Source organism: Oreochromis aureus, linkage group 23 (genome assembly GCF_013358895.1).
Source record: "Oreochromis aureus strain Israel breed Guangdong linkage group 23, ZZ_aureus, whole genome shotgun sequence".
Lineage (NCBI taxonomy): Eukaryota > Metazoa > Chordata > Actinopteri > Cichliformes > Cichlidae > Oreochromis > Oreochromis aureus.
Genome location: NC_052963.1, coordinates 28,734,192 through 28,806,280, shown reverse-complemented (window position 1 = coordinate 28,806,280; position 72,089 = coordinate 28,734,192). Strand labels below are relative to the sequence as shown.

Genomic DNA, 72,089 nt, shown 5'->3' with positions numbered 1-72,089 from the left:
TAATCACATGTTTAATTATATCACATTAGTTATAGTAATATCACTTTCTCACTTTACCATAGTAAGAGCACTCCTGTCACTAGTTTACATGCATGTGGAAAGTTAACACAGTGAGGCCATTGTAATGGGAGACATTAAACAGATAGTGAGACTCCTCCAGCTTATCAGGGATGTAAATCCTTAGGTGATGGCCAAGCAGAAAACAAGGTCATAATTCTCATTTGTTACATGTCCTACAGGAAACACACATGACACATGTGACTCAGTGATGTCATCAGGCACTGCAGCCAGCTGTGCGATTGGTCAGCTCCAGCTCCTATGAAGATAAAGAAGCTGCTGTTTGTTCAACAAAACGCTCTTATATAAGTGAGAGAGCCACAGTGAGACAGCAGTCAGGTCTTAAATAAATACTCATGAGAATAGAAAAAAAAACGAGGCTTCAGGATCAAACATGAAACTATTTCCTGTTTAGTGAGTCCCATGAAACCTTTTGAAAACGGGAAGAAGTCCACAGTTGGAGGTCCAGAGGCACTGGTAGTGGAGTGAATCGTTTCCCACTCACACTCAAAAGGCAACACAAACTGCTTGATTGGAGTTAAGCAATGAAGAGCACACATATGACAAACTGAGAACTTCCTCTAAGGAAGATCTGTGTGAGGCAGGCATGATAGGACCCAAAACGCTGGACTATCTCGCAGAGCTAAAGTTAAAGAGAGAGATGGGTGAGGAGAGAGAGACTCGAATGTAACGTTCATGAACAGATATGATGGGGAAACAGAGAAATGAACGTGGTGTCACAGGAAACACAGGAAACTAGACACAAAAAGACGGGGGACACAGATAGATAACAAAATAAAAGCAGAGTGAATACAAAAGATGAAACACTGAATAACTGGAATATAAATGAAATCATGAACCCAAAGTAAATCATGAACCATTCTCAAAAACTCAAAACACTAGGTCAAACCCAGGGATGATGACAGCATCTTTACCAGAAGTTATAAACTCAAGGAGAACCTCACAGGTCTTGAATATACTGTGACCAAAAGTTCACTAGCATTTGATTGACATTTCATTTCATCTTCAGCATACGTGGATGTTTGTATGCCTGCTCTTTTCGACTTTTTAATCAGTATAACAGGATTTATTGTTCTGGAAACTTTTCTCTAACGGTCCATGATCATGTCTACGATAGAGTATAATCACAGCCTTGGAAAGTGTTAGAATGTTCTTCAGACTTCATCACGACCCTTAGTACTGGGAAGGTTTGGGACTTCAGGTTTTAAAGCCACACTCTGGGTCCTCAAAGAGATTTATAAACACGTACACAGGGCCACACAGAGACATGAAAGAGTGCGAGCTGCAGGAACCTCGCTGCCCTCTACGTTCGCTTTAATTACCATCTTCCTTTTCAGGACAATAGTGCTGTGATTTCAGAAAACGTGGTCGGAGGCAGGAAGACGAGTCCTCACCCTAGCATTGTCTAATCCCGAAGAGAAACAAGGAAATGCTGCAATGCTCTGCCAACTCTGACAAACCTGCAGGTGAGCTGATAGCAGGAACACTACGCCTGCTTCACCCTCCTCTTCTTGGAAATCATGTCTTTATCTGGCACACGTTAGATATCAGTTAAAAATCAGCGTACTCTGTGAACAATGATGGGTTTGGACTGATCTCAGTCAGTGAATCTAAAAGCCATTTTAAGGAATAAACCCAACAGTAACTCCTCATTCATTACAGATTATCTCAGCATCAGCTCCTGTAGACAGATAGACAGACCTCTCACTGCCACAGCAGAATTTGATGCTGAAGAAGTTTTGAGTGGTGGGGAAACCGACTATCACCTCACTAAGTCTACACAGAGAGGCCTATGATTCTATTTGGTACAAACAAAGAGATTCAACCATCAGGTCAGTTTCTCCTAACTGTAAACACAGTAATCACTGAATACTGCTGATTTTGACACACATTAAAACTGGACAGAAAGCACCTGAATCAAATATATTTTACTGGTTATTTGTAATCTGCCTTCAATGAACCCATTTTTGTTGTTGTTTTGTTTTGTTTTTTTAAACACACTCCAGTTCCTGATCATTGAAGACCACCAGCCTGAGTCGGAAGTTTAGCTCTGCAGGTTGTGATCACAGAGTTTGATGTTGCTTTATTCTGCAGCAGAAATGAAGGAAGCAAAGAACAAGGCCTGAAAATCAAACCCTTGGTGCAGCTGAGCCTTTCCAGCTAACAAAAACAGGAGCTAAAAGCCAAAACAAAGTTGTAAATCTCAAAAAGCTCTGAAGTCCACAAACAAACCAGAAAGGACCAGCATGAACTGTTTACCATGAAAAAAAGCTTATGACCTGTGTTCCCGCCCAACCCTTTAGTATGTTTGAATGTCCCATTACAGATGTCCTACCAGGAAGGAAACGCTTTATTATGCCAAAAAGACTGAGGTGCTTTTCATGAAAACTTAAAAGTCTGTCCTTTAAATGAGTTTAGAGGTTAATAGAAATACAGCCATGATACTGACAAGGTTAGAAGCAATGATTCAGTCCTGTCTTTACTACCATAGAGTCAGTCTAGGGCTACTGTGGGGTGGGGCAGGGATCACCGGTGGTTGTTGCTGGAGAAGTAAGTAAAATTGTATTTACATAGCACCTTTCTAAATAAAAGATCACAAAGTGCTTCACACAGAGATACCAAGGTATAAAATAAAAACAGACAAAAAGTTAACCAAATGCATTTCTAAAAAGATGAGTTTTTAGTTGTTTTTTTTTTTTTTTAAAGAGACAACTGAGTTCACAGATCTTAAGCTCAGAGGGAAAGAGTTCCACAGTCTGGGGGCCACAGTGGCAAAAGCTCAGTCTCCCTTAGTTCTCAGCCTTGTATAACAAGAAGGCCCTGATCACATGACCTCAGGGTCCTGCTAGGGACATCGAGCTGTAATAATTCAATGATGTAAGCTGGTGCTTGTCCATGAAGAGCTCTAAAAGATACAACCTGAAACCTTAAAATGGACTCCAAATTCAATGGGGAGCCAATGGAGTTTGATCAGAAGCCTTGCGGTAGCGTTTTGAACAACCTGCAGACGCTCCAGGGAGTTTTTGCTTAGGCATGTAAACAGTGAATTACAGTAGTCTAAACGTGCTAAAATGAATGCATCTATAACAATCTCCACTTCAGTGCAAGATACAGTATGACTTTATTTAACAATGTTATCTACAACGTTATATAATGGATACACCATTACAGACAGATTGCAGGTTGGCTGCTCTTCAAAGAGTGAAGCTGTGTTTTGGCAGGAAACTGGCTCCAAACTGTCTCGACAGGATATTATCAGCCCATTGAATCAGCACTATTAAGTATTATCAGGCCTATGCAGGAAATAGCTTTCTCTGCCTCTTATGAGTTAATTATCATTATATGGAGGGAGTTCATAACATCAAAGCTATAGCTGCAGTTAAAAATGGCCCAGTCCAACGGGTTCATACAAACAAATAAATATTCTTAAGGTTGTTTCGATAAAGAAATAAATGTATTTTAAATTGTTTTGTTCATTTTAATTTGTTCATATTAATAAACGTATGATATAAAACAGTTCTTGCACTTTACTTCCACTTCTTACTAGTGATGTGTCGGTCGCGAACGAAACGGCTCTTAGAGCCGGCTCTTTGAAGTGAATGACGCGAGCCGGCTCCTTATTGGGAGCCGTGGGGTTTTTTTTCTTTCTCTCACACTTTTTTTATGCCTTGTGCATAACACTGGGAAGGAGGGGGGGTGTTAGTTACACTCTCAGTAGCACAGGAACAGAGCAGGAGGGAGAGAGAGAGAAAGAGAGCCAGGGACAATAATGTCACATTAGAAAGGTGTAGTAATCATCCACAACTATTTTCAGTTGCGGATGATAAAGGATTCAGAAAGTTTATTCATGCAGGCCCATATGACAGAGAATGTGCATCTTCTTTTTGTTTTCCTATTTTAATTTATATTTAATTGTGTTGTGGTTTTCAGTGTTTTGTGTTGTTTCACTTTAAATTTCTTTAAAAGCTAAAAGCTAAAAAATTTAAATAGTTAAAAGTTCAAATGTAAATAGTTGGTTTTTGTATTATACAGAGATGGGCAGCGTTACTGCCCATCTCTTTACTTTTTTCAAGTAACGAGTAAAGTAAGGGATTACTATTGCAAAAACGGTAATTAGATTACTGTTACTTTCCCGTAGGAACGCTGCGTTACTGCGTTACTAAAACAGTGATTTTTTGCGAGAATGTCTCATGACATTGACTTAAGCGAGTGCGACGTTCACAACAGCTGTGTGGAGATCAACAATGGATAATATATCGAGTGCGGGAGAGAGTATGAGCGTGCAGCGTTTAAAGCGTGGAAGTACTGACCTTACTTTGAGTTTGATTCCATAAAAAGTGACAAAGACATTAGCGTCCGTTGTGCGTGGGAAGAAAACTTCTTTTTACAGCGAAAAACCCCCCTAAACAAGCACCGAGTGCGCAACGACATAATGGGAAATTCACCGAGAAACTCGCGGATTCTTCAACTGACCGCTGCGGCACACCTGCACCAGGATACACCTCCGCCTACCCCACTCCTGCTTTACAGGTGAAAATAGAGCAACAGGACCGCTAGTCTTTGATTTTATATATTTTCTGCTGTGTTTTACTTGCATCTATTTGAAAGAGTGAGTGTAAACACAAAAAATATTTTATTTTATGTGCTGGAATGTGCAGAAAATAGGTTTAAATGTTAAACAAATTTCTTCCAGTCAGAGAATGGTGCATAGAATTTAATTTTTGCTTGATGCATAAAGTTAAAAGATTAAAACTGATAGCACAAGTTTAAAAAAAGAGGCTTTTCCATTTGATTACATTTTGTATGATGGATTAGGCAGAAAAAGTAGAATTGGGCTGAAAGATCTATCACTTTATCACCTATTCAGGTTGTAAATCGTGTTTTTAAAAAGTAACTAAGTAACTAAGTAATTAATTACTTTTGAAAATAAGTAATCAGTAAAGTAACGGGATTACTTTTTTGGGGAAGTAATCAGTAATTAGTTACTGATTACTTTTTTCAAGTAACTTGACCAACACTGGTATTATATGATTTATTTATTACATTTTGTATGGAGTGAATAAAGTATATTTATGGTGGCCGCTAGATACAAAGCACGTACAAACTCCGACGCACATACAAACCCCGATGCATGTAAAAACTCCAAAACACATAAAAACTCAGAAGCACATACAAACTCCAAAACACGTCCAAAACACAACAGAAGTGCTCCAGAATGCTAGGCACAGTGTTGAGCTTTTGTTACCTAGTGGCTACACAAGCCAGGAAGTGCCAATGACCGGATTTGGTGTGTGGTAGTAACAGGTAAATGAACATTTTTTTGAATTATTTGAATATATATGAGTGTTTGTGTATAAATACACAAACAATGCACATATGCTTTCAGTTGTGTAATTTAAGTGATCTCTGTTTTGGAAGTTCAGTTAACGCTAGAAATGTGTTTTGGAATTTGTACGTGCTTTTTGAAGTTTGTACGTGTTTTGTCTCTAGGGGCCACCATATATATTTATATATAAACATATATAAATAAAACCACTTTTTTTTTATACAATAGTAATTCCTTTTGTGCATAATTTTATATAGTTGTTAATAATTAATTAATTAAAGCAACAAAACAACCTGAAGAGCCGGTTGGGAGCCGAAAGAGCCGGCTCTTTTTAGTGAGCCGAGCTGAAAGAGCCGGTTCTCTCTCACTAATTCTTACAAAAAAATCTTCTTTTTGACTCAAACACCTCAAGCTAAGTTGGGTCTGTTCATAACACTGTTCTCTAATCGAACTCTGTCCACTGTCTATATTCTCAGATATGGGTTTTGTCCTGCATACTGGAGTTATCTCTTCATTGTATAGACACCTTTCACTAAAAATGTCCAGATTTTCCAAATTTTCATGGAATATTTCTTTTCTCTTCATTTGTTAGAGGAAGAAACTTCAGTTTGAATTTCACAGGTTTTTGTGGTCATTTTAAGACCAGTCCAAACTACAGATTCTGATCCTTCAAAGCTACATTTGTTTTTGGCTTGCTAAGCAAATTTAAGGTCTTTCTTATGTGTTCATGGACAAGCAGTGTTTTTTAGCCATTAGTCGGAAAGCAAACGACCCTAAGTGTGTGGTGTGTTTGTGTGCTTTTGTTTGCTGGGAGCCGGTGTGATGACCAGAGCTCCCACTATTGTGACAGTCAGAAACAAAAGAGCCTGTTTTCATCCGAGTCCAGCGGCAGCAGAGGACAGGAAGTCACTGTGCTGATCAGATGGCTTGGAGCATGCATGTGTTTGTTTTTCTGTCTTTATGAGGCCCGATATGAACTTCAGCTTTGTTTGGAAGACGTTTTAAAGATTTGCTTGAGTGTTTGAACCTCACTTTAGGTTTGAGGTTGGATTCTGGTTGAGGTTAAAGGATAATTGGAAATGAACTTAGATTTTAACCACCAAATTGCTGGACCTTTTTTCTCCTGCAGACATTTTCCTGTATCCCCAGAGCTTCACAGTTCTAAATGAAGCTCCGGGTGACGTAAATTGAAGAAGGTTCTTAGAATGATGACGTTGATTAGCACCAAATCCTGGCAAGGATGAAAGGTATTCACAAAGCATCTCATAAAAGAGCTCCCGACATAAAAAACAAAAAGAAAGACAAAATGTAGTGCCATGGGAGCTCACTGGAACGAAGCTCTGACACGTCTTTCCTTCCTCGTGTGGAAACAGGATATTCACAGTTTGTAAAATACAGTTAGGTGTAAGCTTCAAAGATTCTGTTAGTGTAAATGTAATGATTAAGATAAACTGAACATGTACCATGCTCACATTTATGGTTAATTCATGTTAACTCATGCAACAAAACATTTTACCTGAAATGCTGCTGTTGAACAATCATCTCCTCCACTTGGACTCTATACAGCAGGTGAAGGAAACACGGAGCAGCAGACAACTTTCGGAGCTTTTCGTACATTCAAAATTTCATGGATGACGAATGCATGTAAACCATATTAACAGCTGTGACATAACAGTAAAAATGAGCCGCAGCTCAATTATTAACGTGTCGATGTTAATAATTGCTGTATGACTGCTACATGTGATAGGATTAGGACAGTAAGAGATGTGATTTAGACTTCACACACGTATCCACATTTATGCAAAACTACTCAGTGCTGTTGTTAGTAACTGAGAAATTCTGAACAATATTCAGAGTTAATAATTCAGATTAAGCACTAAATAAAAGGCTTAGTACTTATATGCAAGCAGAAACAAGCAAAAATTGGGTTTTCTGTAGTTTTGTTAGGTTTGGGCCAAGAGTCAAAGATTTTTATTGTCAGTTTTCTGCATGTACAGGACATACAGGAGAACTGAAATACTGTTTCTCTCTCATCTTACTGTAAAGAAGAACTAAGAATTAAGAAAGATAAAGGACATTATATAAAAGTCAAACCTATGTCCAATAGTGAAGTAATGCAAAAAATGAATTCAATAAATAAACAGATCAGCTTGGGAGCTGTACAGAGTGACCAACAGCAGCTTTTTCTTTGTCTTGTTTTCCTATTTAGTGTCATCTGTTTCCTCTGCTCTCATTAACTGGCATGTGTGTATATTGTCTGAGCGTCCCCTCACAGTTGTGTGTTTCCTTCTCTTTATGTTGCCCTAGAGAGTCCTACTTTTTAATTGTTTGCTCCTGCTCAGTTAGTGAAGAGTTCAGCATTAAGGCTGCTTTTTGAGTCGATGTTCTGCCTCCTGTCCTGCATTTATGTCCACATCCTGCCTGCCACACTGGCAGATATTGTATAATAGATATTATATAAAGTTCCCAGTTAAGTCAAATATGCCACAGGACTAATATTTACTTCACGAACGCCAATTGTCCTCATTATTTTCTTGGCATCATGTTTATTCTTTCCATTTATAAACAGATATGTGATACCTGTACCCATTATACCTTTACCATTACCTGATATAGACGTCTTGATGCATTCTCAATCATCCAGGAAAGTAAATCTCCAAAAGTTGAATCTGTTCATCTGGACGTAGCGTTTTGAACGCTACGTCCAGATGAACAGATTCAACTTTTGGAGATTTACCTGATATAGACCAATCAGAACCCTTTGTACCTACAGAAGCAGCCCCAAAATACTTAAAATAGTAGGAAAAATACATAACGAACATGTTACCCATGCACTTGGAAAATGACTCCAACTTATTTAACATGCTTTTATCCATCTCAGATCTCCACCTGTTGGCAATGCAAGTTCACCAAGGTCCTAGATTTGGATAGTGTTAAACAGTGTCCATAGTACTGCGTTACACGCCACATAGCCTTAGGGGGTGGCTGTTGTAGATTACACCTACAAAGGCAACTTTCCCTTTTTTTGCAGGTGGGCTGTCTTATTTTTTCACACATCTCCTGTAATGTCTCACAGAGCCACACCAGCAGACACAGCAGCCACGGATCTTTGTCCCAGAGCTGAACTGTTCTTTGAAACGGATGCACGGAGAAGCTGTCGAGGTTTCACCTGAACAGTACCAATGAGGGACACAGTCAAGAAATGTAACAGGTTTAATGAGGTTTAGTGTAGTTTTCATGTGGAAAAGCTACACAGGTAAGTTTGCTTTAAAAGGTAAGTGAGCAAGTGGGAATCAAAAGATAAATTTTAGCAGGCAGGGTAAGTGGGGTCAGGCAGGTATGTAGTTAAGTAGGAGGCAGGACGATTCCTACAAGGAGACATGAGTAAACAAAAAGCTAAAAACAAACAAACAGAAGTTTTTATCTGAGAAGAAAGAGGACAGAGTTTTTCTGTAACATGACGAAATCAACAATCAGGTTACAAGCGGTGACAAAAGCCAATTTCAAATACTGTATTGATAGCAGATGATGAGCAGGTGTGTCTGCCAAGGACTTTCTGAGACCACTCCCACCACTCAAAGACCTACAGAAGTTTTCACGCACACCCACAGCTACCAAAGCAACCTCACAGCCACATCACCAAAGCTAGGTCTGGGGACCATGACATGTTGTAAGTGTGATTTTCATCTGCTTCTAAAGTCTCCCTCTGCAGTCTTAACCACTCCAGCTAAAGGCAAATATTACTCTTATTTATCTTCTTTTATTAAACTGATTCATATGGGTGTTGGTAATTTTAGAAAAAATGTAAACTGCATGATGTAGCAGACCTTAGTCATCTAATTTTAAAACACTAAAAATCATCATTTTAGATTCTTTTTAGAAAATGGAACACTGTTAAAGATCTTTCAAGACATTACTTAGATTAGTAGCAGTACTGGGCTGTAACACTGAGGAATGTTTCCCTGTGATCTGTCGCCCACTGGTGGTGGAAAGATGAACTGTACTGGTGACGCAGGAACGGAGGTGATATAAAGTATTTCAAACAGAGGAGAGTAAGCAAGTGCCTACCAAGAGTCTCATCATGGATGTGCAGCAGACAAACCTGCAGTAACTGTGCGCAGCAAAAGGTCATTCAGAGTAGTAGCAAGGTGTTTTGGCTTTGGTATACTGGTGTTGGCTTCATTTATTCTACCTTTTGTTGTTTACATTTTGGGGGCTGTGTTGAATCAACCCCCAAAATGATTCAACATTTTGTAAAGCAAGAGATGTAAGAAAAAGCTTTCAGTGTCCATCCATGTCTGTCAGACTCATGTTGCTCACGCACTGAAAACTCCGGATGACTTTAAGATCAGAATCTCCAGCTCAGCATCAGATTCAATATGCTCCGAAATTTGCCTGATTCAGGAGACATTTTTCATAATTACATGTATTCATGTAATTATGAATAATTCAGTAATGGCCTAAAAAAAACTACATTTTATTTGAAAAACAGCTCAGATATTTTACACTCAGCTTTGTCTGCTCTCATCCAAAAGCCTAACCCTAAGAAGGAACTCTAATCCCAACCTACTGGTCACAGGTTTCTCTGCTCTGACCTTCACCCTAACCCTAAGCTGTCTTATATGAGTTATTAATACATCATTAAACATGCTGCACTGAATATGTACTCCATGTTTTGACCAGTGCTTCATTTTTCCAATGACCTTTATGCTACAAAGAAGCTTTCAGCAGATGTGATCAGGCATGCTGAGGGTTATACATCCATAAGCTCCCAGCGCCATTATAACCTGGACATTTATAAATTCAGACATTAAACACTGAATCTTTGTTTTTATCTGCTGTTTGTACTTCTGTGGTCATTTTCTACAGTTTATGTTGTATCAAAGTCCTTCTGTGCCACCAGTCACAGCAATCTTAACAGCCCTCAGTTTATTATTGTCATTCTTTTTATTATTATTTTTTTTTGTTATTAGAAGTAGAAGTAGTATTGAGTGACTTATTTATTATATTAATGATTTATTAATGATTTTCAGAGTGTATTTTTTGTCATGACAGTCAAATCTACAAATAAATAGATAAACATAAAAAATGATCTTTGGTTTGCTGCCTTTGCTTCAAAATAAGGTTAAAAAAAATCCCCCCAATGTTAATGCTCTCTCATCATTTCTCTGTCATCTTCCTTTGTTTGACTCTGTTAGGCAAATAGTGCCCTGATGTCAGTGTGAGTGCTGCTGAATTCAGAGAGTTGTATTTTCTACCTTTGGGTGAAAATTAATTTCATGTTTTTACCACTAGATGGAAACAAGTTACCTTCAAGGGAGAGTCAGATTCCTTCCCAGTGAAAGAGTTTAGTTCCTTCTGTGCTTTTAGTGCTTTTATGTATGAAGTGACAAGTACTTTGATGTCTGATAGTGTAACTTAATGGTTCATTGCTGTGTTCAGCATAATGTTCATCTCTTCTTTCTCTCATGGAAGAAAAAGACTGAACTCTGCTGTCTGGTTTCAGATAAATTTTTAAATTTTAACAAGAGCAAATCGAACATGACACATTTCATGAAAGGAGCCAGTTGAGATGGATCAGGCATCTAACACCGGGAGGAGGCCCCGGGGCAGACTCAGGATGCACTGAAGAGATTATCCTGGCTGGTCTGGTAACGCCCGGACATGCTTGAGGAGGTGGTCGGAGAGAGGGAAGTCTGAGCTTCTCTGCTTAGGCTGCTACCCCCGCAACCCGGGGAAGAGCAGAAGAAAATGGATGGATTCGTGGCTGGATGGATGGAATTTCATGTATCAGTGACTTCTGTTCAAAAGTTACAAACTTGAGCATTTTATTCTGAAAAACTGTACGAGCTGAAGACAGATACCATCACAGAAAAACAAACATGATGCTCGTTAAACATAAATACATTTATAAACATGACACTGGTATAAACACTTTCCTCAACCACCACATAGAAAAAACATTTAACTTTAAAAGTCAGACATAAGCTCCTAAAAATAATCAACAAAACCTCCTGAAGGGAAAAATGTTTGAGATTGTTTGACTGATTTTATCACCCTAACAACATGTACTGCACATGATCATGTCTTCTTATGTTACTACGTGATTTTTATGTTTGTTGTTTGTTTTATGTATGCTTTATAAATAAAGTTTCTTATTAATTAATGAAAACTCCACATTTTTACAAATATAAACAGAATAGTAACATAAATTCTTTGTACAGGGCATAGACTAATACAATTCAGATTTTCTAAGTGTAAATAAATAGTACACAATTTACTGTTGGAACTACATTTCCCATAATGCCGGAAACCCTTGAGTAACAACTAAGTGTGAGCTCAGTCATTAAACTGTTCTCATAAAACATTGGTGGACTTGAATCTGTTGATTGATTTCAGAAATCTTGCGGCTGTTTACACCAGTGAAGAAGAAATTAGTTGAAAATAACTTGCTTCCTCCAGCTTAATCATTAATAAAGTTTTGTTTTAACAAACCCTTTTTTTCCTGGTAAGTAACTAATGGGCAGAAAACATCGTGTAGAAAAAACATTTTGTTCACAAATAATATCCAGTGTTTGATGTCAAAGATCAATAAATAAACCAATCAGCTCATTTATAAATTTGACATATCAGCTGACATGATGGAACCTGAAGTTATTTTAATCTCTGACTTGAGCTTCAAACCTCACACTGATATCATTACTAAGACAGCCCTCTTCCAGCTCTAAGAAAATCATTAAAGTGTGACCTCTCCTGACTCAGTCACCTCTGCTGATGTCATCAACTAACATGTAACTGGATTACAACAGCATCCAGCCTCTTATAACGCTGATTTTAAAATACCTTGACTTTTATTTTAAGCCTTAAATAATACTGAACTCCGTTACATTCATGATATTCTCTCACTTTTGGTCCTGGACATCAAAATTCCTCAGAGAGAAAAATTGTGGATGTAGCTTTTTGCTGTTGATGTCTCAAAACGGTGAAACAGTCAACCTGTAAAAATAAATACTTTAAAGCCATTGGTTCTGGTATGTTTTCTGGTGGGCTGAAGGTCAAATAAAAGAGCAGCGACTTGATGAATGAATTACAAATCAGACAGGACAGAGTTTCTATGAGAGTTACAGCGAACTGCAGAAACATAGTTGCAGGTGATGATTATTGTGCTCTGAAGCTCCTGTTTTTAAATTTCATGTGAACTAAGTGCTGTGGAGACATTTTTAATGGTAAAAATGTTTTCTGCTGTGAATTTGGTGAGGTGACTGGAAAGCTCTGTGAACTATAGGTCTGTTTTATTAACACTTTATTAAAGGCTTTCCTTTGACTGTAACTCTTACACATCTAATTACTATAATGTGACGTTTCACAGTGAACCATGGGTCACTAATCGTGATTTACTGCAGCTGAAGCCATGATGTCCTAACCTAATGTCCAAATTAAGAGAGATTAGTTTTAGCATAAAATTATTCAAATCATGATTAACGACACAAAAATCTTTTAAAATGCCTGCTATAGATAAAGAAAACAGTATAAGTCTTTGAATAGTGTCATTAAAAATTATGCCTGTATATTATATTATATATTATATATTATAACAGACTTTGAAAATGCAGTATTGAGACAGACTGATGAGTCCAAAATGTCTGCATTAATAATATGGATCACAGTTGAACTTCACAGTCTTGGCTGTTGCTATATACTGAATATGATGGCAGAAAATACAACACTAATATCATGCCAGGAACTTACATTGAATCCTAAATAATTGCTCTTTAAGTTTAATTTAGTTGCCAAAAACATGGAATAAATGATGTAGTGATATTCTGATACTGTGGCAGCCACAATCAACACATACCTTCTATTAGTTTCCATGAACAGTGGCCTAGAATTTAGCCACATTCCCTGAATTTTTATATTATTATTCTGTTTTTGCTTTAGTCTGCCCCTCCACACAGTTTTATTGTGTTATAAACATAATAAGTATAAAACATTTATTTAATTATCAAACCCCATATCCCAACATCAAGCATCTATAACTTTCAATTAAAACTTTTTTTGGCAAGACTGTTTCCAAAGATTCAGTTTTAGTGATTTTGTTGTTAAAACTTGGTCTTCCTGTCATCTTGCTGAACTAACCCTGCCACAGCCTGACGGGGAGAGAGTTTGTGTTTTAGAGAAGGCGACATCACATGACACCACTGTTACAGAAAGAAAAAGAAAAATGACAACAAAAAAAATTATTTTATGTTTATTCTGCTGTTCTTATAACTGCTGAGTTTATAATTGGATTGAGTTTAAATTTCTATGAATTTTACCGCTCTCATCTGTAATTTTGTTGTTATTCCGACAACTTATTTCATATTTCTACAATGTTAATATAGTGAAGCTTTCTTTGAACAAATTAGGGAAATAAATAGCATATTAAAGAAAACAACAATAACAAAAAATAACCAACCACATCATCATTGATGTAGAACAGTTGGAGTCCATCCTTGACTTTTATCTAAGGAGGCTTTTGAATGCAGCACTTTTACTTGTAACGACATATGCAGTGAAATGAAGGTCCAGATCAACCACAGGCAAACCAAACAAGACAAAGCGATTGTTTATAGACTAACCAATCCATAACTAATTAATGAATCTATTAATCATGAAGTCAGTTACAGGGAAATTTGGAGGAAATTTCCCCAGTATTTTTGAACAAAAATGAAATATTTAATATGAATTTAAGGCTTTTGGATCTTTTGGAAGGACAAAACACATCTTAAGATTTGGACAAATAAATCAGATTTATCCACAGATCAAAGTGGTGGTTTTTTTTTTTGTTTGTTTGTTTGGTTTGTTTACTTCTTCTATTAAAAACAAAAAACAAAAACAGAACAGGAAACTTCCAGATCCATGGCAGACCCATGAAATAAAAAGTTCACTGAGTTCTTCGGAGGCTGATAATCCAGTTTGAGTCTGATTCTTAAAATCTGACGTCCACTTACACCTTTTTAACTTTTCAAAGTTTTTTTTTTTTATGATACAGTTTCTTACATGTATGTACACTGAGATCCAAAAGACTCGAAGATCCACTGAGCCCTAAAATAGTGTCTCCTTTAACTCAAGTAGTCCATCAACCTCAGGCTGTTAGAGGTTTTTAATTTCTTCGGTACTACACGGTGGTTTCACCCTGGCTGCTATTGATCAGTCTTTGATAAAAACGACGCCACGACTGTAGAGTTTTCCCTGACCAGATCCAGAACCCTGATGTTATGCCCACAATAAGGGTCATCAAGTACTTGATCATAAAGACGGTGAAGTCTGGCGTGTTTGATGCAAAGTTTGATGCTGGGCATGGCACAGCAAAGTGCTTGCAGGTCTGCATGTGCCAGGTTACCTCCCACTGCGACCTGAAGGCCTGCTCATAGAAATGGCAGGCGATCACGATGGTGGCAGGCACTGTGTACAGCACGCTAAACACACCAATTCGCACCATCAACTTTTCGAGCTTCTCGGTCTTTGTGCCGTCGTGCTTCATGATGGTGCGGATACGGAAGAGTGATACAAAGCCAGCTAGCAGGAAAGAAGTTCCGATGAAGAGGTAGACAAACAGAGGTGCCAGCACGAAACCACGCAGTGCATCCACGTTGTAGATCCCCACGTAGCAGACACCAGTGAGCAGGTCACCGTCCACCTGTCCCATAGCCAGGATGGTGATGGTCTTCACCGCTGGCACCGCCCAGGCTGCCAGGTGGAAGTACTGCGAGTTCGCTTCTATAGCCTCGTGACCCCATTTCATCCCAGCAGACAGGAACCAAGTGAGAGAAAGGACCACCCACCACACAGAGCTCGCCATGCCGAAGAAGTAGAGGATCATGAACAGGATGGTGCAACCCTCCTTCTTGGTGCCTTGAGCCACCAGCTTGTAGCCATCCTCTTTAAACCTATCCACACACACTACTCGGTCCTCCAGCAGGAAGCCAGCGCTGTACGCCACCGCCACCATGAAATAGCAGCCTGACAGGAAGATGATTGGTCTCTCTGGGTATCGGAACCGCTTCATGTCCACCAGATAGGTGAGGACAGTGAAAAGGGTGCTGACACAACATAGAATAGACCAGGTTCCAACCCAGAGCCGCCCAAACTTTAGCTCATCCTCTTGGAAATACATCAGCCCATTGGGTTTGGAGGGCTCACAGGGGGAGCCACAGTCCTTCACTCCAAGGAAGTGATAATTCAGGTAGGAGGGCACCTGGAGCTGCAGGGGGCAGAAGAAAGGCTGGTTGCCCCAAATGTATGGAGGAAAGGTCACAAGCTCAGAAAGACTTGGGGTGGGGTCGGAGGTGGGGCCCTCGGTTTCGGTGGTGTTTTGACCGACACAGATCTCTCCTGCCCCATGAATGGGAAAGTTCTCACAGCGCAGCCTCTCGGGCCACTGGAATCCAAATTTGTTCATGAGTGCCTCACAGCCCTGCCGAGCCCGCTCACACAGAGACCTGCAGGGAGGGATTGCCTGGTCTAGAACGGTGCAGACCGGCGCGTACATGGAGCACAAGAAGAACTTAAGGTCCAAGGAGCATTGGACTTTGACCAGAGGATAAAATTGGTGCACCTCGAGCCCGGCGTCCTCCTGGGTGGTGTGCCCCAGCAGGTTGGGCATGATGGTCTGGTTGTAGGCAATGTCAGTGCACAGGGGGATGGAGATGGGCTGGCAGAAGCCATGCTCGGGGATGGAAATTCCTCGATCATGCTGACTGCTGCAAGGCTGGAAGAGATATACCAGAGTGAATCCCCAAACCCACCAGCAAAAGGAGCAGTGTCCCCCCAAAGCCATGATAGCAGATCCAACTCCAAAAAAGTTTGATCAACTTTTAAAAGGTTTTAATGAGGGGTGAAAACGCAGTGTAAAGACCCCTTTAACATCCAACTAATGTTAGCAAAAGTATTCATTCAAAGTATAGTCCTCTCTCAGGAAAAGGTGATGGTCTGCTTATGAATCCTTTCAGAGTCATATCTCAGAGAAAAGTCCTTTCTCTCACACAATGAAGCAGTAAAACTCTCCCTGAGAGTCACCCACAGTCCACCGTGGATCAAGGAGCCTGGACTGAAGTTAAGTTTATCAGTAAATCCACAGCTTGTCCGTCTGTCTGTCTGTGAAGTTGCCAGACCTCTATTCTTTCTCCTCAGTCTGCAGGACCCTTCACACTCTGTCTGTTTCTGATGGTTTTCAGGCACCCCTCCCTCTCCCCGCTTCCCCAGGAAAAGAGCAGAGTGAGGGGGGTTCCTTGAAACCAGCCTCCTCTGCTCCAATCACACACTTTGTTTTCTCAGGAGTCTCCTGACTGATTGGTCACTGCTGCTGAAAGGGGGCGGGGCGTTGCTGAAGGAAAGTGAGTGTAGGAATCCTGCAGAGTTTCACTGCTTCTGTTTACTTCAATGAAATAAAGAAGAAATCCTCCTGTGCATTCAAAGTCAGGTGGAAATAGTGTAAATGCTTAGTACTGCTTGCTTCTGTTTATGTGCAGATTACTGATGGCGAATTGTTTCTAACCAAATAAAACCTTTCTATTAACTCAGTTTAAATATTCATGTCTAAAGAAACGTATTTGGATACTGAAAATACTAACAAAAAATACTCATTTATACAGCACACATAAAAACTGGAGTGGTTTTCAGTCAAAGCAAACTGAAAACAAAAATATAACATAATCCTGATAGAGGAAATGTAACAAATACAAAGTATTTACAAAATATATTTTATTTGTTTATTTTATAGCCTTAAAATGAAAGCAGTGAAGCAAAAAATTGCAACAAAAACTTTAAAATATAACATGAGAATAAATAACTGAATGAATGAATATCTACAAATAGAACAAGAGTGGAAGTCTGGCTTCAGTCATTAAAAGAAATCACAAAAATATCTTTGGAAATGATCATTCTGCACATTCATTATGTTCTTATTGAATCTTATCTATCATGTGTCTATCAGCTGCTTCCCCTCAGAGACGAATAAAGTTTCCTTTGAACCTGATTGAACCTCAGCTGTGAAACAAACAGTTACACTAAAGTTAGACTCTTTATTCCCTACTTTCATTTTTTCTTTTCAGTTTAACAGATGCATGAACTCTCAGACATCCTTCAACAACAAACTTATCAGTTTTCATCTTCTGTTCCATTTGTCTGGTTTTTAAACAGGTGACTCAATTCTGTCTTATTTTCTGCTTCTTGAGAAAAAACACTTTTTAAATACGCTTGTGCCACCTGGTCATAATCTCATGTGTTTTCCTTTATAACCACCTGGACAGATCAGATATCTCAGCAGATGTCTGCATAAGATTTCACCAAAACTTCCTGCATGTTCAAACATCTCACACATTTCTGCTGCATCTGGGTGGAAACACAAAGGACACGACCTTAAAAGTAGCTCAAACCCTTACCACACTAATAAACTGATTTAAGTTTCCAACATGTTGAGAAAAACAAACATCTTGAAATCAGACTTCCTCCTTCTTTGACTCTGCATGACTGAGACTCTGTGTGTGTGTTGCATGCTTATGTCAAGAGAATGATTATCCTACCATCAGATATTTAGTGTGTGTATGGACTCTTGAACCTTTTGGAACTCAAGAAACACCACCACTGAAACATTTGTTACTCACTGATTTGTCAGTGATTAACAAAAAAGAAATACAACAAAAGTATTTCTTTTTTATTGGGGTGATAAGTGTTTCCTGTCAGGTGCCCTGAAATTCACCATGAAGACTGTTAAAGACAGGAAAAAAGAAAAAGGCAGGAACTGACAAAATGTGTTGTGGAGCTAAAAAGCAGACGTGTGACATAAGAATATGGCAGACAATTACAACAGAAGACATTGTACTATATCTTTTTAAATTTTATTTAAAATGAAATACTAAAATTTAATTTCCTATTAGAATAAAGAATTAGTGAAAAGCAACTTTCTGTCAAAAACTGTAAATACTGTGATTATTTAGTGAAAGATTTATTAGTACTGTATTTTTTCTTGACATTACAGATTATTTAATGCTCCTTTACTCTTATTTTGATCGTTTTCTTCGTGTCATTGTCATCGTTCAAATTAAACCACACCTGTTACAGGAAACACAAAAACATAAAGATGGAAGAAAAGCTGTAAAATGGCGTTTTTATCTCCTCTGCGTCTGTTTGACCTTCATCACACTGAACTTTACTCGTCTGCTTCTCGTCTCTCTGTCAACACGCAACACGTTGATCGTGTAAACCAGCTCGTGCAACAGTTGCATCAGACACAAATGCAGCTGCAGCGGCTCAGCGGGAGGAAAGACGGACGCATTAAGAGCTCAGGGCATCACACTTGACTCCTCCTCCCGTCAAACATCACACAAGGTGGTGGTGGTGTTAGGGGGGTACTGCTGCTGCTGGGCTTCATCCATAGTTGACTCTATAGAGTTTCTCCAGCTGTGGGCAGTTGCTGTTTTGATTCTTACATAGGATCATTGGATTTAAACGTTAGAAAACCAAAAGTGTTTTAAAGTGAGCACCAAAGACTCACTTTAAAAAGCAACGGTGCACTGGTCGTAGCATTGTGGACCTTGATCTCAGAAATAGCATAGTTGGTGTGGTGATTAAAGCCCTCACTAAAATTTAAAAATGTATTTTTCAAGTCTTATTGCGGTTTGGGATTTTTCTTATTTAGATTTTAAGTAATTTCTGTTCTTATTTTTTTTTTAAATTTTGTAATCTTTGGGCTCTCTGACGCTGCTGTCAGCTTTACTTCCTGTCTTTCTTTTTCCTCCTTTGCTGACAGTCTGTCCAGCTCCCATCGCTTCCACCCTTGTTCGTTGAAAGACAGCTGAGCCCTGCACAATGAAGCGAGTTCAGCTACCCAGAGTATCTTTCTGTTGTCTGGATTCACTGACACTAACATCACAAATCATTATAAGCGGTCACATGAAGCTGGTTATCAACTCACTAATGCTTCTTTTGACCAGTTCCAACTTGACTCAACTCCTTGCCTTACAATTGAGTACCACCTAATATGTGTGGGGTGATTATAGCAACAAGTCCTGTGACGCCATCTGTATGATGTCAAACACAACACAACAATAGATGACTTTGAGGCAAGGCCAAGCAGGTATTAAAAAGTACCTGGTACCAGGTACGAACACCTAATAAAAAATCCTAAAAACCAAGTCGAACCAAGTGGGGCTGAGTAGGTACTAGTAGGCTGTAGGTTAACCCAAGGTTTTCTCTGTATGTTCACGTGGTGTCATCCGACGAATCAGTATGAACTGTGTGGATAAGTCTTTTTACAAATGAAGATAAATCTGGAATATCAGAGAAAAATGAAGAGGTTAAACACACAATACAGACTTAAAGTAACACATGTGAGTGTGTGTGAGAGGAAAGCTTTGTACAGTAGTTTAAAAGCATGTATGAATGTGTGCAAGCACAGTAAGGCTGGAAATGATTGACTATATTAGTCAAGTTTAGCCTGTTTGAGGCCAGGACAGATTAGTTTGTTAACCTCTGGTGGGGAAAGAGCAGCCTCAAGGACTAAGAGCAGGAATTTCTCAGTCCTCCGGCAGAGCAGCTAGAAATAGTCAGAAAAACAGTCAGAAATGAATTCCTCAGTGTGTGCCAGGTCTTTTTTTACACCCAAAATATGAATCACAAGTTCACAGAATCTGTATATCTTTTGTGCTTAAAGCAATCCCCCCCAACACACACACACACACACACACACACACACACACACACACACACACACACACACACACACACACACACACACACACACACGCACGCACACATGCAGCATTGTGAACTCTTAATGCAGGCCATGTAGCTGCCAGGAAAAAAGGAGGAGGCCTTTTCCCTAATTCTTAATCACCATATTAACAGATGCTGCACTCTGGCGCAGGTTATCTTTGAGACTAGAGATCAACAGGTTAAAAACAAATAATAACAGAATACTGACCAATCAGATCGCTGGAAAAGAGCATCACCACTCCTGGAAGATGGCTGCAGGGGTCTAAAGCAGCTTTTCCCAGACCTCAGACTGCTGTGACCTCTGATCATCTTTGTGTTTCCATGGTGATTTCCTTGTTGAGGTTGACTCCCCATTAACAGTTTTACTCTCCCACCTGACTGAGGAATGAAACATTCAGTGGTCCTGATTTTTAGTAGTGATTTTGTATTAATGACTCTGTCATTAATGAGTCTTCTTGTCTCATTGTTTAGTATGTCTTGTTATTTTTTACATATTTATTTCTTTGATAGTCAGTTTCCTCTCGTGTCTTCGTGTCTTTCTTGGTCAGATCATTGTTGATGTTCCCTGTTTGGCTCTTCTTTGTTCTTCTGTCATTCTCCATGTGTTCTGTTTTGGACCTTGGTGTTCCACTCTGCTAACCTCACCAACCTTTGAGTCCTCTCCACACTGTTACCTGACGACAACAACAGGACAGAAAATGAAGATCAACTTTTAATTTTTAAACCGAACGACTTTGTTTGATTGGTATAGATATTTCATATGTATTTTTAAACTGAATTTCTAAGTGAAAAAGGATGTTAAAAATATTTGTTCATTGTAAATTGCTTCCTTCAGCCAATCCTTTAGAAATGATGCGTGATTTATACATCTGTGTTAAAGCCATGTAGTGCCTACACAACTGTTTGTGTGGAGTGTGTGGTGTTCCTTCACTGCTCAGCAAATATTTTTTGTCAAAACGCTGTCTGGTGGTGGAGTTTCTCTCCCCTTGAGTTTATCCACTTGCTTAAAACATGGCAGCGTAAAAAGTAGCAGGAAGCTAAGGTACTGAACAAGCCAATCAGAGTTACTGTGGGCTGTGCAGTGAGATTTCTACATGCATGAGGTACAGAGTGGGCTTAAGACGGGTCTACATGATGATGTACCCACATCACGGGTTTAACACAGTTAAAAATCACTCACTGCTCAGTGCTGTTGTGCTGTTTGACTATAAAGACAGTATTATTATAATCTCTGTAGTCACTGGTACAGTGCACTCACAGTATTTTAAATTGCCTCATGAAAAGTAATGCACAATTTGTGACCGCCACCCAGACTCTGCATCCCATGCTTTGCGCTGAAGAGAGGACGGAGAGCAGTGCATCACAACACAAGCAGCAGCAAAGTGAATATTGTTACAAAATTCAAATATTATTTGGCATTATATTATAAAGTAGTTCTGTAGTCCTGATCAGTACGTACAGGGAGCTGTGAGAATGAATGACTTCGGATGAAACCTTTGTCTTTAACTGATAAAAATCAGCAAGATCCAGATTCTTACAGCAGCTGTTTTCCCCACCTTTTGTTTTTTGTACATCGTGGCTCAGAGAAATGTATTGTTCTATCTGTTTATGTAGGAAAACAGATGTCATCTTAAAACAGAGCCTAAACACTGTAATTAACATTGTGAAAGCATCTGACTGAGCTTACTGCTACAGCTGAATAATTAAGGCTAATTAACTAAGCATTTTCTCACTTGGATCCTTGTGTGAGTTTAACTCAATACACATTTATAAAGCTTTATTAACACAGAGCGCTGACACAGCTCAGCTCTCCTGTGAGGAAGCTGGAATCTTTATTTTCAAACTGTCAGATTTGTTTGGTTCCTGAGACATTTTCAGGCTTTATCGTCTGCACGTCTTTTTTTTTGTTTGTGTGTCTGAGTCTGAGCTGAAGGACTGCAGTGTGTTCACCCCCCTCTCCCCCTCCTTCTCCTCCTCCTGCTCTGTTTTTACTGATGCAACAAAGTGAAAACTGTCCGACGTTCACGGCGTTGCACTCCGCTCTCACATTCACCTGATCCACTCTCAAGCTCGCCTTCTTTATTTCTGCCCCCATCCTTCAGTGAGACCAGGGAGCCTTTACTGATGAAAAGCCACCATGTGAAGGGGGTCCCCAGGGTCCAGGGGGGGATTTCTTCACAGTGGAAGCTATGTTAAAGAGCAGAAGATATTAACATCCTATTACCATCCCATTCATACACATTAACATGACAAGCTGCCTAAAGGGGAGCCCAGAAGCACTCTGGGATGGTGGGGACAAAAGAGCTCCGCCCACAGGTCAGAGTAGCAAAGATGAAGAAGAAGAGGAGGAGGAGAGGATGGGAAGAGGACAAGGAGGGGAAAGTTTGATTCAGAGGATTTAACCCTTGAAACTCAGTTTAGACTCTGAATGAGAAAGATCAGATCTCAAAGGCAGAGACGTAGGCTGAGGGTTCAGGTTTTATCTTAAAATAAAGACAAAACAGAGTCTGGTCATCAATGGGCTCAAATTAATACTATAGTGCATCACAGTGTGGGATATACAAATTCAGATACAGCCACTTAAATACAGGTAACACTCTGTGGCAGCAGAACTACAAACAAGCCAACACTGAACCTCCAAAAGCTGCTGTTCCTCTTAAATCCACCACAGGCTCCAGCAGTGAGTCTGTCCCCAGAGACTCACAAAAAAATCTTGCTTATGGTCTGCTACATAGCAATTGTACACGGGGAAGTTTTTTTAATGACCCCTGTTTTTAAAAGTTTGCATTATGACTGACAGGTGGATGGTGACACAGGCGGCTGGAGCTGCTAGCTGTCTTCTAGCCTTCGCCTGGGCTTATTGGAGTCCCTGAGCTGGACTCTGGACTGTGTTTGTGTTTTTGGAGCCTTTTTAATGCAATAATCTGACCAATAATGTTGTTGTTATGAGATTAACTGTAGTCCTCGATGTCTGAGCTCCAGTTTTGGTGAGTGAAATTCTGGGATCTTATTTGGAGGTTAGCACTAATTTGCAGGTATCTGTGTTTGTTTGATGCTTCTATACAGTCTATGACTGTGCTTTCTTTGAATTTAATCAGGATACTTTATTAATCCCTAAGGAAAGTATGTAAAATCTGGGGACACGGTGGTGAGAGCACCAAATCCTAACCACCAGATCACCAGGGACCTCTGATGGGCTTGACTTCTTAACTTAGGATGTTTTTCACTGATGTGCAGCTGGTAACCTGACATATGTTAAAATGTTTGACAATAAACTAGTAGTCTTAAAAAGCACCTGCTTTTTCTAACAGTTTCAGAGTGTAGCTTGCTTTAGTGTTTTTACATAGAATTCAAAACCCAGAACGTGAGTTCAAAGGTTTATTGAAACAAAATAAGTAATAATGTAATGTGTATGTGTTAGTCCCCGTAGGGAAATGACTCCTCTGCATTTAACCCATTCACCCAGTGAAGCAGTGGGCAGCCACCAATGCAGCGCCCAGGGAGCAGTGTGTAGGGACGGCACCTTGCTCAGGGGTACCTCAGGGTGGCTGTTCAGTGGAGTTGAACCCCCAACCTTCCGATCATGGGGCAACAACTCTACCTACTGAGCTATCCCTTAAAGTTTACTTTGAGCTTGATAAACTGCAGGAACCATGGAGAGAGAAAGACAAAGGGAGAGAAAGTGTGAAGAAAAGTGGAAACCTTATTTCCTTTGTTTCATTGAAGGTACCAGAGCAAGAATCATGCAGGATAAAAACCTAGCTTCACGCTCACTGCAGTGTTTGCACTAACACACCACGGAGTTTTAATTTTTATTTACTACTTTTATTTGCTTTTATATATTGAAATCCTAAATCATGCAGTGATCTTAAATAAATCCTTAAGATTTGACTCTTCATGAATATTAATGAGTCCATAGTTGCTGCTAATCCAGCAGCATTTTCTTCTTTTTCTTTGACTTGTCTATAAATGGACTATTGTTGACACCTCAGTCCATTAAGAGACAACGCAGCTGACCCGTGGGGGTCAGTGCAGGTTAAAGGTCACGGCGTGTGTGTGTTTGTATGCTATAAATCAAACTGCAGACACACAATCACACTGAAACTGATCAGTTTTAATGTTCCTCGTGGACAAGAGTCAGTTTTAAAACATGAAAATCACCAATCAAGTTTGGATTATTTACTGAGTCTATTCATTTTCATGGACCTTCAGTCCTTAAACCTATATCAGTAACTTCATTAACCACAACCTGTACATGCAGAAAATCGACTGGTAAATGACACAAAAAACAGACAGGACTGAAAAATGAAAATCTTTTCTTTAATTATTCAGTCAACAAACAGGCTTGTCAGAAACTATTTGGACTGACTTGTTACAAGGTCACTAATGTGTGTCCACTTAACAGCCAACCTGAACAGTAAGAAAATATATGGATCTGTTTATACGCAGGCATGTAGTGACATTTTTTTAATAGAAATTAGTGAAAAATTTTAATAAGAAAAACTCAAATAAATAATATATATATATATATATATATGTATATATATATAAAATAAAAATTAGAACAACAATGGAAAATAATGAAATACAGCAAAGAAACATTTCAACAGTAATTCATTAAAGTATGAAATAAAAAGAACAAAATTAAATTCAGATAAAGATATGAGCTCTCTGTGATTATTTTCATCTGTGATTCCTTCAAAATAAATGCAGCACACTTTAATATTATTCATACACGGTATGTGTAAAATGTTTTGACTGGAAACATGTCCTTATCTTGTTGGTCATGTTTCTAAAAACCTTCATGTGATCTGATTTAAACGGACACTTCAGCTAACTGCTTACAGTGACAACACATGGCTGCTGCCCCTGTGAATAAGACCCAGTCTGATCTAATCTAATCTAACGATGATTAAATAAAGTCTGATGAGACACACATGATGTTTGCTGCCATCACAACTAGCTTAGAGTCCAGATTGTTACTAAACTATAATTATAAATTGTCAGGAGAATGACAAAGAAAAGGAAAGGTCACAAAGCTAAAATAAATGTACCATCCAAAAAATGTAAAATGAGTTGCATGTGTAAAACAAAAAAGACACATGAGAGTACGTAAGAGTCAATAAAACACATATAGCTGGTAAACTGCAGTGTTCAGGTGATTTTCATCATGTTTGAGTGAAACAGTGAAGATACAATTAAAGAATTAATCTACATCTGCTTGAAATCTGGGTATCGTTGTCATCAATGTAAAATGATAACAACTTCAATGTGCACAAAATCTAAAGAAATTAATACAGGGTATTTCAAAAGTTAAGGCACCAGAATAGTAGTCACATCAGAATATAAAAATGTTTCATAATTGAAAAAAACAAGCAGAGCTGATTATGTGATTTAAATGCAGCTCGGATTTTTTTAAGATAACTACTCTGCCAAGCAGCTGTTTCATTTCATAAAATCAGCTAACTAGCAATATTGTTTTATTGAACAGTATATTTGACTTCGAAAAACAAGGAGTAAATGTAGCAAAAGCTAACTTTAGCTATTATTTCTTTTACTTTTAGCTTCTTAGTTTCTATTAATTCAACATGGACATTAACTATCTGTTCATGCGGTGATGCAAATGTTAACAATTATAAATTTTGGTATTATCTAATGATAAAAAAAAATACAAAAAAAGAGAAAAGAAACCAATAGTGTCACTTTAGCAAGGGTGAGCTCAATGCTTTTTGCTTTTAAATATAACTTAAACATACCATTATTGTCTAGTTTAAATATTTTTATAAGTCCATGTTTGTTCAATGAAGCAGCTCACCATATTTAAAAAACAACAACAAAACAAAACAAAACAAAAAAGCAAATCTGTCTTTATGATGCTTCATGTATGGCACAAAAATCCAGTCATGCTTCATATTAGCAGTGAGCGAAAATTGGAGAACACAACAAACTGAAACAGAAAGTTTATCAGGAGAAAACAAAGAAAAACAACACAAGTGAAACTCGTCTTCAGAGGCTTGATATCAAAGGCTGCTTAGCATTTTGATTTATTAATGATGGGATTAGTCAAATGAATTTTCTCTCATCAAATGTCCAAAAACACAAACAGAGTTAAATATGCACAAACACCTTCTTCTTTCTCTTTTATCTTGCCAATCAATCAGTAGGAAATGTACATCTGACATCCTGTCAGTCAGAACAGTTAGTGTTTTTCTGTTGACTACTAATCCTACATTTACATATGAACTCGATCAAAACAGGTCAACAGAAAAAGTTTCATAAAACTTTTTCTTTGTTGCTGTGAACAAAAATGTTAATTTAAATTCTTTGATATATAAATGTTAAACAAAGACAGCAAACAAAAAAAGAAAAAAAAGGAAAACACAAATTCTGCAAAATCTGTCAAATACCCAAAAAGTTGAAAACAAAGTTTTTCTTTTTGAGAAAAAAAAGGCACCATTGACTAACAAAGCTAAACTGTAAACCAGGCCTTATCTTAGAAGGCAGTGATAAGGCTTTCTAATAAATGAAAAGGCTGTGCTTCTGTCGTGGCCTCTAAACATCAAAAAGTATAAATTTAGGTATTCTGTAATGTTATAAAAGCTAACTAATAACCTAGCTTTTTTTTAAAAAATTCCAAAATAAAGTATACGCAGATTTTTTGCAAATTAGACCACTACACTTTGTTGTTAAGTCACCAAAGTTATCTTTTAATCTTGTTTTTAAAGATTTTTTCTACATTTGAATATTTCCTATCGAACCTTAGAAACAAATTATGGTACAGTAGACCATAAAATCTCGATGAAGATGCTGCAGTACTGGGTTTCTATATCTGGGATGGCTTACCAGTTAGAATGTTTTGTTTCTATTAGTGATCTCTTTTTTAAATATATGTGGCCGCATTTTATAGAAAAATAACATTTCATACCATTGCTATGCTGATGACACATGGCTCTATTTCACAGTAAAATCCACACATTCAACAAACCTCTCCAACCTTGCAAACTGTCTACTGATATTAATGAGTGGATGTTATTTCTTTAAAATTAAACTCATATAAAACAGAAGTTCTGTACAGTGGTTCAGAAATGCATCAAGTCTCTGTTGGACCTGTTTGCTCATGTAAAATCAGCTTGTAAAATCTTGAGGGCACAATCAACATGAGTGAGGGTACATGTTTTCATTCATTCATTTACAGCAGGGGTGGGCAACTCCAGGCCTCGAGGGCTGGTGTCCTGCAGGTTTTAGATCTCACCCTGGGTCAACACAGCTGAATCAAATGATTAGTTCATTACCAGGCCTCTGGAGAACTAATCCAGACATGTTGAGGAGACATGTTGAGGAGGTAATTTAGCCACTTGAATCAGCTGTGTTGGATCAAGGACACATCTAAAACCTGCAGGACACCGGCCCTTGCAGCCTAGAACTGCTGTTCCCATAACAAGCAGTGAACAGCCTCAGACTCTCGGGCAGATCCTCAGCCACCTGTTAACTGTCCCATGTTCAGGCTCAAAGATAAAAGGTGATTAGTGTTTACTATCAGTGCTCCTGGGTTGTGAAATTAAACTGCCTGAGGATATCAAGCTCACCTCATTAGTGCCTTCCTTTAATGATTGGTAAAGAGTCATTTGTATCAGGGCTTTTTCATAAATATCATTATAAATGCATGTATTTGCATTTTTTAACATCACTGTTTCATTTGAGTCTTGCATGGCCTATTTCAAGATGTGCAAACTGTTTATCATTTATTCCTGGAGTTTTTGGTTGTTGGTTTTTTTTTGTTCTTATTTCTAATGTCTGTAATGTATTTATTCGTTTTCTGAGCAGCATTTTGTAACACTAGATTTTAATGCTATACACAGAAAAGAATGGTTGTTTTGACAGGTGAACTATACCAAGTGACTTAACTAGACTCCACTAATAGAAATAATGAAAATGAGAACAACATATATCCTTTTTAACATTACTCACTGTTTTAACTTTTCTTCTCAAAGACTTTACTCATGGTTTGGGGTGAAACACTTTAATATAAGCTGCAAATAACTGAAGGATAAGCTTGTGTTTCTTCCAAGAGCGTGTGTTAACTTATCACTGGCTAACTTCATTATGTTGTATGAAAATAGTCCCACTAAAGGATGATACTGTTAGTGTTTATTGGATTTGTTGAGCCTGAAGAGTCATCAGACCATTTCTTTATTTATCATAGTACTTAGTGAAAAATCAAGTCTGTCATTTTTTTTTTTATCATAATCTTTATATATATATATATATATATATATATATATATATATAATTATTATTATATTTATTTTGGTTTAAAGTAACATTCTTGTATGTTCGAACAATCCATAAAATAATTTAACAGAGGACAGTTGTGTTTCTGGATTTTTGCAGACTGGTGAGTCTTTGTCCAACTTTACAGACTTATTACCTAATTAGCTGCAAAATGCTCCATCTTTTTTTCAACCACTTAGTTTTCCAAACAGCAACACAAGTTTTTTGAGACATGCTGATGCCATCAAATTCAAAATTAGCTAAATGTTTTCATGAAATAGTAAAATGTCTTATTTTAAACATTTTATATGTTTTCTGTGTTGTGTGGATAAAATATTGGTTTAAGAAATTTGGAGATCATTGTTATTATTTACATTTTATCCATCATGCCAGCAGCTTCTGAATAGGGTTTGTTTGTAGATGTAAGTTGTTGCTTACCTCCTCCTGTGAGCTCAGTGTTTAATAACGGAAGGAAATGAATGAATGCATCAGTAAATATATTTTTTTAATCTCTCTGGATGTAAATGCATTTAGTCAAATTAAAGCACAGGAAAACTGGGGCGAAGAGTAACAAGAAAGATGAATTATTAATGATGGATACAAGTTGTTAGTATTAATTCCTTTCTACTTTTTTTTTTACTGTTCAATGATAAAAGGGATCTCAGGACATTCAGTGATGAACTGATAATTTGTTTTATTCACAAACTAAATCCAAAATTTATTTGAGTTAACATGTAGTCAGTGTGTGTTTCACAGTGTTTAATCTGAAAGTTGCTTCGCAGGAAATCATCTGTAATTTAATTATTTATGCATTTGAATGTTCTGAATTATGACACTGTAATCCTCGTTCATCTTTATTTCTTAATGTTAGTTATTTTAAATTTTTTAAAAATCAAAGTATTTTTTTTAAAAATTTATTATTATTTTAAACCCATTTTTATACACTTGAGTTTGTTTTTTCCTCTAAATTTTCTTCTTGTTTTTTCTTGTTTATTTTTTTTATGATTTTTAACTTTTGTTTTTTAATCACATGTTCAGCTTTTTCAAACATCTGCAAAAATCCGAGTAACAAGTAATATGTTCAAGCCCACAGAGATGCAATCATCAAACATCAAGTCAGTGGTAGGAAATAAAAATCAGGTGGTCATGAGGCAGGAGGAGGTGATGGATTGGAAAGTGTGGGAGATTAATGATCATGCAACCTAAAAAAAGGTGGAGAAGGGAAATTTCTTTGGACTCAACCACAACCTTTGCCTCCACAATTCAGCTTCTTGCAACAAACGACAAAAACTACACTGTAAAAATAACTTGAAATATTTTATATCAGCACAATGTTTAAAAAAAACTGTGAAAATCAAACTGGATTGTAACACCTCAAAAAGCACAAATTTTGTCCCGAAACTGTAGGATATGCAGCACAAAAAACACCAAAAGTTCAAGTCCATTCTCTTGCTCTTATACGATTCAGGGTGGGTCACGGGGGATACCCACTTGACTCCACTCAGTTTTTAGAATTTTCGGTTTGGTGGTTGTACCTGCTCAGTCGGGGTTCCAAGTGTACTGAGTCGGTGTGATGTCAACAGACTGCATGTCTGTTGACATCACACTGAGTCAACAGTGTGAGTCCAGAAGGCAAAAGAGCAAGGAAAAGCTGAAGTGGAGGAGCTTCTCTCCAATCTTGAAAAGACTGTTGACATCGCACTAAGTCGGTGTGATGTCAACAGACTGCATGTAACCAATTAGCCAGCGAGTGACGTCTCCATGCTCCATCTATGAGGTGCGGATGATTACCATCAGTTTAGCAGCAGGTATACCATCACTGAGTTATCTTCTTGTTCTTGAGTTGCGTCGCATAAAAATGATGTCACAGGACTTCTGGCCTGCGTTGCTTCAATGATCCAACCCACACTGATGTGGCACTCAAACGAAACTGAAAATGACTGAAACTGAGTCGAGTTGAGTCGAGTAGTTGGCAACGGAAAAGCAGCAATAGCGTGAGAGCCAGGGTACACACTGGACAGGCCTCCAATCTGTTGGAGTGCTCAAACAAAAATTAATTTTAAATTATTTTCTAAAAATATAAAAAAGAAAAACAACCAAAATCTGTCCACAATAAAAACATAAAAACTCACATGTTCTAGTATTTGTTTTTAATTAATTATGCTTTTAATTTTTAGTATCGTTACAGTGCTGTGGAAAGTCGTAAGGTGTCAGTGAGGTAGGGGACGAGTCAGTCAGAGGTAAACACAGTTAAACCAGGTCCACCTGGTACCTCCCCCCCACCCCCTCAGCTGTTGGCTTGTTTGTGTATCAGAGGACTAACAAAGTTTCAGAGGTCGAGTTTTCTCCAGTTAGAGTCAGAATACAGAAACACGCTGTGTCCCTCAGTGCAGGTTGGCCTGGAGCTTTATTAATAAAGCTTCATTCAAAATTCATGAGGAGTTTCATGGGACTCGTTAGTCTGCTGCTAACGCATGCTAATGAATGCTAACAGAAGACTGCAGGGACGGTTTATATTTACATTGGCAAGAAATCAGATTTACATAAGATCCTAACAGCCGATCTGAGTGAAAGTTTGACATACAAATCTTTATTTAAACCAGAAAGACTCTCCAAACTGAACTGCAAACGTTCAATGGCACTGTATGTGTGTATATTACATCTATTTTATAAGCTTCATTAATTGATTAATATCACTTCAAAGTCCAGTTTGTGTCTTCAGAGAGACATCTGTGTTTGTTCTCCCCTCCTCATCTTGACACGCTGCTTAGGAGCTTTCAGTCACCAGAATTTAGCAGAGGGCAGCAGGGAGGGTTTGACCTTGCGCCCAGGGTTATAGATGTCTCTCACCTCCGTCTCCAGACGAATGCCAGGAACCTTAAAGATGGACACAGCTGACAAAGAAAGAAAGAGAAAAAAAATATGAATTTAAGCTTTAAACAGCTTTTTGTTAAAAAGGATTTATAATCATACATCTATAATGTGTCTATGTTGGATGTTCAAATAAGTAAGCTCTGGCCAATCAAAACAGTCACAAAATAGCCAAACTGCTAAGTGAGTGCTGAATTAACAGAAAATATGTTCTTTAAAGTTTAGCTGCAGTATGGTAACATGTAAGTGAGTTCTTACTGTCTCTGATGTGCATGATGGGAGGAGGCAGTGTGCTGAAGTATAGGTGCTGCATGGCGTCCGGAGCCGAGATCCTGTCTGTAGGGACCACCTTTAGCATCTCCTGGGCCAGGTCCTCGGTCTTATATGGCAGCTGCTCCAACCTGATCCAGATCAACACAGGCTGATGGAGGACTACAGAGTCAAGTGATCTAACCTGGTCTATATGCGGACTGTTGGACTGTCTACAGTTAACACCGATGAAGGACTGTCATGTGACTAATGTTTGCATTTCAAAGTGTGTTAGCAGGTTAGCATGTGTGTGCCCATATATAATTTACCTTTTCCAAACGGTCCTAAGCTGCTTTGGTTCTGAGTAAAGAAACCGCTCTATGGAAAAGAAACACACAATTAGCAAATGTTAACATGGATCTAAAAATCTTCCCATGATTTGCACTTCAGCTGGTTTTTAGCCTACATTTATTATTTTGGGGGGGATGAAACAGCTGCAGTCTGTCATTGATGCCCTAATATATGTCAACAGATCACTGAAACCTCTCAGGCAGCTTTTTAAACTGTCTTCTTTTCAGGTTTCTGAAGGATTTGTGGAGGTTTGTTCTGGGATGACATGAGAGCTAAATGGTGTCAGACTGAATCTAAAAGTGTGTGTTATCACTGTGAACAGCTCAGGTCTCATCACTCTAAAGGTGGTGTGTGAATTCTTGGGGGAACCTGATCTTTAATGTTACAGCTCTGTGTGGGTTGGCCTGAAGTTACAGTTTACTGTAAAAGATGACTTTATCCAATGATTCATGAGCAGCTCAACCACTGATCTCACTCTGTGGTTAATTTCTTCTCGTCTTTGTTCTCTCTTCTCACACCCACATGATGTATCAGAGACCCTGTCAGACCTGCAGAGCAGAGTCTGCCTCAAAGTCTGAGAAATCATCTCATTTTAAACTGAGGAAAACTATTAAAACAGGATCGTAGAGACACGTTGCCTCCCGGTGGAAACTCTGAGTCACTGCACACAAGTAATGACCCTTCATGAAGATGGCATCAAGAGAACAACTGTGAATGTTAACAAGACAAATTCATGTCACCTCCACAAAAACATCATTGATTTAATCACCCTGTTTATATAAGCCTAAAAAAAATGTATTTAAATATAAAAACTTTGAAATAACAGCAAAAACAAAAACACTAAATACAGAGTTACATGTGTCAGAGGTGTTATCTAGATAAATGTACCTGGTCTGTAATTGGGTAGCAGGCTGACACCAGGCCAGCTGTCTTCAGATGGGAGGCCCAGGACCTGCAGGGTGACATCATCTTAATAGTATTAACGTGAGTATTATTACAGTATAATATCACACAGTAGTACTATTTCGTGGACCAGTGATATAAACGGTGTTACTGACCTCCCAGATCTTCTGCAGCTGCTCAAACTCATCAGAGACTCCTGGGAATGCCGGCGCCCCCTGCAGCATCTCTATGAAGATGCACCCAGCCCCCCTAATTCAAAAACAGCAAACTTTATTCACACAGTCACAACCGGCAGCTGAATTTGAATAATCAGCACTGACCACATGTCCAGAGCTGTGGAGTAGTCTGTGGATCCCAGCAGGACGTCAGGGGGGCGGTACCACAGCGTCACCACCTCCGAGGAGAAGGTCTGACTGGGAATGGATTTGGACCGAGCCAGACCTGCACCAGAACCAGAAAACATAAAAAAAAAAAACATTTTAACTTTGTATTTTTTTAAACTTTAAACTATTTAAGTTGTCTGCTTTAAAAAAAAATCACTTGTCTTTAAGTATTTTAGATATTTCCAGGAAGGATTTTTAGATTTGTACACACACATTTATTATTTTTGTTTCCAACTAGTGTATTTTACAAATCTGTTGTTCCTACAGGTCCTTGCTGATTAAATCTTTGCATATTTCCACTTCTGCCCTGCAGCGTTGAGCCTGTCCTCACCGAAGTCGGCCAGTTTGAGTTCTCCGAGGTAGCTGATGAGCAGGTTCTGGGGCTTCAGGTCTCGGTGGAGGATCCTGCGGCTGTGGATGTAGCAGAGACCTCGCAGCAGCTGGAACATGAAGATCTGAAACACACAGTGCTGAGCCATGTTCAACATTTCATATCTTGCTGCTCACAGCTGGAATGACACCGTAGCGCCCCCGGCTGTCTGCTGCTGGAGCACAGCAACGTACCCGCACATTGTTATAGCGTAGACCTCCAGGGTGCTGGATCAGGTACTGGGCCAGATCTGTCTGCTGCAGAGACAATCACTGGTGTTAAACTTTAAAACTTCAGAGTAAGTTTTGGTTCATTATTACAGAACAGCTGATGTTTAAGACAAATATAGCTGAATTTGCTTCTGCCTGTTTTAAGAAAAAACTGAGATAATTATTAATAAAAATAATTCTAAATAAATAATTGAAAACATACTAAAAATAAGAAGAAGAAACAAAAACATTGAAATAAAAAACTAAGCATTAAAGAGAAGCATAAACTATAAGGGGGGATGAATTTTTCTGTGGCCTTTTTTAAAACTGCATCTGTGGCAAATGACAGATCTCAGTTCATTTTGATGGTAAGAAAGACCAAAGAAAATTCCAGGGTTTTATTTTATTCAGATATTCATGTTCAACGTGTTAATATCATGGAAAGTTTGTTGTAAGACAAAAACTTTACAGAAAACATCATTTATGTTCAATCCTTGTACCATAAATTTTCTACAGCAATCAGAGATGGTGATCTGAGATGGAATGACCCACATATTAGCAAATAAATAAAAACAAATGAAAACAAAAAATAAAACAATATATAAATTAAAATAAATCTGTAAAACTTTATAAACATTTAAAAGAAAAAATATATAAAATGTGTGCGTGCTAATAATTGTAGCCATAAAAAAGAGATTTTTTTTAATTTTAATTTAATAATAGAAAATAAAATAAAAGTAACATTTTGTGCTGACTTTAGTTGAAGTATGTGTGTGTGTGTGTGTAGGTGAGTGCTCTGTAGCACCTCCTTCAGGTCACACTGAGCACTGAACAGCAGATTTCTCACCAGGTACTCAAAGACGAAGGTGAGCGTCTCTCTGGTGTGGATGATGTCGTGCAGGAGGACAATGTTGGCATGTTTCAGGCGTTTGAGCAAAGAGGCTGTAGACACACACACACACACGTTTATGCACATGTTGCTGAAACTATTAAAAACTAAACCAGTGATCTGATTGGTCACCTTCTCTGATGGCGTTGAATGGGACGCCTTCCTCCGTCTTCATACGAATCACCTTCAGAGCCACCAGCTGCCCATTTATCCTCCACAGAATAAGAAATGTTTACAGTAAACACCTTATCACTGATTGATCAACGTCTAAAACACAAAGATGTTTTTATAATGTCCAGTATGTCTGAAAATACTAAGCTAATAACATGTCAGATAAACTAATGAAGTTAAAAATGAAACTTTCTGTTTAAAATGTGCAAGAAACATAACAGAAATGGCCAGTTTATACATACATACACACACACACACATATATGTGTATATATATGTATATGTGTATGTGTATATGTGTATATATGTGTGTGTATATATATGCTGCCCTCCCCTCTATATATATATATATCTGTATATCTGTATATATATATACACAAATTAATATATGAATTTTATATACAGTATATATATATTAATTATTTATATACATATATCAATATATAATATATATATAATAAAAGATATGTATATACAGCCAAAATATAAATTGTAATTAATAAAACATTTGCAAATTTTTCCAAAATGTTAAGTATCTGTTAAAAAATAAACATCAACAATCACTTTAGTAATCTTAGCGAAACATCTGTTTAATATCTAGCAATAAAAAAGTCCCAAAAAACAAAGTGAGATGTTTTGTTGTTTTTTCCTTAAGTTTTGATCAATGTGATCAAAACTTAAGCCACGCAATCTGATTGGCTGTTTGTGTTCAACTTGTGTCGTGGTGAGCTCTGACCTGCTGATGCCTTTGTAGACCGAGGCAAAGGTTCCTTCACCCAGTTTCTCCAGACTCAGGTATGAGTGTGCTGCCCCAAACTCCAGACCTGCTTTCTGATCACAGCACACACACTAAATGTCACACAAGCATCACACCGCCTCTCACATGTTACCTCAAACATCATGTGATACATGGCCTGACCCAGGTGAGAGGCTCCTGGCTGCCCTCCCCTCTCAGCGGGTCGCTGTTGCTGCGTCCACGCTGGACTTTTAGCCGACGGGCCTGCAGAGTGTGGAACCAATGAGGCTGAGAGCCAGAGGAGGATGAGTCTGAATCCAGCTGAGACAAACAGACAGAGATCAGGCACACAGAAGGGATTGTTAAAATCAACTTAAAAGCTCAAAAGATTATCTGAAACCTCAATACCAGCTTAAGAAAAACCTCAATCAATCAATATTACCTAAAATTGTCTTCTGACCACCCATGACGACTCATATATACCACTAAGCACTTTTACTGTGTCCTGGATTGCTGACTGTGTGTCAGAGTGGCCTCAGTTTGTCTGAGGTGGTGGCTGGTAAAACTGGAGCTCCGTTCCTGTTTACACTGTTCACCTCAGATTTCCTGTACAACAGTGAAACCAGCAGAAGTTCTCTGACGTTGCAGTGGTTGGGTGTTTTAAGGGTGGGAAGAGGTCGGAGTATAGGTGAGGAACTTTGTGATATGGTCTGGAAGAAATCACCTCCTTCTGAATGTCAGCAAGACAAACAAAATAGTTGTTGACTTCCAGATGAGAAAAATTGCAACCAATATCAACATCATCAGTGAGGAGGTGGAAACAGTGGACAGCTGCAGGTACTTAGATGTTCACCTGAATGACAGATTGGACTGGAGGACCAACAGTGATGCTGTGTACAAGAAGGGGCTGAGCAGACTCTACTTTCTAAGGAAGCTCAGATCTCATAATGTGAACAGGAAGATGTTGGAGATCTTCTACCTGCCTGTGGGAGTGAGTGTCATCAGTGCCAGAGAAACCTGTAGGATCAACAAACTGATCCTTAAGGCTGGAAGCATTATTGGTGACAATGTGGAGGCGTTTGAGTCAGTGAAGGGCAGAGGTCACTGAACAAGCTGCTCTCCATCATGGACAACATCACAGCCACTCTACTCCACACTTCTGAGCTCATTCTCCTTCAGACTGATTCAATCTTGCTTCAGGAAATCGTTCCTGCTGTTTTCTATAAAGCTGCACAATGACTCTTCATTCTGTCACAGGTGAACAAACCTGTCAGCCATTAGATCCCAAACACACTTTGCGTTAAACCTTCATGCAGCTGTTTTTAAATATATTTACTAATGCAATTTGTACTTCTCTCTTGACCAACGTCAGTCTAACTTTTACTGTTTTAACTAACCTCATTTTTACTTTACTTTGTTTTTTGTCACTATTGTAAGTTTATAAATTCCTGCACTCTCTCACAGCATAAGGTCGTCACCGGTGACCCTTTTATTTAGCTGTGTTATTTGTTGTGTACTGTAGACTGTACTATTGTTACTCTTTATCATTTTGGTGTAAAACAAAAAAGTTCTCCTGTGGGATTAATAAAGTTAAGAAAAAATATAAAGGATTGTAAATTAAAAATGCAATAAGATATTAAAATAGTTTTTTTTTTTATGTGTTGAATGGACATAACGTCATACTTTAAATCAAGATAGTATACCCACTGTAAAAAGTTACAACATGCTATAACAGATGTTACATGTCAAATAGATCACATCAAAAGGATTACTCTGTAAAAATAAATAAATAAAAATGATAAAAAGAGTGAAAACATTACACTTTTTTTTACAGCGGCTGATGTTTTACCTCAGCAGGCGGAAGTGAAGCTGAACTTTTCCTGAAGTTCACCTCCTCTAGCTTCACCTCTTCCTCCTCTTCTTCATCTCCATCATAACCTTTCTCCTCACCATCCTCCTCTTCCTCAGCACAGCAGCAGCGCCTCCTCACCCACTGCCCGGCCTCCCTCGCCCGCCGGGACAGCTCCTCCATCTTTTCTCCTTCTTCTTCCTCTTTTCCGTCTCATATGACTCACATGGTTCAGGACGAGCAAACAAGGTCCCATGACCCTCACCCACTGGTTCCCCCTCCTCTTCCTCCCCCTCACTGTGAGAGTAAAACAACAGGTCCATTGATGTGTGTTTGCTGCCCTCTGGTGGACACAGACCATCACTGAAGCTTTTTATATTAAAAAAAACAAAAACAAAAAATCCCAATTAAGAACAAATAGACAAATTAAGACAAATAAAGAATAGATTTGAAGCGTGTAACCATCAACAGAGATCCTCATGTGTGCTCTAAATGTATCATAGAGCTGGTGTGTACATCCAGCTGCTAATAAGGAATACAATAAAAACAGAGAAAAATACAAAAACATCAGTTTCTGTTATATCCTGATAGAAGTGATTGATTGCAGTGGCCAGACAGATCCAACTACTGAAGCCAACTTCTGTGTCATGAATGGGTTGTTGGTCACAGTAAGTAAAACTGTATGAGAACTCTTATCAAAATTACGCTGTCATGTACTTAACCACTTTATTGATTGATTTATTGATTTATTGATTAGCATTCAAATATCTCAGTGAATACAGAATAAAGATTACCACAAAGCAAGAAAGCACGAGACAAGGCTAATCAAAAGGTATTGGCTGAAGCATTTGCTTATTACGCCAACCCTTTTAACAAAAGATCTTTTCGCATGCAGCTCCTGTACACAGGGCTCGAAGCAACGAATAAAACAAAGCAAGGCAAAAACAAACAAACAAACAAACAAAACAAAACAAAACAAAAAAAACTTTCCACCTTAGATAAGTAACTACATCAAAGCAAAACAATCAAGAGTTTCAGTATTATTATTTTTGCTCTTTTCATTCTTGATTTATATATTTTTCTAATACTCTATTTTTAAACAAGGAAAATGATCTACACCTTTTTAAATCACTGTCATAACTATTCCACAGGTTAACTCCTCTAACAGAAACACATCTCTGCTTTATGTTTGTCCTTATCTTGTTTTTTTTTTAAAGAAATCTGTTCCCCTTAAGTCATATTGACTCTCTCTGACTTTAAACAGCTTCTGAGTACTGCGGCAAAGCAAGTTATTTTGTGCTTTATACATTATCTGTGCCATTTTATATTCAACTAAATCATAAAATTTCAGGGTATTCAGATTAATAAACAAAATGTTAGTTGGTTCTATATAGTTTGATTGATGTATAATTCTTATAGCTCTTTTTGTAACTTGAAAATAGGAAGAGTATTTGTTTTATATGCATTACCCCATATCTCCAGACAATAAGTCATATATGGAAGCAACAGAACAATAAAGTGTGTATAATGATTTTTTTGTTCAGGACATGCTTTGTTTTGTAGAGAATAGCAATGGTTTTTGAAATTTTTGTTTTCACATGGTTTATATGAGACTTCCAGCTAAGCTTATCATCAATTATCACTCCAAGAAATTTATTTTCGAACACTCTTTCAATTTCAATTCCAGTAACCCTGATTTTAGATACATTTTTCATTTGTCTGGTGCCAAAAATAATCAATTTTGTTTTCTTTATATTTAACGATAACTTATTTATATCAAACCAGTTTTTTAATATATTTAACTCCTTTTCCACTGTAGTCAGAAGCTGTTCTAGGTTTTTACCTGAGCAACATGGAGCAGTATCATCAGCGAACAATACACATTTTAACAGTTTGGAAACACTACATATGTCATTTATATATAATATGAATAATTTAGGGCCCAGCACAGAGCCCTGAGGAACACCACAAGTTACCTTCAACTGCTTAGATTTTACATTATTGATTTCGACATATTGACATCTGTCATCCAGGTAACTTTTCATCCACTTGTATGCTATGCCTCTTATACCATATCTCTCTAGTTTATTCATTAATATAGAATGATCAATTGTATCAAACGCCTTTTTTAAGTCTATAAAAACACCAACAGTATATTCCTTATTATCTATAGCATTAGATATCCCTTCTACAAGTTCCATCACTGCCATCCAAGTGGACCTTTTCGCTCTAAAGCCATATTGGTTATCACTTAGGAGATTATACTTCTCAATATATTTATCAAGTCTATTAACAAATAACTTTTCTAAAATTTTTGAGAACTGTGGGAGTAGTGATATTGGCCTGTAATTGGTAAACTGACATCTCTCTCCGTTTTTATGGATTGGAATAACTTTTGCTATTTTCATTTGTGAGGGAAACACACCAGTTCGAAAGGACAGATTACAAATGTATGCGAAGGGTTTCACTATATATTCTATAATACTTTTAATTAATATCATGTCAATACCAAAACAGTCTTTATCTTTTTTAAAATAGACTGGATAATTCTTATTTTTTGAGCCCTTTTTGATTATACTATTTAATAACCTCCATGGAAACATGGAGGTGTTACTGTGTGTTACTTCTACTTTGCTCCAATAATTTGTGGTAATATTCTTTCTTACTTGTTCTTATAATATTTACTAATCTATTTTTATATAACTTGTACTTTATTTCAGCATCTTTCGTCCTCTGTTTTATAAATCTCTTATATAGATAATTTTTCTTTTTACATGCATCTTCTACCCCCTTTGTGATCCATGGCTTATTTGATCTGTGATGCTTTCTAGCGATTTTCATTAAAGGACAATGTTTTTCATATAGTGAAAATACAGTTGATAGAAATGCATCATATGCACTATTTGAATCTTCATTTGCAAAAACCTCATTCCAATTGTGTTCCTTTAAGTCCACCTGGAGGGCAGCAATGGCTCTTGTTGTTCTATGTCGTATCATATCAAATGTTTGATTCTTTTTTTTAGTTTTAATCCCAAAATAATTTTGAAAAAATGCAAAAACAGGAAGATGATCGCTTATATCAGTTATAAGAAGTCCACCTACTATTTCATAGTCAATTTTATTTGTGAATATATTATCTATCAATGTAGCTGTATCAATTGTTATTCTACTTGGTTTTATAATTACAGGGAAAAGGGAGTTACTATACATTGTATTGATGAAATCTGTTGTTTTCTGATGTCCATTTGGGTTTAGCAAATCTATATTAAAATCACCACAAATTATTTGCACTTTTTTATCATTTAGGTTGCTAAACATAGCAGCAAGTTTTTCATTGAATGTCTCAAGGCATGATCCTGGTGTCCTATAGATGCAACTTATAATTATATTGCTAGCTTTTTCAACATGGATTTCAATAGTAACACATTCCATTACGTCATCTATGATGCTTGACATACATTCAATCAGACTACATTTCAAAACTTTATCTACATATAAAGCAACACCGCCTCCTTTTTTATTCACCCTGTTCATTGTAAATAATTCGTATCCTTCCAGTCCCATTTCACTAACTTTCTCATTATCAAGCCATGTTTCTGATATTGCAATTATATTAAACTTTTTTAAATTTTCTAAAATTACAGAATGTTTAAACATTCTGTAATTTTAGAAAATTTTTTATACAGGCTTCTACTATTAAAATGTATGACCGAAAATGCATTTGCCATTTTAATATTCATATTGAATTGGTCGTCTGTATAGTACTCACAAGTATTATTGTTGTTATTGTAGAAGTGGTTATCTGGGTCAATGTTACTTTCAGGGTCATGCATGTTGTGCTCTGCATAGTTAAACGTTTTGAAGTTCATTTTCTCAGCGTGTGTGGCAAAATAACCTCCTTGACAGTCCTTTTCATAATCAGAGTCTTCCTCTTCAATATCTCTGAATGGAAACCTATAATCTGTGTCCAAACTTGTCATTTATGTGTTTTTGTTTTTGTTGTTGTTTCTTCCATTGTTTTTGAGCCGTAAGGCCAGAAACACTTTCCATACCCATTGTTCATTATCCAATCGTCACTTTTCCAATAGATTCCATAGCAGATTCCTGATTATTTATATTGCTCTAAGTCTTTGAGTTCTCTTATCATCACAACTTTCGCTTCTTCGGGAGTGCCATTTAGTCTTATCATTACTTTGCAGTTCCTCGTCCATGTCGCTTGTATCTTATTTTGTTTTTTCAGGCTGCGTGCCTGTCTTGCAATTTCAGCAGTCTTTTTCGTTAAATGTTCATTTAAATACACACCGGTCTCTTTTAGCTTCTTTCCCTGTTTCAGTAACTCAATCTTTGTTTTGCGACTCACAAACCGAAGAATAATTGCTGGCTTTGTTTTACTGTCTTTTCTGGGGAGCGTGTGGCATGCTGCGATATGATGGCTCTGAATACTTACATTCTTCGTTTGAAGGAATTTTATCACTTGCTGTTCAAGCGTTTGCAGCTCCTGTACCGGGGCATCTTCACCATCTTTACCTCCGCCAGCTGTTACTCTGGCGTAGGTTCGGTGCTGCGTCTCCAGTCCACTTATGACTAAATCATCCATTCTTGTGTACTGTTCAAGGTCCTCGAGTCGCCGTTCCAAGTCGTCTATTTTCTTGTCCTTCTCCTTTATCAAGTTTTTTAGTTGTTTTATTTCATCCATTAGGTCATGTAGCATACCTTGTTGTTTAGCCACTTTGCTCAGTTCATCAGACATGAAATTAAGTGATTTCCTAATCTCCTCCAACTTCTCTTCAACTCCTGGGTTTGCTTTTTTAGGCTGCATTTTGGAAAATGGTGAGATTGGTATTACCTTGTGATGAACCACTTACAACAGAATCCAGTCAAACAAATTAATTATAGTTATTAATTAGTAAGTATAACTGATTATGCAGTTAACTCAGTGACAGTCTCAGGCGATGATTTTAACACTCTTTAATAAACCATAATACCTTAAGAAATGTGATTGAAGTTTAAGCAGTACACCTCTGTCTCTCCTTGAACTCATCATTGAATGTGATTTGTGGACCTCTGGTGGTGAGAATGTGGATTACAGTAGGTCAGGTGGAACTGGGCTATTTATTTTAATTTTTATTTTACTTTCAGTTTATATTTTTACATCTCGCAGCACTGCATAGACACTTATAGACACTTATAGAACTTCTATTAAGTTTTAAAACCTGATATTTAAAAACTGTTATGTAGGTTTACAGTAGCTTGTTCAGGTATATTTAGAATAGAGAAACATTTAAATAACATCATAGGTAATAAAGCGTGAATGAAACAACTTTTGAAAACCTTTGAGGTTTTTGACAAGAGATCTGGGAATATCCGAGGTGCACGTAAATGCAGATCATAGTCCATTTAATGTGGGTACTTTTCTCTCTGAGGTTACACAGTGTGGTCAGTCTCTGGGATCAGTTATATGGGCAGAACTTTGTGCCATCAGAAACTGAATTTGAATAAGTTGAATTCGAATTTGAATTGCTCAGATTGAATCTGAATTGTAACGTTTATGCATAATTTTATATTGTTGTTGATAATAAATTAATTAAAGCAACAAAACAACCTGAAGAGTCGGTTGGGGTCCGAAAAAGCCTGCTCTTTTTAGTGAGTCGAGCCGAAAGAGCCAGTTCTCTAAAAAGAGTCGGAATTCCCATCACTACTCCGTTTGTGAGGTGCGCCTGGTGCGTGCGGCAGAGGGAGGAGAGGACGGGGCGGCGGGGGATTCGCTGGCTGGCTGGAGCAGCATCTAATAACCACCTTGCAAAATAAAACAAAATAAAAACAAACCAACAAACATGAAAACACCAGACATTATTAAACAGACTTATAATTTGCACCGATGTTTTTTCGAAATTCTATATGCGAAAAGTGAGCACGAGAGCCCTCGGTGCGCCTCTCGCTGCTGAAGTCAAAGTAAACTTTATTGTAATCTCTACTGTCATCTCCGCTATATACAGTCCAGTATATAGAGAGACGAGACGACGAGGCTCGAGCTACAGCAGTGCAAGTAAACAAACAATATATATAAGAAGAGTAGGAAAATAAATATACACTTTAGGACGAGGGGTAAAGGGATCAATAACAATTTAAAATTTATAATTTACAATTTGATGATTTAAAGTCTCACACACAACCCGTCGAAAGGGGAGGGGGCCGACTGCTTCCAAATAGAGCACATTTCATTCATAATGTTGTAAATCCAAAACCATTATGTATTCATGATCTGAATCCTGGGTTGTGCGAAATCCCAGAAATAAACCCTAGACAAAGCGAATCTGTAAACTAAGGTGTAGGTCTATTAGGTTTTGTTGTGGTGATCCTCGAGTTGGGGGATTTGTGTTCATACTGGAGTGCAAATTAAAACCAATGGAAGATGGACAAGAAAAGGTCAAAGCCATCAGGTGCTCAAATAAGAAAGAAGAGGAGAAACGAGTAAAAGATACAGGTAAGCAGATGGGTCATTGGATAATGGCAGGTCATGTATCCTGAAATAATCATAATCATAATCAGAATACTTTATTAATCCCTAAGGAAATAATGTGGGTTACAGTTGCTCCAAGAAGAAATTGTAAACACAGTAACAGTAACAGACTGAACTATTTAACAATACTGTGGCATGTTGGGGGAGCAGCTACTTCTCTCCCATCATGCCTTGGGACATGTGCTGCTGTTTAGATGGTCTTGTTTTATTGTTTATGGTTACAAAACTTTTAACTGTTATCTTTAATGTTGTGTTTATACTACGGTACAAAGTCAGTGACAGTTATTGTTTTATAGAAAGAATGCAGTACCATAAGTGAGTTCTATTATGCTGTTATTGACCATTGAAGCACATTGTAGCACCAGTAAGTGTTTAATAAAGACCTCCTCCTGCCAGCTTGGGGTTGAACAGAAAGTTCAATCTCTCTGTGGAGCTTTCTTGTTAAGATTTCTCTGTATGTCACAATATAATATGTTACAGATTTTACACATTTAAGAAATAGCACTAATATATACAAATCACTCAATTATAAATATCAAGAATTAACTGAGGTGATTATAAATAAATATCAAGAAAATTGACAAGAATATTACAGAGTAGAAAACAGCATGTGCAACAAGGCTGTAACTATTACAGTGTTTACAGTGTTTTGGATGGAGGAGTTGTACAGGGAGATAGTCATGGGCAGGAACGATTTCCTGTGTTGTCAGTGGTGCTTTTTGGTAATCTCAGTGTCTCACTGAAAATGCTCCTGTGACTAGCCAGCACGTCATGGAGTGAGTGGGAGCTATTATCCAGTATTGTCTCTATCTTGGACAACATTCACCTCTCAGACAAAACCCTAAGGGGGTCCAGCTGTATCCCCACAACAGGCCACAACAGAGATACAACAAGATAGCATTAATTAGTAGGAATAGTGAAAACTCCTGTTTATGTTTGTTAGCCACCAGAGGGAGTGTTTGCCCAGGGCACCAAACAGAATAGAATAGAATAGAATAGAATAGAATTCAACTTTATTGTCATTGCACATGTCACAGGTACAGGGCAACGAAATGCAGTTTGCATCCATCCAGAAAGTGCTTTAGTCGTGATATAGATATATTACAATATAAATTAGCAATAATAGAGATGTGTAAGTATATTACAGAAATGGGTCTATTATGGTATGTTATAATGTACACAGTGTGAAGTATGTTATGAATATTCTATAACTATAAGTATGTACAGGCTAGGACCGCCCCTGTGTGTGTCCCTCTAACAGCAGTAAGCTGAGTGGTTCCTCTGGGAACCATTTGCCATAAAAAAACAGACATATATGCACAACTGTGCATTATCAGTTCTGTCTGTGACTCATCCACTACTATAGACATTATATCAGTTTTCTTCAGGTCATCGAACAGCATTTCAAACTCATCTGACGCCAGAATTTCAATTCTACAAATATTTGAACTGTCTGACAGGGGTACGGTTTTACTAAAAACAGGGAAGGTATGATTAGTCCCAGCTGTCCTGCCAGCCTCCCTGGCACTGACCCAAACCCACTGCACCACCCCTCCTCTGCATTAGAGTTGTGGACCACAATCTGGCACAGTTGTCTTAAGCAAAGGTGCTCCAGTTTTCTGAAAGTCTTTGAAAATTCTTCTGTGGAAATTGGCTGCTTTTTTACTCGTTTTCAGCCCAGTTCTAACTGACCACTTTCATAGGAAAGTTTTGTTTGTTTTTAAAACCACTTACCACTGACCTGTATATAATAAAGCAGACAATTTTGCAAAGAAGTAATTTATTTGTTTCCGGAAGCTGTAACTCTCTATTCTGGAGGAGTGGAGGAGGCAGGACTGAGTTTATGAAAAGTTCTTACTTACTAAAGCTGCTTGAAGCTCTGCTCTGATTCCAGAGAGAAAAATAGAGATGATCCTTCTAAAATGTATTCAGGCGGTCACATGGTGACTCCAGAAACAAAGACACCAGTATCTTCTAGAGCTTCAAACCTAAACCAAATCAAATTGGATTAAACTAAGCAGCAGAAATGATTGGTTACAAAAAGCTGAAGTTTCAGGCGAACAGAGGCTCTTTTAAAAAACTTAGACATTTTTGTAAAAACGGATAACTGTAAGTCCTTTTTACAGCAACTTCTAGTACCATGTTTGTGCACTGCAACATAATCTGTTCCCACAGAAAATTATCTTACAATAAAATTGTATTGTGATTCTGCTCTGTGAATATGAATTGAAAGAAATGACCAAAAACTAAAAACTTTTACCGCTTCAAGTAACCTTTTTATTCTGAACATTTTCTTCTAATACATTCATTGTATCCAGCCCTTCAATATTTAAAGTCACATTATTGTCAGATTATCTTCCATGTGCAGCTTTTTTAAACTGTAATTATTTCTTCAGTATTTTCAGTTTCTTTTCTCCGCAGCATGGAGGATGTCGGCGCTGCTGTCTTTGGCTTCCTGCAGCAGCTCTGATGCTCTCTTCTGAGTCTGCAGCACAAGGAAAGATGAGTTATTCACGAGTAGATCAGATCAACAGCAGCCATGAAGAAGCTCGTGGACACACTTACAGCTGCTCTGAAGGCTTCGTCTCTGACGTCTTTGAGGTTGATTGTGACGTTGTAGTACGCTCCAAAAACAGCTGTTTCTAAAGCTTTAGCTGCTACCTGGGACCAGAAATACAGCATTACAGAAAAGCTTATTTACAGCTTTGCTGCTGCAGTCGATGTTTGACAGAAAAATGGGACTAAAGGCTAAAAGATTTAGCATGTATTCATGTTTTAACACATCACTAGTAAAAGACAATAAACCTCTCATTTTACTTTTTTAGATAAAATAAAGTTCCTCTAAGTTTGTATTGCCATCATGTTGCAGGTGCACTTCATAACCTTCAGAGAATCTGAGCAAAACAGGTAGAAATAAGTGTTTTTATCACACCTGAGCGTCAGACTTGCAGCTGAAATTTCCGTAGACAACCATTTCTTTAAGAGACGGCCAAAGGACGCTGATCCTCTCAGCCAGAGCCAACGGGACGCCAACAGCTTGTTTCAGTCCCTCCTGCATTGCAGCTTCTCTCCTGATGAGAACAACAAACAAACAGGAAGTGTTTCTGCAGCTGAAACATATGAAATCAGTTTTGACCTTTTCAGCTGTAAAAATAATAAAGTGAATATTTGACCTGAATATAAAAAATGATCACAGGTGGAAACATGTGGCTCTGAAAGGCACCAGGACATTTTAAAGATGTAATTTAACCTGACACCATTCAGTCTTTAGCAATAATTGGCGCCCCCTGGTGGTCTTAAAGTCCAGAGTATTCACCTTTTCATTTCCTCTGCAGTTTTCTTTGGCATTTTCAGCGCTGCCTGCAACATGAGATGAATATGATCAACACAAATCTGACATGAAGACACAACATAATTACACTCTGGTTACAGTGACTGAAGTAAAGAGTGGAAATGGTTCCAGCTGCCTGCAGATGTTTTTGAGGCTCTGCAGCTATTGGAGCTTCCTCCTCACCATGTAGCTGTTGAAGGCAGAGGAGTCGGCATCCACCATGTCCAGCAATTCATTCATGGCCTGATGAAATGGAGGAATCAGCCTCCTCATCACACTGTCCAGATTCTCAAACTGCCTCTTCCCATACGTCATCTGACCAACCATTGCACCCAGTGCTGCCCCCTACAGGAGGGATACAAAATAAACGAAGTAACTAAAAGTAGAATTGTGTCATTTTGTTATGAACCTAAAAGCTCGTACCATCGCACCGACTGCTGCAGAAACTGATCCTCCTCCGGGAGCTGCTGTCCGAGCACCAACGCTCTGAACAAACTGCCGCAGAGACAAAGACACCAGCTGTCCATCCTCCTGTGACTTCACCATGTACCTGCACAGGTGAGACACACCACATCTACCTTTAACAAGATAGCATCGTCATTTATCATCTGCTATATAGTACTGACAAGTAATGTTATATATAGGTTTTGTCACTCTAAAATCTTCTGGGTTTGTCACAGGACTGATCCTAGATGTTCTCAGAAACCCTGAAATGGAACTGATGCTTCTGGATGGTTTGCAGGTTTTAATGGTTATCAAACTGGTAAATCAAATACTTTACCTTTAGGCTTAGCTCTCTCTGCACCACAAGTCTGGATGCAGTTCTTAACCTCACTCTGAGGCCAGTAACTGACTCATTGAGGCAAAGCAAACTACTGTTTTTGGAAGCTTGGCCTCAGATTAGGTGAACCACAGCCTCACAGACCTGGGATTATGGACCATAAGGATCGGGCTCTCATTGGCATGTTTCAATTTTTTTTTTTTTTTTTGCCTCAGATGAAGACAGATGAACTGCTTCATCTACAAAGAGGAATTTCTGAGCACCTGAATAGAGAAACTCTGATGCCCCCAACAGGGCCTTCATGAAAATCATAACACACAGTGTGTTTGACCTCTTTTCTAGTGATGCAATGCTAGTGAGAGACGTACACGTAACAAACAGTTTTTGGTATTGTCATGGCAGAACAAACTGACATTGATATCACTAATACAAATATCACTGATATGGAACCACTGATATCAGTAACTACTGGAGGGACTACTAAAAAATCATTTATTCAGCCCACAGATTCTGCCTGCCATGATTTTCTTTGAGACCTGTCCCACCTTAACACTGTATAAGAAATGGTTCTCACATTTGTTGAAATAAGGTTCTTAAAAGACACCAAAATACAACAGATGCTGGCACCATCTCAGTGGAAAAGAAGCATCCGACTGATGTGCTAGGGTTCAGAAGTTGAGAAACATGATGTAAAATCTGATCCCTCAAGGATTATTAGGTGGGTTTGGCAGTTTTCTCAATCCACTCCACAAATGTTCTAGAGACTTTAAAAGGATTCACAGTGTCCCTCTGCTTTCTGTTTATTTATTACTCACAGAATAAAAATGTCTTTATAATAGGCTGAATGTTCTTCAAAGTTCTTATATTTTTTTTCTGGATACAAAATATTTAATGAATCAGCTGACCACATCACAGTCTGTAAATACTCACTCTATGATTCTCTCCTTCGGGTTAAATGGAGCAAGGGAGTCGAGGCCAAGTTTACTGATCACCTGACAACAAACAAACAAACAAACAAACAATCAGAGCCTGTAATTTATTCAAAGATCTTCTTTTTTTTTTTAACAAAAATAAGAGTCATCTGCTGACCAGTCGAACTTTGTGCTCCTCTTCAATGATGAAGAGTCGGTCTCTCTGGATATAAAAGTCAGCAGAGTCCAGCAGAGCCTTGAGAGGGATCAGACCGACAATCTGAGAGCCGACCACGGGCAGGTTCAGGTCCTAAAAGACAATTTCAATAAAAGAAAAAAAAATTAAGTCAGCAACAGTCTAAAGATTTGTTGGTCTTTACTTAAACATTGAGAGCTGATCAGATCAGAATTGCATCTTCCGTCTTAATACCGGTGATTTTAATTTTTCTCATATCATGGTAGTAGGTGAAGACATTTCTATCATAGCGGTGCATTTCCTTTACCCAGCTCTAACCTCCGCATCTCTGCAGATCTCCTCATACACAGCGTGGAGGGGCGTCACCTCGTAGTCCAGGATGTTGGTGGAAACCTGAGCAAGGTCAGCCTCATCCAGGTACCAGCCAATCCCCTGCACCTTCTTCAGCAGCCCAGGCTTATCAACACAGAGAAGAAAAAAAATCACAGATTTTAATACTTAATTAAATAGGACTTGATACATAACTAAGTAAACCTTTCAAACAAACATAAGAAATTCAAAAATAATGGGAAATTTCAACAAATTCTCAAAAAGGTGAAAATTATTAGAAACAAAATTGATTAAAAAAAGAAAAATCTGAAAAATTCAAAAAAGAAAGAAAAAAACAGACAAAAATGATTGAATAATCCAGTGGATCCTGAAAAAAGAAAAAAGACATGAACAAAATAGAAAGAAATAAATCCTTTTAATCATGTCCTGACAGCGAGCAACACCCACAGCATGACCAGCTAAATAAATAACCCAGACTCGCAGGACGCACCTGGTCCTTCCCCCGGCCCTGCTCCCGGATGTCCAGTGCGATGCGATGAGCCTGTTCTTTGGTGCTGATCAGGTTCACATTATAGGCAATGAGGAACTTACGAGCACCAGTTACCGTGGCGCCCCAAGATGGTACAAAGAGGGCGGGGCCAAAGTCGGGGGCCCATTCATCACGTTTCAACTGGAGGGGGAAAAACATTGTAACTGGAAATAGAGACAATTTTCTTGTGGTTAACCTAATTTGAAGTTTTAAAAAATCCATCACTGACCCCGCTGTTACAAAGAAAGTTTGCTTTTTTGTTTTGTTCTGGGTTTTTGTTTTTTTTAAAGAAATGATCCTCAGGAGTTAGAACCACACAAAACTAAATGAAGAAAGAAGAAGAAGAAAGGAGATATTGATTTGATGAGTCCTCACCTTTTCAGGTAAAGCTTCGTACTCTCCTGTTCGCACAGATGGAAGGCTTCTCCTGGTCTCTGTTCGAGCTGCTTCTCCATAAAGATACACTGTGGAAAAAGAACCTTATTTACTTCTTAATTTGAATTTAAACCAAAAACAGTATATAGTAAGCTGAGACTTGAATCTCATCTTTATTGCTGTGAGGGTGAAGCCTCCCTTTCAAACTTTGGTTCTAATGTAAAAACACTTTGTGGTTTTTAAAAATCTGAGCAGTCAGGAAAAAAAGACCCAAATCATTTTAACTCATTAAAAGAATGACCAGGAATACAGTGCCACCCACTCATTTGCACTTCTAGAGTTTTGTTCTGGGATCAGCATGCAGCCCTGGAGCTGACGTCCTAATGTTTGCATTTGTAGTGACAAAATTGCTCTCTAACTTTGGTAGCAATTTATCGACAACTCAGTAAGAACATGGTAATAGTGTGGAGTGTAGCATAAAGGGGTAATAGTTCCATAATACCGCATAACACTATGTAATTACAATATAATAGTAATAGTAATAGCTTGTTTCATTGGCTTTTAGCTTAGCAGTGTAAAACATTCACATTTGGCACATGCAGACATGTTCTCTGGTCCTAAGTCCATAATTGTAGCAAGTATTAGTATGCAGCATATATGGTAGTCTTGTATTTTGTTGCACTGATTTATAGTTATTACATAAAAACTACCACACAAGTACACCATAGCATCAAATATAAAATAATTATATTATTACATTCAAACAAAGAACCCTTTTAAGGTATATGGAAAGATTCATTTCACATATAAAATATTGTAATAGTATCGTAATATGTGAAAACACCAACGTGTATTATCTTATTATCATGACATTGCTACCACATCACTGTTATTAAAAATGTATTCTCAAAATTCTGCACAGAAATGACTATTTTATTGCTCACAGGTTCTCTTATTCTTAGCAAAATATTACTGTACTATTACTAACAGCTTTACCCTCACGGGCATCATTACATTAGTGTCCACATCATTATTCTACGCTATACATTTCAGCCAATTGTGCTTAACTAAAAAACTATTACTCTGTCTATTATCTTGCATGTACATTAAAATTACATAGTAATACGTAGCTCCTACTGCTTTATTGACACATCATTGCTTCACTATTATGTTATTATTGGGCTCTAACATAAAGTGTTTTACTTTCATCTCAGAAGTCAAGATAAGATAAGACTTTGGACTCAGTCAAGAAACAATAAATAAATCAACTTCTGACTCTTCGGTTTTATTTGAATGCGACAGGTGAAGCTGCTATGATTTTTTGTTTTTATGTACTTGCTCTGTCACCACTGATACAACACTAGCATCTGTGCAATCGGTCTCCCCACAGCTCTCATAGTCCTGAATAACAAACCAAAACCTTCCATTTCTGTCTGATTTCCTCAGCTACAAAAAACTTATTAAACTCCATAATATTTGTTTATTTATAATATGAAATTCTGAATTGAGTGGCACCTCCTTCATTTACCTAACTCATACAAAAAATTCTGGGCACTGATCAGCACCTTCAACAAAACAAGGAGACACTGTTGTCATTATGAGAAAAATACTGTGTGGAGAAAAAGCCTTCACAACGTCACAAATGTGAAACATTGCAGGTTGTCATAGATCTGTCTGTGTTACCTGCTTTTTATGTTTAATGTGTCTGTCTTATCAAGGTATCGCTGATTTTTTTTTTTTTTTTGTAGTTTTCCTGATAAATAAAGAATAAAAATGGACTATTTTTACCTTTTACAGTAAGATTTAGTTTTAGTCTCAAGTTATTTGGTTTCTCATCCTTGTTTTCTTGCATGTTTGACTGCAGTAAAGCTGAAGCTGTTTTTTTAATGAGCCTCACCGGGCACATGCAGCATCTCTGCCAGTTTCTGTCCGAACATGTTGGCACAGTGCACGCAGTCATCCATGCTGACGTTCTGGACGGGGATGAAGGGACAAACGTCCATGGCTCCAGTCCGAGGATGTTCACCTGGACAGGAAACATGTTAATGTCTTGATGTTAGGCAGCAGCTCCCTGAGATGAGTTGCAGGGCTCAGGCTCACCTGAATGTTTCCTCATGTCAATAAGGCTGAAGGCCTGGCGGGCGGCGTTCAGCGCCCCCTCCACCACCGCCTCAGGAGAACCCACAAAGGTGTAGACGGTGCGGTTGGTGGAGGCTCCGGGGTCGACGTCCAGCAGGCTGCAGCCGTGTGTGCTGGAGATGGCTGCTGAGATGGCATCGATCACCTAAACAGTTCATAGAAAAGTTCTAATGATGTGGCTAACCTGCTTCAGTTAGTCATGCTCACAGGAAATATTGTGTTGATAAAGAGCTAGAACACTTTGTTTGTGAGTAAGAATACTGGGGTGACCAGAGTTTAGACTGTAATAATAGCTCTAATGAGCATCACAACGAAGTGAATGACCAGAATCTTATGCAAAATTGATCCTAAAACTCCAGAAATTTACACTCAGCTGTCATTGAAATAAAATGGAAACACTTTGACAAAGATAACATCAAAAAGCAGAGAATTTGTTGTTAGCAACAAGTATCAAAAACTTAGATTAGGAACATGTTTCTCAATGTACTGCATTGGCTCTACTTTTTTTTTTTTTTACACTGTTATGAGGACACCAGCTGCTGCAGTTTGAAAACCACATACGTCCTCTCTCTTTCATAATGTTGGATTTCAGTTTCATCTTTTTCGTATTTTTGGTACCATAAAGCATCAGATGCTTTCAATGGGTGTCAGATTTGGACTGTACTCTGGTTTGTTTGGCAGCTGATTTTTTACAAACCAGTGCTGCTGGAATATGAGAACAGTGTAGTTTGTCAAAACACAAGCATGTTCTGTGGTTAAACAGAAAATCAGCTGATTATTTAATGTTCTCACTCATGTGGGACAGTTTTCCTCTTGTGGGAGAAGAGGCCAATGGTCAGCTCACACAGCTTTACTCTAGAGTAAATCTTTAATGTCTGTTTAATGAATGTTTCAACAGATAATCTGAACTCAAGAGCCTCTCACTCACACGTTAAACACATCACTCTTCTGCAGATTTCATGTTGAAACATTTAAACTGTTTTCAGAGCAGTTTATAGACATTTTGTTTGTTTAGAGATAAAAAGATTAGCCGTTTATTGACTTTTATCATATCTCATTACTTTAAACTATATCTTGGTCACTTTTTACTGAACTGCAGTTTTTGACAGATTAAGTTACTTTCCAGCCTTTCATGAACTTCCTGTCCAGTAAAAATCCAGAAATCTAACAATGTTTTTATTTTAAATTCAAAGGCAAATGAAGCATGAAGTATAGGATCTTGCTATGCTCTTCTTTTCTCTCTTTCCCCTCAGATGGCTGTTCCGCTGAGGGAGGCTTCTTCCTGTGAAATTAAGTTCTTCCTCCCCACCGTCCCCAAGTGTTGTTCACAGAGAATCATCCGATTCTCTCTCTCTCTCTAATGATCTCAAGCTCCCAAAGGACCCTGAAGTGTTTTTTTTTTTATTATTTTAAATTCAGCTCAATTTCAAAGATATATAAACTATTAAATCAAACACACAGATCAAAGCAGCAAATGGAAACACTTGCTGTTGTAACTTTAAAGCTGTGTCAAAGAGCATTTCAATTCACAATGAGCACATTTATACTTGAATCACATTTTGCTGATAATACTCACACACCTTTACTTATTTACTTTAAACTGTTTAAATGTTAATTAGGCAGAAAAGCCCTCCTCTCACCTCTTTGTTTCGACCCTCAGAGAAGTTGGGGACACACTCCACCAGCCGAGCCATGTTGTCTGCAAACTGAGTAAAAAACCCAAAGAGTTCAGTTTCACCCAAGTCCAACCTCACATACCCCCCTCCAAAAACCTCTGAACCCCTCAGACACACACTGAGCAGCAATCATTAACTGTGTGCAGCAGATCAGTATGTAGGTCACCTGACAATGATTACCACCTCTGCACACAGACACTCTTTCAAATGCCGGCAGATTCTTTCTACATAGCAGAACTCTGTCCCACTTTCTGATCATGGACTGCGCTCTTGAGATAGTCCAGTCCAGAAGGGCAGGAAAAGCATGTTTCCTTCTATTCCTAAATCCTTGACCAACCAATCAGCATACCTCAAGACACATTACTGATGCTGGATTTGTGAAAACTAAAATAAAAAATAGACTTTTCATTCTAATAATTGTATCTTTTAGCTCTATGGTCACTGAGAGCTGTCTCGCTAGCGTCCTGTAGCTGAATTTTAGCCAATTTCAGTACAGTGTGAGACAATTGAGGACAGCCATAAACATCTGGGCTCTGTGCTGTGAAACAAATTCAACATACTCAGAATAACTTTCAGTTACCTGGATTTATGGCTTTACCCTACCCTAACATCATCAGTCAGACAAAGAGGCCATAAGAAAGTAGGTATCAACATTAAGTTAAACCAGGTTGGTCTAGGTACAAGTGCTGTAAAATGACAAGGGTGGCTTTGGCAGCATGTGACCAATTTGTGTAGAAGTAGCAGAGAGACTGATTTTGCAAAGAGAGAAAAAACAATATGAAAGAAAGAGAGACATCTAACAACTATGCTGACTACAAGTAAAAAGATCTCTAAAGAACTCTATCATTAATGCACAGGAGAATCTGATGAATTCTAATCAACAGTGTTAGTTGTTTCAGCTGCAGCCCTGATAGTGTTTAAAAGTCTGAGAGTAAAGGTTAGAAAGAATTCAAAACTGAAAACTGAGAATTACCCTGAAGTTAAGTTGCTTTTGGAACTGTGTCTTCATTCCACCTATTTCACATACCAGGGTCAGTTCTACAGGCAGAAACATGGGTGTGCCATGGGTTCACCAGTTCCACCCATCGTGGCAAATTTGTACATGGAAGAAGTGGAAAAGAGGGCTTTGCTATCCTACCATGGAACTCCACAAAGTCATTGGTTCAGGTATGTGGATGACACCTGGGTGAAAATCAAATCTCAGTACGTACCATAATTCACGGATCACATTAACTCGGTGGACCGACACGTCAAATTCACCAAGGAGAATATGAAAAGTGGCAGGTTAGCCTTCTTAGACTGTGAGATTTCCATCAGTAATGGGGGACATTTAAAAGCTGATGTGTACCGGAAACCTACGCATACGGATCAGTATTTGAGGTTTGACTCTCATTATCCACTGGAGCACAAACTGGGTGTCATCAGGACGTTACAACACAGAGCGAACACCATCCCCACTGACACAGTGGCCAGGAAAGCAGAAGGACATCACATCAAGAAGGCCCTGAGTAAATGTGGTTATCCCAGCTGGACTTTTGTCAAAGCTGGGAAGGTGCCAAAAGAAAGCTCCAGCCAACTGAGGAGAGAAGGACAACTGCCACCTAGGCGAAAACCTGTAGTGATCACGTATGTGTCAGGAGTATGGAAACAGTTGAGACGCATTTTTTTCTAAACACCGGGTCTCTGTGGCTTTTAAACCCCAAAACACACTGCACCAAAAACTGGTCCACCCCAAGGATCGGGTCCCCCGACACAAGCAGAGTAACATAGTGTACGCTGTTAAGTGCCAGGAGGATTGCCAGGATTTATACATCGAGGAAACCAAACAACCTCTAGCGAAGCGGATGGCACAACACAGAAGAGCTACCTCATCAGGCCAGGACTCTGCAGTCCAGGGGCGATTCTAGGATCAGAGCTTTGGGGGTGCTGAGCACCCAGAGAGCTGTCCAGCCAGGCAAAATAAACTTTACACGTCACGATGAGACTTCTTCTCTGTCTCTGTTAGTCCCTGCATCCTTAAATGTCTCCAGTTGTCCCGAGTTCTCTCTGACTGTCTCCTTGGTGCATTTAAACCCCTGTTCCTCCCTGTCCTCATCGTCTGTTGTCTTCATCTCCATTATCAGTCATCATAATTTTACCATCTCTGTGCAAGTCTGCAAATTTCTTTATTAAATCATAAGATTCTTAAATTCATCAAGTCTCTCTGTGCCTGGGTCCTCGTCACAAAACATGACATCACTGTTTTGTGCATTTTAACACAATTTAATCCTCACATTTGTGAAAGAAAAGCAAAACACTTTTGAAAAGTCTGTAACAAAATCATCAATCTGATGAAGTTTATTTAAATGCTGCAAAAGAAGAATGGATTGGAATTTAAAAAAATACATATCCTAACCTTAATTACTGGGGGAGAATAATGAATGATGCTCATAGTGAGTAAAAAGTAAACTGAGTGCATTTTTTGGACAGAGATTCACTTTTAATGTGTATGTATAATATAATACAGATACATAAAAAATACTCCCAAAACAGAATTAATTATTACAAAATATTAATAAAAAAATATAAAAATGGAGGCAACTTTGCCTGTGGTACAGTGTATACAATGTATGTAAAAATCTTTACTGCAGATACTAATTTGACTAATTTAATAATACTAATTTTGTGTTGTAAGATTTATGAGTTTCATGCTTTCATAGTGGTACTTGGGAGAGCTTGACATTTTCCCAATGGTACACACTGTAAAAAGTTTGAGAAACACTGATAAGTGTACAGTATGTGTGCTTTTGGAAAACATTTAAAGCTGCTGTACAGAATCTTTGAAACAAGCTTAAAACAGTTTTAGAATATAAACAGAGCACTCTGCTTCTCTTTACAGCTCCTCACTCCACCAGGGCTGTTTGGCACTTTCTGATTCAGTGCGCAAATGTGGTGCACGTACTGCAGTCATACAGACAACTGGACGGTCCAAAAGTTGGCCTACCTCTCCCCAATCAATGATAATGTTGGAATGTTGTTAAAGAGGGTCAAAAATGTTTCAACCCAGTTTGTTTTGCAGATTCTGTATAGCAGCTTTAATATAGGGAGAACACAACTTCCTGATTGTGTGAGTGAAATCAGGTTTTTCCTCTTTGTCAGTTTAACAGTTTCTGTTTTGCCTGTCACTGTTCCCTGTCTGTTTTCTTACCTGGTTCTTCCTGACCTTGTACTTTCTCCTCACGTTCCCTCTTTCCTCTCTCCCTCTTTGGACTGACAATCATACACAAATAGATTGTATTCAATTAGATGAAAAATTACATTAATATGGAAAAAAATACTATTAAGATCACTAATGAAAAGTCCTCTCTCAGTGTACTTTCAACCAAAAGGCAAATAACCAAACCACATGAACATCTAATAAAAGATATAAATATTGAAACACTGATCCAACATTATCCTTTATTGATGGATCATTTGATCTTACACTTTTACCTGAATGTTGCACCTTTTTTTGAAAAAAACTTCCTAATATCCATTATGAACCTGGCTGTCTCTCTGTACACACACACACACACACACACCACACAACAGGAGTTATAAGGTTAATGGGCATTCAGTCAGTTAGCTAGTTAGTATCCATTTACAAAAACAGGACAGTGGTAACAACAGAAGCTACGGACAATTTTAAGTTTTCGATTTTAAATAGGCTGTATACATTTCAAAGGGAACAACAGGACGGTCAAATGTCGCTGATTTTACTACAGAGCAGGACGGATTGTAGGGTAGCAAACATCGTCGGAAAACAAGTTTTCAACACTGCAGGTTACCTGGGTGTAATGTTTTTCAGCTAAAAAGAAACATGGTCTGACTCCTACCTAAGTATATAAAGAATAACTGCAGGTTAAATGTAGCTAATATGTCCTGTTTTCAGCCAGTCACTTACACCTCCGCTCCGCTGCATCTCAGAGTAGGGGAGAGGCGAGCTGGAACAAACAATTTTGGGAGGGGGGGGTTATCTATACTCTTGTTGTTAAAATGTTCCGTCTCAATTAAGTACTGGATGCTTTTTATATTTTTAGTAGTGTGTCACAAAAACAGCAAATATTGTCATAAAAAGTAAGAAATCTTTGGGGGTGCTTTGATTCATTTTGGGTTATGTTGCTGAAGCACCCCCAAAATGGGCTAAAATCGCCCCTGCTGCAGTCTATTTACATCTACAGGCCAGTGGACACTCTTTCAATGATGAGGATGTACACATCCTGGACAGGGAGGAACGCTGGTTTGAGCGCGGAGTCAAGGAGGCCATTTACGTGAAAAGGGAAAGACCATCTCTGAATTGAGGCGGGGGCCTAATGGTGCATCTTTCACCATCTTACAATGCTGTGATTGCAGCCATTCCCCAGCTCTCTGTGAAAGGTACTCATGGCCATTGATCAGTGTTCTTTGATCAATGAGCTTTGATCACTGGTCATGAGAATTTGCATAATTATGTTGAAGGAACTGACCTCCCAGCCCATTGTTCCTTCAGTGGTGCTAGTTTCAGTTATTATGCAAATGTACTGTTTATAAGATTGGGGAAACCTGCAGTCAGCTGAGACTGAAGAAGTCACTTGGATGAGTGACGAAACGTTTCTCCCACTGAAAACGCTACGTCCAGATGAACAGAATCAACTTTTTGGGACTTGGAGTTGATGTTCTTCGCTTTTGCCTAATAATGATTTAAATTTCAGGTGTAAGAGAGGTTGATCCGAACATGGAAGCTTTTTTGTTCCATTTAACTCGGAGCAGTGGGCAGCCACCAGCATGGCCAGTATTAGCGGTCATTACTTTATTGAATGTTTTTTCTGTACATTTGAATCCTGGGTTAAATTGTCCTAAAACAAAATTCCCCTACTGAATAAACTTGTAAACTGGCTCTAAATTATTAGGTGGGTGTCAAACGTAAAGCTCGAGGCTCACAGTCGGCTCATAAATGTTAGATTTTAACTGTATTTTCATAAGTTTTACCACTTGTCCCGCTGATAAAGACCTCCCCCATGTGCATTCATACCACACTAAAGTAATTAAGTAATAGATAAAAAGTTCAATGACAGAAAAGTTGCATTTTCTCTGTGTACTATAGAAATCTCTCTGTTATTTATTTATTTATTTAACAATGGGCTCACAATAAAAAAAAAAGGTAGAGGACAGTGAGCTACCAGGACGTTTTACAAAATGATTGTTTAAAGGTTAAACCCAAAGAGTCGCGCTGACAGATTTCTTTCATAACTACATCAGCATTTCTCTGTCATGTAGAAAAAAAAGACATACGATTGTAGCAACACTTCTTTTTCACCTATTAAGATATCTCATGGATTGCAGTTAAACTTCTGTACAGTGACAAAAAGGGGGGTTTCACCGGTCAGGCCCACTTAAAGGCAAAGTGGGCGGTGCATGGTCCATGATGTAAAATGAGTTTGACATCACTGCTGTACAGTATTATGATGTTTCTATTATTTTGACCTGTTTTTGATGAACACATGTTACCTTTACCTTCACCGCTGATGACTGTAATTCCTTGGTCGCAGTTTTACAATAAAAACAAAAACGACATTAAAAGTTTGCAGATACTGAGATTTACCAGTGACACTTCAGGTTTCACACTGTGCACCTTCCCTACAGTAAATCACACCATATTTATTAATTTAGCACCTTTTACGAAGGTGGACTGCAGTTCAAAGTCCTTTATAGGTAACTTATGAGCAAAGACAGTCGATACAGGAACTTTTTCCTGAAAAAAACGTGCAGTAAAGCAATCATGTGTTATATGATCTGGTGGCTCATTGTGAAGCAGAAAAATTCAGCTGAATGCTTTCATGCAGACTCACAGAGTGGCGTCTTTAGAATATGTAAACTTTTATCTGATCTGCAGCAGCTCATCATCATGAACGGCTGGGTTTGGCTCGTTTTCGCTCTGGGTAAGAAAAACTGAATTTCTGTGATTGTTGCTGGCATTTCTGGAGCTGTTAGTGACACACAGTGTGACCTAAGTCACATCATATGACATCATAAAACACAATTACTACTATATTTTTTCTTGACAACAATAACTATTATTTTAGTCATCACTGAAATCTCATCTAAGTCAAACTTGATTTTTCTTAATTTTAGATAAATAAGGTTAAACTAATGTTTACAGTATGAACAGATAAGTTATGCATGCAATATATACAATTATTTATATAATTTGTCTATGTTTTTTTTTTGTTTGCTTTTCTCAGACTTAACCTAACAGTTAAAAAAATCTCAGCAACAGAATGGAAAAGAAAATGTCATTTAATTGTTTTGGTTAATTTCCTTTGTCATTCCCCAAAAGTTGATTCTGTTCATCTGGACGTAGCGTTTTCAGTGGGCAAAACATTTCACCACTCATCCAAGTGACTTATTTAGTCTCAGGTGACTGCTGGATTACCCAGCCTTATAAACAGTACATTTGCACAATGACTGAAACCAGCCCACTGAATGAACAATGGGCTGAGAGGTCAGGTCCTTGATCATTAATATAAAAATTGTGAGACGGAAGAAGTCACTTTGATGAGTGTCGTTTCTTCCACTAAAAATGCTACATCCAGATGAACAGAATCAACTTTTTGGGATTTCCTTACCTGAGCATGTATCAAGACTTTTCTTTGTCATTATCTTTATAACTAGCAAACTCGGTGATACACGCAGGAGACGGGAAATATACATATGCAATGCTATTATACATTATGTTGTGACCAACAATATAACTATATAACTAAATATAACAATATAACTATCATATATATATATATATATATATATATATATATATATATATATATATATACATAAGTGCAGAATTTGTATTAATTATTTTTCTACATCATATAGATGTTGATGCTCACAGTGATCTATGCAGTGTCTGTTAAACACGTTTTTTCCCTATTTTTTATGTCACTGCTCCAGATTAATTGTTTGCAAAACTATGACTGTTATGTGTGTCTTCCTGTCTGCAGAGGTCTTTAATGTGTTAATCATATCCAGGTATCACCCTTTTCTGGTACAGGAATGAGAGATAATATTGACTTATTTCAGTCATCACAACTGAGGTAGTATCAAGCCCTTCCCATAGCCATAATCAGCAGTGCCCAGCTATAAAACATAACAGTTCATCATAAAACAGCCCAGATTTACTCTGGGGATCAAGCCTAGGCATCATTATCAAGTAAAGAGTTATTAATTGGTTGGAATACTAGATTTTAGACTTGTACCTAATTGACACAGTGGAGGATCACTGGTGTTTTTCTTAAACAAGTAGAAAGTGGAAGTGTTACACAATAAATCGTTCACTATTACCTTTCAGGAGCTCCATACTAATACACTTCAGTACTGAATACATTTTAGTCATTCAGAGTTTTATTTCAGACTGAAAAAAACATTACTGGATATCAGGGTTCAGATGTTCATGTCCCCTCAGGGTGAAATTGAATGACCTGAGTAGTCCTGATTCTACCTGCACTGCTATCATCAGATCAACATTTTAATGTGCAGTACCTGTAAAACTATCTGAATCAGCTTAAGCTGTGCATTGTGTTTAATAGACACACTAGGGTCATGGTAAGCACAGGAAATACTCTACATTTAATTTGTAGTGCTTTTATAGTATTTTTTATATATATCACTACTGCTGACTATCACTAATTACAAAGCATGTTAACATTGCTAATGTCAAACTGATCATTGTAATGCTGATGTGTTTTCCACAGCTGTTCCTTTAGCCTCCTCCACAGCTGGAGCAGAGTTCATTGCAATAACAGACATCCCTGATACTGCAACTACTGCACTCCTGCCTACTGCTCTTCCTGATCATTCTACTACCTCACAAAATATTACTACTACACCAAGCTTCACCGCTTCACAAAGCATTACTACTGTATCAAGCATTACTACTACACAAAACATTACTACAACTACACAAAACATTGCTACTGCACCACACATTACTACCACTACGCAAAACATTACTACTACACCACACATTACTACTGCTACACAAAACATTACTACTACACCACACATTACTACCACTACGCAAAACATTACTACTACACCAAGTATTACTACCACTACGCAAAACATTACTACTACACCAAGCATTACTACCACTACGCAAAACATTACTACTGCACCACATATACTGCATCACTCATGAAAAACATTACTACTACACCAAGCATTACTACCACTACGCAAAACATTACTACTACACCAAGCATTACTACCACTACGCAAAACATTACTACTACACCAAGCATTACTACCACTACGCAAAACATTACTACTGCACCACACATTACTACCACTACGCAAAACATTACTACTACACCAAGCATTACTACCACTACGCAAAACATTACTACTACACCAATTATTACTACCACTACGCAAAACATTACTACTACACCAAGCATTACTGCCACTACGCAAAACATTACTACTGCACCACACATTACTACCACTACGTAAAAAACATTACTACTACACCAAGCATTACTACCACTACGCGCAAAACATTGCTACTACACCAAGTATTACTACCACTACATAAAAAACATTACTACTACACCAAGCATTACTACCGCTATTGCTGCTACACCACACATTGCTACCACTACTATGAAAACATTGCTACTACACTAAGTATTACTGCAGGCTTATGAAACATTGCTGCTACACCAGGCATTACTGCCACTCGTGAAAACATTGCTGCTACACCAAGCATTACTACCACTCATAAAACATTACTACTACACCAAGTATTACTACCACTGCACAAAACATTGCTACTACACCAAGTATTATTACTGCGGCTAATGCTGCTGCCCACACATTACTACCACTCATGAAAACATTACTGCTACACTAAGTATTATTGCTGCCATTTCAAAACATTGCTGCTACACCAGCATTATTACTACCACTCGTGAAAACATTGCTGCTGCACAAAACATTACTACCACTACGTGAAAACATTGCTGCTGCACCACACATTACTACCACTACGTGAAACATTGCTACTACGCAGGTATTACTACCACTATGCAAAACATTGCTACTACACTAAGTATTACTATCGGCTCGTAAAACATTACTACTACACACACATTGCTACCACTCATGAAAACATTACTGCTACACCAAGTATTACTACCACTACGCAAAACATTACTACTACACCAAGCATTACTACCACTACGCAAAACATTACTACTACACCAAGCATTACTACCACTACGCAAAACATTACTACTACACCAAGCATTACTACCGCTACACAAAACATTACTACTACACCACACATTACTACCACTACGCAAAACATTACTACTACACCAAGCATTACTACCACTACGCAAAACATTACTACCACTACGCAAAACATTACTACTGCACCAAGTATTACTACAGCTACGCAAAACATTACTACTACATCAAGCATCACTACTGCTACACAAAACATTACTACTACACCAAACATTACTAGTACTCCAAGCACTACTGCTAATACTACACAAAAAATTACTGCAACTACACAAAACATTACTACTGCACCCAATATTACTACTACTACACAAAAAATTACTACTGCAGTGAACATTACAACTGCTACACCAAACATTACAGCTAGTGCACAAAACATTACTACTTCCCCAACAATTCCTATTACTACATCTAAAACTTACACTACACCTTCTACTTCTACTAGTACTACATCTCCAACTTCAGTTACCCCGCCTACCACCACTGCCCTGAAATGTGATAATGGAGGGGAAAACGTGAACGGTGTCTGCCTCTGTCCTGATGAATGGACTGGAGAGACATGTTCAGAAGGTAAGAACAAACAAACAAACAAAGAAGATTGAATTTTTTGTTCACTTTTTAGATTAGCAGAAAACAGCAACTATGTGATGCTATTAGCCGCAAGCTGGCGTTTTGTGTCAGTAATTTACTTTTATATTTGTTGTTTCATTAAAGTTTACAGGAATTACTTTTTTCTGTGATATAAAGATGTAGGAAACCACAGCCAGACCGTTAACTGGAATAGATAACTAACCAACACTGTGAGCAGTCATTACATGTCCAAACTTAAGATCTTCAGGTCTTTACTTTATTGTGTGATCCAACTTTTAAACTACAAAAATCCTGTTTCAGTTATAAAAAAAACAATAAGTGATGGTTATGCAAATGCCATTTTAAAAGAAAATGCCACTGGAGTCCGCTCAAATGTGATTGGTCAACAGTCAACAGCATTCAGATTGTAAATAATCACTGAAACTCAATTTCTTTCTCTGAGCATGGATCATCGATTTGTTTTTCACTTTTGTATTTTTATATGAATAACTAATTATATATTTTTTCTGCCTATATTTTAATACCTTTGTCTTCTTAGTAAATTTCTGCGCAGCCCAACGATTTGAAGGATTCAGGTTCCCCCGTACACCCATTGGCTGGTTTGCATATTCTGTTGAAATATGTGAAGTGGGGACAAGTGGCGGTAAGTCATCCCTTCAGTCCAACATCACTTTGTCAGGTACACCCCAATGTAGTGATGTTTCTCTTTCTATCAACATCCCCACTCAGCTGGTAAACCTCAGGCTTCAACCAGATGCTTGTTCATGAGCGAATCACCAGGTTTCAACACTCTACAGATCTTCCAGTGTAACCTGACACTCAGTGACATACAACAAAATGTAAGAACTGTTTTTATTCTTCTGAAGACTGATGACTTGATGGTCTTATACAGTTGCAGCTTGAAATGAGTATTTTATGTAATCCGGTAAAAAGGCAGCAAGACATGCACAGGATTACACATTCATTAAAGGACCACAAAAAAAAAGAAAAAATGTATTTCTTCCACTCAGCTGACAAGTCCAGCTGATTTAGAGATGCTGGCAACCAGCACTCAGATTCTGACATCCAACCCAGAAGAGCTGACGGCCGAAAATGTTACAGCAGCAGCTGAGATCGCCAACACACTGCTGCTGTCTGCAAACGCCACAGAGGTACAAACATTCAACAAAACTTAATAAAAAAAAGAAATGAAGATTTAAATCAGTGTTAACAAGGGTTTGGTCATCATTTAACAGATCATTTAATGAATGCAAACATTAATACATTAATTATTCACTCTTTATTTTATACCCTGCTGTAGCATCAGTAGTTACTGACTGTAGCATCCTGGTTCATGTTTGTGTGGCAGAGTGTCAGAGTGGCAGCAGTAGCAACGGTCAGTCAGCTGCTGAACACCACTGTATCAGATGACACAGAGGAAAACAACACAACTCTGGGGTGAAGTACTAAGAATAAAATATGAATCTATTAACTCATATGAAGTCTTCGATTGTGTTTAGCTTAAATTAGCCACTTTTCCTGGTTCAAAGCAACTATACTCACTAGGTACTTCATTAAATACACATTGATTGCTGCAGGTTGGACTGATGCTCTTTTAACTTCAGAACTGCATAGATTCAACAACGTGCTGGAAATATTCCTCAAATTTTGGTCCATATTGTCATGATAGCATCGCACAATTGCTACAGATTTTTTGGTTGCACACCCATGAACCCTTTTTCAGGCTGTTTTCTGTAAACTCTACATTTACAAAGAACACCTGTTTTGAGCAAAAATCCCAGCAGATCATCAGTTTCCAAAATACTCAGACCAGCCCATCTGACACCAAAAAACTACATTCAAAGTCCCAACCTGTCCCCATTCTAATGATCAGTTTGAAATTCAAGATGGTCATCTTGACTATGTCTATACCAGGGGTCGGCAACCCGCGGCTCCGAAGCCGCAGGCGGCTCTTTAGTCCTTATAGTTCGGCTCCGCGTGGTTTGGGAAAATAAATTAGAAGTATTTAGCTGAAGTGTATTTTATTTATGTTAATTTTTTTTTAACTTGTAGTTCTAAATTGGAAGATTATTGTGATATTGAAATATAAAAATAAAATTATATTCTATTATTTTTTCATCGCTCAAAATAAGCGTCACACTCGCGGAAGCCGGTGTACCCGCCGAAACGCCGTGCATTTATCGCGACTTTCAACCCCAGGTTGGCCAATTATGGATCTTCGGATCCACATTATGTCAGCAGCTATTCTCCAATGTGAACTATGTTAAAAACAAACACCGCTCATGCCTCACAGATGACAGCTTACAGTCCTGGGTAAAGATAAAAGTGACTTCGTATAGCCCCGATTTGCAGACGCTGTGCGCAGAGTATCAGGAGCAGAAGTCTCATTGTAAACATATCACGGCAGACCCGACGATGTTTCCATGAACACACTTTTCAGCATCTCTTTATTGAGCACTTTTCACACACGGTTGCTGTACGCATACAGCCGGCTGTAGCTTTTCAGCTCACAGCCCAACGTATACCAACAACAACACAACAGCATAGATGGCACAGACGTTAAGACGGCGAGGCGTGATTGCGGGTGTCGCTCAGGTGCGTCCGCCTCCCCTGCAGCGGCGCTGCAGACCACGCCCCGGCACACACATTAACCAGGTAAAATACATATTTAGGCAGAATTTTGCAAATATCTATTTTTCATTTTTCAGCAGCATAGAGCTTTTTTTCCAATTATTTTTTAAAAGTCAGGTCAAGGCTCCAACAGCGCAAAAGCGATATAAGGGTGGCGGCTCACAACAGTTTTTGTTTGCTACATGGATCATTTTAGTTCAGTGTCTTTCCTTTTGTTATATTTCTTTAAGAGTTCAAAATGTGTTAATTACATAAATAAAATGTAATTTTCTCTGTAGCACTTCATGTATTTCATAAGCAACACACCTTAGTTGTTCACACAAAGCATAAAGGTAAAGAACAATATATACAGTATTATCTTCATTTTAGATGTCAAAAAATATTTGCGGCTCCCAGTGTTTTCTTTTGCGTGGAAACCAGGTCCAAATGGCTCTTTGGGTCTACAAGGTTGCTGACCCCTGGTCTATACGCATGCATGTACTGAGTCACTGCCATGTGATTCGCTAATTAGATAATTTCATTAATGAGCAATTTTGTAAATGTATCTAACAGACCAGTGAGTGTAAGACAGCCTGTTTTGTGGTTGCTTTTTGTTTATGTCCAGGCTGACGGTGACTCTGGACCAGCTCTCTGTGAACCTCAGCCTCAGTCTCAATGCATCTCAATCCCAGGTGGTTCAGCCAAACCTGGTGGTCCAGTCGGCACAGATTTCTGCTGCACAGACTCAGGGAGTCCAGTTCACTTCTCTTAGAGGTCAGTGAGAAACTGTGTTATAGAACAGTAATCCTCCATTTTATTGCTTTTTCATCCCTTACATACAGTTTGGGTCAAATTTGACTAAATTTGACAATAATAAAAATACGCTAATAAATCTTTTTACATTCAAGGCGTATCTGTTCAGATAGATATTAGATCCACCGGTGTGCATCAAATCAAGAAATATTGTGGTTTTAGGGAATCTTTAAACTGTAAAACTGTGTTGAAGTGGGGACAGTTAACAGAACTGTTTGTGTTCCCACCACAGTTGCCCAGGTTCTTGCATAGACAGGCACCTGCAGGTCTCCTCTCAGAATATCATGATGTAGTGGAACAATTTCAATATTTGTAGCTTTAAGATTAAAGATCCAGTGGTAAGGTTCTGCATTTTTTATTATGTGATCACAAACAGCTCACTTCTTTTGCTGCTACAGGGACGTCTGGCAGTTTTGTAGCTGACAGAATTCAGCTGAACACAAACGCAACACAGGTTGTGGTGGAAAGCGGTTTCATAGCTGATGCCCTCATTTACGTACGATTCCCTCAAGGTGAGTTTTCTGGACTTACTCAAACTGACATTCCTGGGAGGGAACAACAGAACTTGTTAAGATGCTTAAGGTGTCACTAAGAGGTATTTAAGAGAGCTGTTTTAGTTTGTTATTAATAAAAATGGAGCACTTGTGTTTCAGACATTGTCAGTTCTTGTTACTCCCACACAAAAGTTTACCAACTGCAGTGGATTTCTTTCTCTCATGTCAGCTGAAGGTACCAAAGGTCGTCAGACAGACTCAAACATCTCCCTGGGTTTCGTTCTCTATCAGAACGATCGTTTCTTCCGTTCAAAACTCTACACGAGGCGACGGGCCACCATCAGGGTCCTGTCAGCAAGCGTCAGAGGGCGGGAACCCAACGTGGTGCCACAACATGTGGAGATGATATTCAGGCCAAGAGTAAGAAATCCAGCATTTCTATGATAATTAAAGTCAATTTTGATATTTGTTGACCTCTTTTAAGTCAGTTTTATCTTCAAGATTTCAGATAATGGTGACCACTGGACAGCTTTTCCTTCAATAACTTGTGATCTCACCTCACAATGTATCTATAATTATATTTGACCTTTATCTGTAGGTTTAGGGCACACAGATACTGATGTTTATGTTGTTTATGACACAGATAAATGAATAAACTTGCAGTAGCTGTAGCAGCTGTGATAACGGTGTAAAAATAGAACAATACCAATATACACATCACAAAGTAAAATATTCATACCTTACTTTTAACCAGTTTTGTTTTTATTGTTAAAATGGTTCCGTGTTATTTTCAAAGAACTGCATATGTACTATAAACTCTAAAAATATGAAACATACCATCTGCTTTTGAAAGCAATATTTTATGTTTAAATGTAAATCAAAGTTGTGGATTTCTGAGTAAGGCTGTGTGTTTCTGTTTCAGAACATCAGTGGGACGTCTCTGTACGACTTCTCCTGTGTTTTCTGGAACTACAGTCAGAAGGACTGGAGCACCAGTGGCTGCTCTAAAGGAAACACTTCAGATGGACTCATGAGATGTTTCTGTAACCACACCACCAACTTTGCTGCTCTCTGGGTGAGTGTCACAACTTTGCACGGCAATAGATGAGGCTACAGTGTTGGGTCGCAAATTTTGAAGCCTATATGATAACCTTCAGATCCAATTAAAACCAAAACACTCAGAAAGATCTTCTGGAAAAGAGTAGAATTCTTGGAACAGAGTTTATTAAACAGTGTCATATGAAGAGCAGAACAGTACATTTACAGCCAAATTACACATGGAAAGCGAGCAAAGCGAACCCTGGGGTGTAGAGCCTTAAAGCACAAACAGCAACAACACACAAAATGACAGAAAGGAAAAAAGCAGCAGTCCGGGGCATATTGACCTTCCTCTTACATAGGATCAGTGACCCCTCCTCCTGCTGTTGAGTAAATTTCCACCCTTTGTTCTTTCTTGGTCTATTCTTCTCAACTCTACAAATGTCAATATTATCTCAATTATCGATACTTTTCCCCAATCCATTGTTAATCATACTTGCACCTCGCTCCTTTCTTTTAATCTTACACGTATGTTACATACCTTTCTGACCCTACCCCATAGCTTACCAAGCACCAGTCTTACATCCATCATTTTGAAATGTGTCCCTTTGTCAGTTTTATGGCCAAAGTGATGCCAAAAGTTTGCAAAACGGCAGTTAACAGTTAATCAATTTGACAATTTTGTTGGGTGCACTTGTCAGAGGTAAACTGGTATCTATGCTAAAAAAGGGTTTTTCTCACCTTCTGGCAGCTGATGCGAGAAACAGAATCCAATAGGCAATGAAAGGGCTGGACACAACGGGCAAAAAAAGATGAGTGCAGAGAAAAGGGGTCCCAGGTGCATGCTTTAGCAGTGCCAAGTTTAATTAAACCTATGTGTGGCCATAACACAATCAATCGTAATTAGGATCACAATCATGATCCTAATTACTACATTTTCAAACAGTATTGATCAACATCAATACTGTACAACAAGTGGCACAAACTTCATTAATATAATTGGAGATAATATTTTACCTAAATATGTGGGTCTTGTGATTTTGAACATGTAGGTTAGATGCACAGTGATTTCATTATATAAAATACTCCAGTGTAGGTATATATATATATAGTGTATAAGAGTATATATGATTACATAGTATATATGTGAGTATATGTCCAGTGTATACAGGTATATATGTCATATATATCATAAAAAAATCCTCAACAACAGCTTGTTAAAACTTGGTCATGACATAGCTCCAAATGTAAATCTAACTCATCACAGATATTTTATGAGTTTAAATTTGAATCCTGTTTGTTTTTCAGTCATACAGAGAGAACTACGAGTATGCAGAAGCTCTGGGTGTGATCTCCATTGTGGGACTTTCTCTTTCTATTCTGGGTTTGGTTGTGACGATCATTTATCACATTAAAGAAAAGTAAGTGTGGGTTACTTCAGATTAGAAGTGATGCTTAATTATGTTGCATTAAGATTCTCTCATCACATTTACCAAACACTTCTAGTTGTTATTTCACAAACTGAAACTTGCTTGGATGCAACAAATAGTTATTTTCATTTTACATTAATGTTTTGATTATTTTATTTGACCTATAAAGTCTAAAAGTAGTAAAATTGCTGTCTGTCTGTTTTTAGATATATATTTTTGTGGTGTTTTTCTTTAAGAAATACAAAAACTTAAAAGATATTAAAGCTTCTTTGTTATTTTTCTCTCTGTAGCTTCTTCGGGAAGTCTCATGGTCAGCCAAGTAACCTGAATTCAAAGCTGGCTCTGCTGTGCATCTACCTCAGCCTGCTGGCCTTCATCATCACCTTCCTCTCTGGAGTCCAAAACTCCAGCAGACAGATCGACACTGAGGTGCAGATTCACAATCGGACCAATGACATCCTGAACTCTGATGAACGCATAGAACCGGACCGCGGCTCGTGTACGGCTGTAGCAGCTCTGCTGCACTTCCTCCTGATGGCCACCTTCATGTGGAACAGTGTATACAGCACTCAACTGGTGCTGCTGGTCCGGTCAATGCGCCGCAGCCTGCCAACACACTGGACTCCACTGAGTGTGACTCTGGGATGGGGTAGGACATTCTGAGAGAAAACAAAAATGCCAAATTTGAAATATTTTAGAAGAACTTTAAAGTAGTACAATTAGAAGGAAAAAAGTCATTACATTAAGTAATGCAGATACACAGCACTATGCAAAAGTCTTGAGCTTTTTATCATTTCTTTTAGTTTAAAACAAAATTAAAATAAAAAACTGAAGTGAAACTAAACATTTTCCAGTGATACACAAATGCAACAGATAACAGTGAACCTGCTCTTGAAATTAACAGAAACTAAACTGATTTTAAAAGCAAACACCCAAAATAAAAGTTCTTCTTTTAATATTTACTGAGAAAAAAATCAAGAAAAAGTTGCAATACTTTTATAAAAACCGTATATGAGTAAAAAATGTTGACTTTAATATCTGGCACACTTAAAATGTTGACTTTAAATCTATTTCAACTGCTGTTTCGATTTATTGTGTCCTGTTAGGAGTGCCAGCGTGTTTCATGGTCATCACACTGGGGGTGAGCTACAGGGTGGACAATCCACTGGGATACAGACAAGAGGAATTGTGGGTAATCTTTGAAATTCTCTGCCCTACAATGACCTAAATTCCCAGTTTGGATAATAAAATAGTTTATTTGTGAAATTTATGGAGGAGCACAAGAGCCACGCGCATCAAAATAAAGAATTCTGTGCTTAAATAATGAATTGTAGAATAAATTCTTCATTTGTAAATTCATTTTTGAATTCCACATTAAAAAACTGATTTTCAAAATGTTTTTTAAAAAACTTCATTTCAAAAACCTTTTTTGAATTCCAATTTAAAAAACTTAATTTCAAATTTTCAAATTATTTTTAAAATGGCGATTCCACTCCTCATTTAAAAATCCATTTCCCTTTCCTGTTCACTCACGGATTATCTGAGGGATTAACATTTGGATTAGCAACTTCATTTTAAAAATCCTGCTGCAATGCAAATTAGCCTGGATGCTC

General features: G+C 38.1%; 4 protein-coding genes across 7 annotated transcripts in view; 1 reads left to right on the top strand and 3 right to left on the bottom strand.

The window, feature by feature from the left end:
* Positions 1-11,207: 11,207 nt before the first annotated feature.
* LOC116329197 (frizzled-7-like) lies at positions 11,208-16,601 on the bottom strand. Its single transcript, XM_031751181.2, has one exon. The coding sequence runs from the start codon at positions 16,221-16,223 to the stop codon at positions 14,562-14,564; it is 1,662 nt and encodes a 553-aa protein (XP_031607041.1). The 5' UTR covers positions 16,224-16,601; the 3' UTR covers positions 11,208-14,561.
* Positions 16,602-30,993: 14,392 nt separating this feature from the next.
* On the bottom strand, positions 30,994-37,613 carry cdk15 (cyclin-dependent kinase 15). 3 transcript variants are annotated; one of them, XM_039607304.1, is made up of 13 exons: positions 37,410-37,613; positions 35,744-35,881; positions 35,561-35,655; positions 34,787-34,866; positions 34,613-34,707; positions 33,751-33,813; positions 33,518-33,656; positions 33,124-33,244; positions 32,959-33,052; positions 32,789-32,852; positions 31,879-31,927; positions 31,559-31,701; positions 30,994-31,323 (listed from the first exon to the last, which is right to left on the bottom strand). In XM_039607304.1, exons 1-13 carry the CDS (start codon positions 37,590-37,592, stop codon positions 31,211-31,213), a joined length of 1,377 nt encoding a protein of 458 aa, XP_039463238.1. In that variant the 5' UTR covers positions 37,593-37,613; the 3' UTR covers positions 30,994-31,210. The 3 variants fall into 3 exon arrangements, with proteins under 3 accessions (XP_039463238.1, XP_039463239.1, XP_039463240.1); XM_039607305.1 differs by having other exon boundaries at positions 33,518-33,641; XM_039607306.1 differs by having other exon boundaries at positions 33,518-33,626.
* Positions 37,614-46,176: 8,563 nt separating this feature from the next.
* On the bottom strand, positions 46,177-54,298 carry ftcd (formimidoyltransferase cyclodeaminase). Its single transcript, XM_031751182.2, has 14 exons — positions 54,162-54,298; positions 52,483-52,666; positions 52,280-52,408; positions 50,383-50,471; positions 49,969-50,148; positions 49,467-49,604; positions 49,131-49,262; positions 48,972-49,033; positions 47,684-47,810; positions 47,444-47,605; positions 47,246-47,289; positions 46,862-47,000; positions 46,495-46,590; positions 46,177-46,414 (listed from the first exon to the last, which is right to left on the bottom strand). Exons 1-14 carry the CDS (start codon positions 54,213-54,215, stop codon positions 46,331-46,333), a joined length of 1,620 nt encoding a protein of 539 aa, XP_031607042.1. The 5' UTR covers positions 54,216-54,298; the 3' UTR covers positions 46,177-46,330.
* A 9,078-nt stretch (positions 54,299-63,376) lies between these two features.
* Positions 63,377-72,089, top strand: part of LOC116329195 (adhesion G-protein coupled receptor G7-like) — a 15,625-nt gene continuing 6,912 nt past the window's right edge. The window contains exons 1-12 of one of the 2 annotated variants that reach the window (XM_039606356.1): positions 63,377-64,070; positions 64,630-64,734; positions 64,821-64,930; positions 65,102-65,242; positions 65,440-65,528; positions 67,327-67,475; positions 67,913-68,026; positions 68,238-68,428; positions 68,931-69,083; positions 70,355-70,467; positions 70,767-71,125; positions 71,583-71,664. In XM_039606356.1, the coding sequence (XP_039462290.1) occupies positions 64,856-64,930; positions 65,102-65,242; positions 65,440-65,528; positions 67,327-67,475; positions 67,913-68,026; positions 68,238-68,428; positions 68,931-69,083; positions 70,355-70,467; positions 70,767-71,125; positions 71,583-71,664 (1,466 nt within the window). In that variant the 5' untranslated portion in view covers positions 63,377-64,070; positions 64,630-64,734; positions 64,821-64,855. Of the gene's footprint in view, positions 64,071-64,629; positions 64,735-64,820; positions 64,931-65,101; positions 65,243-65,439; positions 65,529-67,326; positions 67,476-67,912; positions 68,027-68,237; positions 68,429-68,930; positions 69,084-70,354; positions 70,468-70,766; positions 71,126-71,582; positions 71,669-72,089 lie in introns of both variants that reach the window. The other variant, XM_039606357.1, reaches the window with a different exon arrangement.

What these genes read in the sequence shown, in the direction of transcription:
- LOC116329197 (XM_031751181.2), bottom strand. Translation starts at nt 16,223, where the DNA reads ATGGCTTTGGGGGGACACTGCTCCTTTTGCTGGTGGGTTTGGGGATTC.
- cdk15 (XM_039607304.1), bottom strand. Translation starts at nt 37,592, where the DNA reads ATGGAGGAGCTGTCCCGGCGGGCGAGGGAGGCCGGGCAGTGGGTGAGG. An exon ending in TACGCTATAACAATGTGCGG is followed by an intron (nt 33,657 to 33,750) that starts GTACGTTGCTGT and finishes AACATGGCTCAG; the next exon opens with CACTGTGTGTTTCAGATCTT. An exon ending in CATCATGCACATCAGAGACA is followed by an intron (nt 31,324 to 31,558) that starts GTAAGAACTCAC and finishes TTTCTTTGTCAG; the next exon opens with CTGTGTCCATCTTTAAGGTT.
- ftcd (XM_031751182.2), bottom strand. Translation starts at nt 54,215, where the DNA reads ATGGCTCGGCTGGTGGAGTGTGTCCCCAACTTCTCTGAGGGTCGAAAC. An exon ending in AGGGCCGGGGGAAGGACCAG is followed by an intron (nt 49,605 to 49,968) that starts GTGCGTCCTGCG and finishes TGTGTTGATAAG; the next exon opens with CCTGGGCTGCTGAAGAAGGT. An exon ending in CCGAAGGAGAGAATCATAGA is followed by an intron (nt 47,811 to 48,971) that starts GTGAGTATTTAC and finishes TCACCTGTGCAG; the next exon opens with GTACATGGTGAAGTCACAGG.